At 34.6% G+C, this 60,948-nt stretch overlaps 2 protein-coding genes and 2 long non-coding RNA genes across 4 annotated transcripts; 3 read left to right on the forward strand and 1 right to left on the reverse strand.

Moving 5' to 3' along the window:
• Window positions 1-5,087: 5,087 nt before the first annotated feature.
• LOC129922479 (uncharacterized) lies at window positions 5,088-8,390 on the forward strand. Its single transcript, XR_008774470.1, has 3 exons — window positions 5,088-6,108; window positions 7,138-7,386; window positions 7,506-8,390. It is a non-coding gene; the product is annotated as an uncharacterized LOC129922479 (long non-coding RNA).
• A 10,598-nt stretch (window positions 8,391-18,988) lies between these two features.
• Window positions 18,989-24,220, reverse strand: LOC129922466 (uncharacterized). The gene is made up of 3 exons (XR_008774457.1): window positions 24,205-24,220; window positions 22,761-22,883; window positions 18,989-19,621 (listed from the first exon to the last, which is right to left on the reverse strand). It is a non-coding gene; the product is annotated as an uncharacterized LOC129922466 (long non-coding RNA).
• A 263-nt stretch (window positions 24,221-24,483) lies between these two features.
• On the forward strand, window positions 24,484-38,115 carry LOC106071818 (tumor protein p63-regulated gene 1-like protein). Its single transcript, XM_013231998.2, has 5 exons — window positions 24,484-24,989; window positions 26,675-26,766; window positions 28,906-29,082; window positions 29,764-29,965; window positions 31,077-38,115. Exons 1-5 carry the CDS (start codon window positions 24,567-24,569, stop codon window positions 31,218-31,220), a joined length of 1,038 nt encoding a protein of 345 aa, XP_013087452.2. The 5' UTR covers window positions 24,484-24,566; the 3' UTR covers window positions 31,221-38,115.
• Window positions 38,116-47,769: 9,654 nt separating this feature from the next.
• Window positions 47,770-60,713, forward strand: LOC106071815 (uncharacterized protein PF3D7_1120000-like). The gene is made up of 10 exons (XM_056009215.1): window positions 47,770-47,823; window positions 49,227-49,448; window positions 50,161-50,214; window positions 51,207-51,691; window positions 53,233-53,356; window positions 56,116-56,181; window positions 58,977-59,254; window positions 59,429-59,452; window positions 59,678-60,247; window positions 60,708-60,713. The coding sequence occupies exons 2-10, from the start codon at window positions 49,352-49,354 to the stop codon at window positions 60,711-60,713; spliced, it is 1,704 nt and encodes a 567-aa protein (XP_055865190.1). The 5' UTR covers window positions 47,770-47,823; window positions 49,227-49,351.
• Window positions 60,714-60,948: the final 235 nt, after the last annotated feature.

Genomic DNA, 60,948 nt, shown 5'->3' on the forward strand with positions numbered 1-60,948 from the left:
CTGGCCATAAGTCTGTGTGACTATGGGCCTGTTGAAGCCTTGGTGGCTTTGTATAAGTCTGTGTGACTATGGGCCATAAGTCTGTGTGACTATGGACCTGTTCGAAGCCTTGGTGGCTTTGTATAAGTCTGTGTGACTTTGTTTTAGCCTGTGTGGCTAAGGAACTGAGTCAAGCCTCATAGAGTTCCTGTTGGTCTGTGTGACTAAGTTTATCATGTTTGGCTAGGGCGTCATTTGCTCTAACCATGTAGTTTTCGTTAATTACTTTTTTTGTCGTTCCATTTTTTTAAAGATGTCATGCACTATATTTTGTATTACCTGTATTTTTATTGTTTTCTGTTGAAAGCTTTGCCACTTGTGAAGCCATTTAGTACTGAGAGCTATGGTTATAGTTCTCCGTTCTCTTGTATGAATTCATTTTTATTTTATTTCTGCTGTATATATTTTGACTTTTTATCTCTGTATTTTGTGTATTTTTATTTTGCGGGGACGCAAAAGTTTTGAGCAGGGGTGAATGTGAGCTGGCGATCCTAGATTTAATTTTTATCTATTTTTATCTGTATTTTAAGTTTAACTATCTAGGCTAGTGCTGAGTGCGTGCATGGTTCCCGCCAGCTCTTTTACTTTAGAAGTTAGTTTGTACGAGTCATGACCTGGCTCTATAAATAGAACAGGTGCGGTCAGTTCTTTCTTTTTTTCCGGTGTTGACCGTCGGTCAGTGCAACCATGTAGAAGAAATAAGTATTTAATTGTTGCGCTTGTATTCAGCTGGGACCGCCTGTAAGTTGTGAAATTGTTTTATTTTTACTTGATTAGGATTGATTGTTGGTAGACTTTTATTAGATTGTTGTAGATTGTTTAGATGTAAACGGATTAGTGCCGTGCATCTCAGGCTAATTACTTAGTTAGCCATTGTCTATGATGGAACCGGAAGGTCCATTAAGCTGGATAGCGTCACCCCTTCCTCCCCCCCCCCCCAGCTATCCCTAATAATCCCCTTATTGTTTTTCTATACTATGTCTATTTGTAATTATTTTATTATCTTATGTTTCTTATGTATTTTTATTAATATTTTATTGTTAGGATAGCCGCTCTATTAAGTTGGCAATTTGTCCTACTTTTTAAATGTAGAAGATGGCTGCGCCCTAAGCATCGCTGTCATGGCGGCTTTTGTAGAGCCAAATCTAGCTTATTTATGGTAGTCTAGCCTGACCTGTGTTGGTTGTGGCTTAGAAACTCATGTATTGCTTTTATTAGCTACATGTAGGTAATTGAAATTACCTCATGCTTGTATTGGGAGTATGCGCTAGACTAGGTCTAGACCAGTCTAATTCAAGTAGTTCATTATTATTTTATTTTTCTTATCTGAATATTGTTTGTATTTGTAATTGCAGGCTATAATTCCTGCTGTCGTTAAGTCTGCTGTTGTTAGTCTACTGCCTGTAGGCTGTTGTTAGTCTACTGCCATTAGTCTGCCATCGCCTCCTTGTACCTTTTTTTGTTATATTTTATTAATTTTAAGCTTAGGTCTAGGGTGGTAATTGTCGTGATGTAGTTAGATAGTTGGTTTGGTTAGTCTGTTAGTGTTTGTAGATTTAGAGGGTTTTAGTTAGTTGCTGAGTTCAGTTGTAGTGTTAGTGTAGCTCTATATGTTATATTTTATTATTGATTTATTTGTGTATGTAAATAAAGTTTCATTTTGTTTTATGTATCCTAAAGTAAAAGTTTCGTTATTGCTTTCTTTTAGTCTTTAGTTAGTTTAGTTTAGTTTAATTGTGCTGTCTGGTTGCTTAGGCGACTCTAGCCCCTTGGTCGCAGACCGAGGTGCACAGATTGGGCCCACCCAGTAGAGCTACCACCTGCCTACTGTTACAAATGAATTTAATGTTGAGCAGCAGAAGAGAATAGGCCACCACAGTGCTCGCGCCTGCCTGACCTGCTCACAATATCTATCATCTTTTATAATTTACAATCACTGACAATATTATCAAGCCAATACTGTTGTGATGAACATAACACAGTCAATAGTCAACAATCTAATAATCGATGTCATAATCAATTATTATGTTTTTACAATATTTTTTTTCAATTGTCCTAACAAGGAGAAAACAAAATTAATAAAATATTATAATTTAAAAAAAAATGTAACAAAATTTATACCAAAATGTTACAATTACATAAATGATGATATGATGATGACTGAGTGTCCTTGCACTGAAAACTTTGATTAAATTGAGGAGGATTCAAGCAACACATTGACCTCACTCTCTTACCCTAAAGCACATCGTTTTCCAAAAGCAAGATTTAGTCAATATATAAAAACAAACAAGAACAGCAGGAAAAAGACAAAGAAAATTTTCAAGAAATACTACATATACTTAAATTATCAATAACAATGACCCCAAGAAATTGTGTACAATATTAAACAAAACAATAGTCTAAACACAAAAATCTACTAGTGTTAAATTTGCGACCTCTAAAACATTAATTACTGATCATATTTATTACACATTGAGAACAGACAAAATTTAACAAGGACACAATATCAGTGATACCAAATTTTGACAAGAACAATACTGTCACCAGCTTTCTAAATATATAACATATAAAAATTAAAAATGAAAATCAAAATTATCAGTAATATATTTCAATACTGATTATCTTCCTGTAATGTCATTGAATACTAGCACTGATATAGCTCATCACTTTGAAGAGTGCTTCTTAATCTTTTCACTGTCCAACTTCAATAGAATGTATATATAAATATATATACTTTTACTGCACAAAATTACTGACTATTACTTGAGATATATAATATACATCAGCACAAAATTACTGCCTGTGTCCAAATTTACAATTACTGTCCAACTTCAATACAATATATATACTTGTACTGCACAAAATTACTATTATTTGATGAGATATATAATATACACAAATGTACTGTCTGCCTGTGTCAAAATTTACAATTACAGTTCAACTTCAATGCAATATATATACTTGTACTGCACAAAATTACTGACTATTACTTGATGAGATATATAATATACATTGGCATAAAAATATTGTCTGCCTGTGTCAAAATTTACAATCACTGTCCAACTTCAATATACTATTTACTAATTAATTGTTGGTGCACCTGAAGTGTCTGGTCGATTTTTGGGGCACCTTTTTCATCCTTCAACTGTCTACGAGTGTTTACATACTATTTACTAATGAGATATATAATATACACAAATGTACTGTCTGCCTGTGTCAAAATTTACAATTACAGTTCAACTTCAATGCAATATATATACTTGTACTGCACAAAATTAGTGACTATTACTTGATGAGATATATAATATACATTGGCATAAAAATATTGTCTGCCTGTGTCAAAATTTACAATCACTGTCCAACTTCAATATACTATTTACTAATTAATTGTTGGTGCACCTGAAAGTCGATTTTTGGGGCACCTTTTTCATCCTTCAACTATCTAAGAGTGTTTGATTTGTGATAGGGCAAAGCAGTTGTGAATATATAATATTAAAAATAGATTTTTATTAATTTATGTAAATGTTTACTATTTTCACCATCTGAGCTGTGAATGAATCTTGTTTTTAATGACCTAACTGTATAAAACTTAGCTCTTGAGCTATGAAGGGGGAATAACCCTTGATAGATTATGGGCATGACATAGCCTTAATTGTGCTGATGTGCCAAAAAACAAAAATATCAATACCTTCCAACTGTTGGGCACCTATATGGTCATCAATTGTTGGAATACTTCATCCCTCATACCAACTGTTGGGCACCTCAAGTGTGTCAGCTATTGGGGCACCACAAGTGTCCTAATGACTGTTTGGGCACCTCAAATATCCTTTTAGCTGTTGAGGCACCTTAGGTATTGTATCTATTGTTGAAGCACTTCAAATGTCCTATCATTTGTTGGGGCATCTCATTTATCCTAACAACTGTTGGGCACTTCAATAATCTTATTTTTGGGCACTCCAAGTGTTCTATCAATTCTTTGGGCACTCCAAGTGTCCTATCAATTGTTAGACACCTCATCGATCATACCAACTGTTGTCCACCTCAAGTTTGTCCAATCAGCTGTTGGGGCACCACAAGTGTTTCAACACTTTTTAGGCACCTCAAATGTCCTTATAACTGATGAGGCACCTCAATATCCTATCAATTGGTAGGGCACCTCAAGTATCCTATCAATTGGTAGAGCACCTCTAGTGTCCTATCAATTTGTAGGGCACCTCTTGTCCTATTGTTTGGTAGGGCACTTCAAGTATCCTATCAGTTGGTAAGGCACCTCTTCTTTCCTACCAACTGTTAGGTCACCACAAGTCTCCTATTAACTGTTGGGGTACCTAAAGTATCCTATCATGGGGCATCTCATTCATCCTAACAACTCAATGGTCTTATTGTTGGGGCACTCTAAGTGTCCTATCAATTGTTGGGCACCTCATCCATCATACCAACTGTTGTTCACCTCATGTTTGTCCTATCAGTTGTTGGGGCACCACAAGTGTCCTAACAACTGCTTGTCCTTTTAACTTATGTGGCACCTCAAGTGTCCTATTAACTGTTGGGGCACATCAAGTATTCATTCAACTCTCTCTCTATATATATATTATATTATATTATGTTACTTTTGATAACCATTATAAATAAATAAATAAATATAGATGATTATGGTTATTATATATTATATATAATCTGCAGTGTTTTTACAAATGTGTAGTACTGCTTATTACTCCCAGAACCACTTTTTTTTTTCAGTTTCATTAGCAACATATGAATTTATATATTTGAAATGTTTAATCACACTTCTTTTTACTGAAGTTTAATTTTTTAACAGATATCAAGCTACAAAATTAAATTCCAATTTTTTAGGTTCTCACCTATATCTGCAATTTATATCTATATATTAAGTTTTGTTACCTTGAACTCTTTCAAGTTTTTGTTACACAACTTTATATTTCAGATTCTTTTTGTTCTTCCTTAGGTTCAAATGTATCAGTTGTTTTTGTTGACAGATATCAAGGTACAGAAATAAGAATCTAATTTAGAGTTTTTTAAAGCTTGATTAGTCATACTATTTGCACTATTATTTCCAATATGTGCCAGAGTGTCTGCTAAATGTAACTAGTATGATTAAAAACATGGTCATTGCAAAGTCTAACATATGGACAAGTCGGATGCTTGGGGCTTGATTCAGTGAAAGAATGTTGGACAAGCAGAAGTGTTATGGAGTGTGTGTGTTTTTATAGTGACTGTGGAAAGAGGTAAGCGATTGGATGTGAATGATGCAAAAGTGGCATTGTCCTCACTGGGTCTTAGTTAGGGGAGACGACTCCAGAATGTAAGACTGAAAGGTTGTGTTATTGTAGTGAGTTAGATTGTAAGAAATTTTATTACTTAAGTCTACTACATTTATTTCCTATGATCACAAGTATTATAAATGTTATATTTAGTTTCGTTCACAAGGAAGTTGTTCAAGTTCTTATTAGCTAAGATATATTATGCCTTCAACAGTTTAGTTGCCTACCAGCAGTTTGGTGCTACAAGTCAACAACAGTCAGACTAAATTAAATAAAGCCATGTCTATTTCTACATGATTTTGTTGCTACTAACCTGGTGTTACTAACAACTAACTTGAAAAGGGAGAGGGGAATTATCATCTTATTCATGCTCTAACTCTTCAAATTCTATAGAATTGCAGAGAACTGACATGAAATAAAACATTAACAAAATGTGTATTATAATTGTCACTTTTCCTCTGCTTAGCATTTTTTTTCTCCTAGATTTTCATAATATTTTGTTGAAGTCATTTCAGTTCTCAATTATTTTGTGCACTAAGTTACAAGAAAAAATTCAAGCAAAAGAGGTCACTACACTAAGACTTTGTCTTCTCATAAGAATGGATGGCTTCCTGGTCATGTGATATGTGTGCTGGACTGTGTGTGGTCATCTTGATGCTCATATCTTGCCTGCTGACATTTATTATGCTGGACATTTGGTCAAGGAATTAGATTCTCTTCAGCTCTCAAGAAACATTCAAAACATGTCAAACATTTGACAAGAATATCAAACTTGTGCAGTGTACATGTAAGTAATGTTGAAACATTATCTAATCTCATTTATGCATTCTTGAGGACAATCTGCAGCCACTAAACTTGTTACATCAGATCTGGATAAAGTGGTCGCTTCCTCTTCATTAAGGCTAGAACAGAAAGATTTTATAACTCTTTTACTCCACTTTCTGTCAGTGTGTTTCATGATCATTTGTCACATCACTAAGAAACTTAGTGCATTAAGCACTGGCACTGGCTGTGTATGACTGTGTGTTTGTAAGTTTTGTGTGTGAATGTTGTTCCTGTTTGCATCTATATTATCATTGCTATAGTGGTAATCCTAAGAATAATTGTAATCAAACTGAATTTTCATTTGTTTGGATCTTATCTCGTGGGAATTTTAAACTTGATAATCTGCTCTTTGCTTACTTTTTTATTTTTAAGTACATTCTAAAAGAAATACAATACATAAGGATAGAATAAGAAGAGCAATATTAAGAAAGTGAGATCAAATAAAAGAAAATATAAAAAGAATAAAGCTAGAGATTTTAAAACAACCTAAACAGTCTCTGCAGCTCTTTGCAAAAATTGCTATTGCCAACTAAACAAAACAAATTAGTTTGGACTACAAGCAAAAGAACTTAGAAAGTTGTGATTTTATTTATCTAGAAATGCACAAACTTCTATAGCAGAATTTTCACTCTAAATATTAAAGCTTTCTGTATTCTGTACACCAGATACACTAAATAGTTATTTATAGATTTTTGGCATAATTGAATATCTCCAATAAATTCCTTAGACTTTAAAGGCTTAATAAACTTAACAATTTTTTTTTCACTTGATTTGGGTAGTTATTCTTTGCTGCTGTAGTAGATGTCTTGGGTGTATTTTTTTTTTTTACTTTAAAGTTTATTCATTAAATACTAAGTTCAAACATAAAGTCAAAGCTGCATCATCAGAATAGTTTTATTGAACATGAAAATAAAAGCAACATAAGAATTTTTATTTTTTTTTCCTTTTCAAGGCAAAAGTTTTTCTTATTTATTTTCTTATTCTTATTTAGACCAACATGATGAAAAGGTAGACAACCACGAAGATGTAGACCAACATGATGAAGATGTAGACCAACATGATGATGTAGACCAACATGATGAAGATGTAGACCAACATGATGATGTAGACCAACATGAAGATGTAGACCAACATGAAGATGTAGACCTACATGATGAAGATGTAGACCAGCATGATGAAGATGGACCGAATGAAGATGAAATGTAAACCAAAATATTGATCAAGAATAGGGAATAAAATGGTAAGCAATGCTGTGTATATCTCTTTATATTTTCTTTATACTAAACCCCTAAGAAAAGCTTTGCCAAGTTTTGTGTTTCACTATGAAAATGTTTTGATCAATTTTTGTTCTCTTAACAGTGAACATCTTGAGAAGGAAAACCATTCCTAGAGGCAAAAACACAGACACAGTAGATACATTAGAGATTGCTTCCTTTTCTACCATCATTTAGAGCCTTCCTTGTGCTCTAAGGAACCTGCCATTATCTTTTGATAGCTCATTGTCGGTGAAGAGGTTTTTACATACCTAGTGCATCTGAAAGAAATGAACATTTCCCTAATGCTACTTCAAAACCAGACCTTCTCAAGACAATCTTAGTGACCAAGCTGCAGTAGGAAACAAGAATCCTCCCAACCTCAGGTTGAGTACCCATGCTCACCTACTAGAGTGGCGACACATACTTCTCCTACACCCACACTTTTAACATTCTGAACCCTGTAACCCTACCTCACAACATGGTTTCATTACTAGAAGTGGTCCTGAAGTTATGAAAACTAAAAGATACAATGAATAGAACAATCATTTCTAATACAGGCACAACTAGTCAAGTTATGTACTTTGTAAGAACTAATTAGTTTGAATTACCATAATTGACTTGTATCTTGTTCTATATTTAGGTATATCTTGACTATCAGTCCAGTCATTTGTTCATTTTTTTTTTAATTTACCTTTTTTTTCCCCCTCAATCTTCTTGTTTCGGTTAAATGTTTTTATATTTTTTTGTCTTTGGAGGAGTGAAGTTCTATGGTATAGTACCGGTATCATTATTATTATTGTATTAAGCAAACTTGTATATGTATGTTTATTCATGAATACTAATGAAGAACATCACTTCTGGATCATCTACCAAAAATGTTGTAAACACTATACATGTCTGAGTTAACCTTGGATATTCTATAGAGTCACAACACCAAAGCCTTGCTACATTATGCTTAATTCAATTTACTATCTCCCCTGCTTTTGTGTGCTATTTTTTTTTTTTATTATTATAGCTTTTATATTGCGCTACTTTCATGCTTATAGCATGCTCAGAGCGCTTTTCGTCCAATCTCATTTGTGGACCAGTTGGGGTGAGGGGGTATCTAGGAGTTGGTTTTCCGTGCTGCCTTTAGGCGCTCAGTAAACACAACTCTGCCCGAGTCGGGTGTCGAACCTCAAGCCCCCTTCTAGGTAGCCAAGCCAAGCCAAGTTCAAGCGCACTTGACCTCTCGACCACGCTTCCCACTATCCTATTAATGTTCATGTGTCACATCCCTGCACAATTTATAGTGTAAATAGTGACTTGTCATTATTTAGCTCTACTTATTTAGCTCTACTAAATATTGTTATATTATTATATTTAAAATAAAACTGTTAACATTTACTATGCTGTTATTAAAATGAAAGTTTTGCTGTGTTGCTATAAATGCAGTTTTGAGGTTGAGTCTAAGGACATCATAGATGAGAAATGTAGTGACACTCCCCTTAACAGTGAAAAATAAAATGTTCCATAAAGAATGTACTATTTGGTATTGACAAACTTCACTCAAGCATTGAGCTCATCCCCTTAGTCTATTTAAAACTTTAAAATACTAATTCACTTTGTCTTATCTAATGGTGATCATGGGGTATCCACTTTGTCATCTCCATAGTCTCTGGTATAAACAATCAATGTCCTGATGGAGGTTAGGGCTAGGATGTAATCTCTATTTCTGATGGAACACATGTAAAACTAACAGTAGACCTAGACTTTATTAACAGGTCATGCAAACATTTTTTTCTTATCTGGCTCTCCCAGAGCTATTTTTATGTATTTTTATTTTTACTATATTGTAGGCTACTGCTAAGCTGTATACTTGTACTTCCCCCTATGATTATATGGGTTAGTGCAATGCTGTTTTCTGTAGTGTTGACTAGTGGTCTGTATGTCAGTTTTAATTATTCTGTACCTGGGACTGCCTGTAAGTTTCAGAATTATTTTTCTTTTTTAAATTTTAGTATGTGTAAATCTATTATTTAAATTTTTAGCAATATACGTTACATTATTTTTCTAATTGGAACAACTGTCAAAATAATTGACAATATGTTTTTAAAATTATGGCTAAGCCCCGCCCAGTGATGTCACAATGGTCACTTCTATGTTTATGTACTAGATCTTGTCCTTATGTTTTTTCAGCTGCAGTGTTTTGTAACTGCTGCTTTAGTCATTTCAATTAAAGCCTCATTTTTAAAATTTCTTCTCAATGTTTCTTGATTTCTTTTAATTCGCTAGATTTGTTTGAGTTGAGTTGTCTGGTTGCTTAGGTGACTCAAGCCCCTTGGCCACAGACTGAGGTGCACAGATACAACCCACCCAGTAGACCTTCTGGCAAACTGTAACTTCTTGTTAGCCCAGGCTAGACATGACTTGGGCCCACCACCACGCTAACATAATACTAATATTCTCTTAAATCATTCTAGACAGCATTGAGACCACCACTGTCCCTAACAAAACAGAATTTTCTTTTGCTTTAGTTGTAGAAGGAAAGTGGAGCCAACAGTTTAAAGTTTATCTAGAATTCACTTGGAGCTGTGGTGGCTGAGCGGTAAAGTACTTGGATTTGGATTCCAAACATGGGAAGACTAGGATTTTGAATTTTAGGGCTATTAGGCACCTTTAAGTTCACCCAGCTCTAAAGGGTCCCTGACATTTGTAAAGGGAGTTGGTCATTGTGCTGGACACCCATTGACCACGGAACACACAAAAAGATGAGCTTTATATCATCTGCTTTACAGTTTGCAAAGTCTGGAAAGGGAAGTTACACTTGCATATATTTTTAAAAAATTTGCTCTACATCAAAAAGCTTCAATTTTTTTGTTAGTCATTCATTTCATCTTGAAATGATTGAATATTGAGGTCAAATTAAATTAGTTGACTAAGAGTTTGTATTATAGAGGATAATCACTGACTAAATCTTAATAGCGCTGCCTGTCATATCTTTTTAGTAATTTTCCATTTCATCGCTGATTAAAATTCTTCATGTTCATTGAAGTAATTGCTGTGCATTTCAAGGTGTATTGAGGCCATCACAATGACCTGCTGCAGATACTTCCCTTTACTAAGTTTCAAATACATTAATAGTTATCTCAAAATATGAATTCAGTAACATGTTTTATGCAGACCAAACCTAGATGATACATATATAAATGTAAAAAGACTTGTATACAGATTATTTACCCAAGAGGTTGTTTAGTTACTTTTAAGTTAGAGTTATGTCCTTTTTTGAAACAGTTATGATACCAATTTGTTTAGCCAAATATTGTGCTAAAAATTCTCTTTACTACAAATTTAAAGACCTGATACCCAAAGGGATTCAAAGATAAAGATTCTTCATGTTGCAGTTTTTCATTGATATATTTATTTCATAAGCAGCTTATTATTGTATTACAACAAACTTTAGATTTGTTTTTCTTTGTGAAGCTGCAGTCGCATAGCCTTACAATATAGTTGATTCATCATATCAATTCTAGAACAAGCTTTTTAAAAAATTATTTAAACATGTGTTAAGCTAATAAGACCTGGCTCCATAAGGTTGGAATTGTTAGTAGTGATATGGATATAAGCACCCTACTACCAGTACATACATACATGAAATCAGAAGCTAGCAACTCTTAGACAGTTTGAAGCATACAGTGCTACTCCCTTGCAGAGCCTGCGATCTCAACTGTATTGGCATTTGCCATTCCTTAAAATAGCTCCATGGAGAGGGGGGAAACTGCTGAGTGGGGGAGACATCATTACAACCATAGCGGATGCCTGGGAAATGAGATGATCCTTCGCCATAGAATCAGATCAACGTTTGAGATTTGCTGATAGTTTAGACAGAAACTTGCTCAAAGACATATATTGTTACAAAGCTATTAGCTCATCAAACCTGTTTGTAAGAAGTTTTTAGTGATATAAGGAGAAGAATGATTGAAATTTGTACAATTTTAGAAAAACTAAATCTAAAAAGGGGGGGGGGGTAAAAGCAGACATTTTGTTTAGTACCAGTACCTGGTAAATATGTCAATCAACACATTGGGTAAGTTATATAGCCTAAAGACATCCGTACAACTTTAAAAAAAAATAAAATTATATCAGACTTCATTTGAGTGTCAGCCTGAGAGACTCAAATCCTCTAGCTAAAGAATTGGACTGAAACCCAGCTGAAGTGCTTCCTAGCTCTGTTGAACAGCAAATAGTAATGTGACATGGTCTCCTCTTTCTACCTGCACTGTGAGTTTCAAATTTGGCCTACAAACTGCATGAAATGCAGGATATCTGGCATAAACCAGTGTCATGGGAGCTTGAGTTCAAATCCTGATTTGTTTTTGCTGAGCAAAGAAATGTCAGAAATATCATTTCCCCATATAGGCAATACAAAAGTAATTTGAACAAAAAAATATTTAGCACAGACTACTTACAATTTAAAAAAAAAAGCAAAATGGTTCTAATATTGTAAAATGAAGGCCACTTTATTGCAAAGTATACATAAATATAAAAATGAGTCAATAAAAATCAATGTATAAGAGGCACAGCTTATTAAAGTTACCGGTAATCGACTTTTTGGAATGTCACCATAAAACTGAAACTGCTGCTTAAATAAATGTTTATTGGTGGTCCTGATATTACTTTTAGTAGTAAAAGATTGTGTAGAATCAAAAAAACTTCATTTAGACATTTGATTTTGAAAGGGAGACAATTCAATTAGAAGTTATACTACCTAGAATTTAAAAAAAAAATATAATGACAATATATCTACTGTAGAAAGATACAAAGGGATAAAACTAAATATCAGTTGTTATTCTTAAAATTAAAAAAAAAAATATGTATATTTAACACATTTGCATATTCTGTTCCAGAAATATAAACTTGATCAGAATATTTTATTGTCAAAGATATTATTGCTAGAGTTGTATACCCTAAACCTCTTACAACAGATATTCATTCTTTCAAAACCAAATTTTAAAAGCTAATCAGCATGTTGATGTATTGATTCACATGGTATAAAACTCTGCCAGGATTCACATTTCTATTTAATGAACAATGTAGTGAACACCCAGAACTATACTTAAATACTTGATGTAAACTTAATAACATTGACACTACCAACAAGGTTCAATGTACAAAGTTTCTCCACTGAAGTCTGTAAATGACTATAAAAACTATTATGGAAGTAAATAAATGCTTTTAAAATGATACTCATATTATACAAATATACAAACATAACAAAATTAGTATAAATTATTCAAAAGTTTTAAAAATTATTCAGTGCAGAAACTACATTAAATTTAAGATGTTTTTAATTTAGAGCTGTAAAACCTTAATTCTATAATACAAACAAATATGCCATTGTACAATATTTTATTTACAAAACATACCCGGTAATTGAATAAAATCTAGTAATTCAGCAATGTTCAGAAGTAACATTTTCATATAGAACTCTTCAAAGAAAACTACAGTTGATATTGGAGATATAAAAAAGTATTAGTGACAAGTTAAATACATGCCAGTGGTTTGAAATAAAAAATATATCCAGTTATCATTTGTTCCTAGGTCTAAATACCTATACTGGTAAACTTTCTTCAAAAAAGATTCTACATTAAGAATATATAATCTCAAAAATTTAATTTAATCTTTTATATCTTTTTAGCATTTTATATTTTTAATGGACTCCTGTGATTGATTAACTTTACTTATGTTATTCAACCACAGAATTCCATCAAAAGCTCTTAATTTCTTTAAGACATTATCTTGTTGAAAAGTACAGTTAGCTGTGTCAACTCTCTTTAATGACTATAGTCATTAACAAATATATTTCAAAGAAATCTTTGTTTAATTTCTAACTTAAAGTCAACAGTCAAAGTAAATGAATAGCAGGTTCTTGATAAATTTAAATTAAAAAATAAAACATTGTAAGTTTTTTCTAAGTGTTTTACAATTTCAGATTCAAAGACAAAGTTTATTAACGTGTTAGTCCTTGTTACGTGCGCATGTTAATGTAAATGTGAAATGGTGCGAATGCGTGTTGAACGGAGAGGAAAAAGAAAATGGAGAAAATAGAAACGAAATAGTGTTCTAGTGTTCATGAGAATTAAAATGAGTTCTAAGCGATGACGTTGTTGTTTTAGTGTTAATGTACTGTTTAAAGAGTCTTATTCTAGAAAGGAACGTAACAAGTGGCGCCCAACGTAAAGGTAAAACCTACGTAGTCCTTTATACACAGTTGATCTCCTGTCAACAGATAGTAGAGATATCATATTATATAGTCTAGATCTAGTGATAGGATACTACTCTATTTGATTAATAGTAATAGAAAATGGCGGACAAGGCTGAGGTAGCAGCGTTGAAAGAAGAGGGAAGGTTGTTAGAGCTTGAAGGGGCAGAACTAAGAAAATACGTACAAGAAAGGTTGATGGAGAGGGAGAGATTAGCAATGGAAAGAGAAAAAGAAAAGGAGAGATTAGCAATGGAAAGAGAAAAAGAAAAGGAGAGATTAGCAATGGAAAGAGAAAAAGAAAAGGAGAGATTAGACATGGAGGACAAAAGAGAAAGAGAAAAAGAAAAGGAAAGATTAGACAAGGAGGACATAAGAGAAAGAGAAAAGATAGCCATTGAAAGGGAAAAGAAAAACGAATTAGTTGCCATTGAAAGAGAGAGATTGGCGTTCGAAAAAGAGACGGCCGAGAAAAAGTTAAAAACAACCCAAGAAAAAGAGAGTGATAAAAGAAAAGGGGAAACTACAGGGAACAAACTAGCAAAGTATAAAGGTGCAATATTCGAAGAAGCTAAAATGGACATAGACATTTTTTTGAAGAAATTTGAAATTGAAATGAGGGAACTGGAATACCCTGAAGACAAATGGTCATTCTTATTATCGAAGTCATTCTTAGCAGAGGTTCCATCGAAGATATGCATGAACCAGAGCAGCTATAGCGTGGTGAAAGAACAATTACTACGAACGTACGGAAAAACAGAGGCGTACTACCGTGAACAATTTGTTAACTGTGCGATAGAAACAAATGATGACCCACAGACATTTCTGGACAGAATGACCAGTAGTTTTGAAAATTGGACTGAAACCGCTAAAATAGAAAAGACCTTTGACGGTTTAAAGACATTTCTAATGATAGACAAAGCAATTTATGAGTGTCAGGAGGAATTAAAAATATTTTTGTTGGAGAGGAAACCAAAAGCCATAGAAGACATAGTGAGACTGATAAGGGCTTATAAAGTGGCACATCCCGATAAGAAACTATCCAGAGGCAGTGACATAGAAGAAATAGTTGCATTTAACAGAACAAGAGATACACGAGACAACTACATCAACAATGGAAGACGATTTAGATATGATGAACAAAATAGATTTAGAGGACAAGGAAGGAACCAAATGGGTAGTAGACAAGGACATTTTTATAGTAACCGAGGGCGATACCAAAGAAATGTACAGGGAAGATACGGCGGAGTGAGAGATAGAAGAGATCAAAGCCTTTCAATGTTAACATGTGCAGGAAGCCTTGAGTATTTTGAGACTTTCGTGGGAAACAAAATAGCAAGGACGATACGAGATTCAGGCAGTACAATTGTGGGTGTTAATAAGAAATTAGTAGAAGAACAAGAATATACCGGCAAAACCAGGAATTGTGTGATGTTTGATGGGAAGACTGTACAATTACCAGTTGCTAGAATTAAAATTGATACACCATATTTTACTGGAATTGTGGATGCATGTGTAATAGACCATGCTCATATTGATTTGATTATTGGAAATATTCCAGGTATAAAGAATTGCAATGAAAAGGATATGGGAAATTGGAAGAAGTGTTTCGGAATGAGTATTACTCGATCCAAATGTAAGGATCTGGATACAGGAGATCTGGAAAAATTATTTCAGTTACCAGATAAGGAAAAAAAAAAAGAAGGATTAATAGGAAACTCAGAAACATTAGAACTTAATGATGTAGTATTCAACAAGGAAAGGTTTATTACAAAACAAAAAAATGACCCAGAGATGCGTCAGTTGGCCCAGAAAGGAGGTAGAGGAGGAAGATTTTATATAGAAAGAGGAATTTTGGTAAGAGAAATTGAGTCACAAGGAAGAAAAGTTATACAGGTTGTTGTACCAGCTGAATTTAGAAATGTTATATTGAAGAATGGGCATGATGAAGCATATGCAGGCCACATGGGAATTCACAAAACAAAACAAAGAATATTTAGGGACTTTTATTGGCCATCTATTAGCAAAGACATCAAAAATTATGTGTTGTCGTGCAAAGTTTGTCAAATGAAAGGCACTAAAAAAATCAGAGCTCCATTACAAAAGGTAGATATACCAGAAAGGCCATTTAGGAAGATTGCGATTGATTTGATTGGACCCATGCCGGTGATATCAAATAGGGGTCATCGATATATTCTAACTGTAATAGACGTTTGCTCAAGATGGCCAGAAGCGATCCCACTAAAAAGAATTGAAGCCAGTGATATAGTTCAAGCGTTATATACATTATTTACACGGTTTGGATTTCCTGAAGAGGTACTGTCAGATAGGGGCACACAGTTCCACTGCCAACTAACGACAACATTTTTGAAAATGTTTGGAATTCGGCAACGGTTTACAGCCCCGTACCACCCGCAGAGCAACTGTATTTGTGAACGTTTTAACTGTACGTTAAAGAAAGCGTTGTCGAAAGTAGCAGATGACAATCCCAAAGAATGGGATGTGGCATTACCCTCAATCCTTTTCGCATACAGAGAGAGCCGTAACGAAACCACGGGGTATTCGCCATTTCAGATGATTTATGGAGGAAATCCAAGAGGCCCAATGGCAATCCTAAAAGAACTAATACTCCCACAAGAACATGTTGGAAATAAAGAAAGTTACGATATAGTGACAGAAACTAGAAATAAAGTAATAAAGGCTTGTGAGGAAGCGAGCAAACATGTGCTTGATAAAAATGAACTAACACAGTCTAGGGTGAATGAACACAGGAAATTGACCAAATTAGAAGTAGGTCAAGATGTTTTGGTATTACTAAAGGATAAGGAGAATGTACTATTCACGAAATGGTTGGGTCCTTATAAGGTAACAAGGAAAATTAGTGATGTGGATTATGAAATTAATATTGATTCAAGGCTGAAAATATTTCATGTGGATATGCTAAAAGAATTTAGGTCGAAACAAAAAAGTGAAAAAAGCAGTAAAGAAGACCCATTGGTCATGGGTACAGCCGTAAGTGTAGACATTGAGACAGAAGAAAGATTGGGACACATAGAAACAATTTCAACCGATGCCAGTCAAACATGGAAAGATGTGGAAGTGAAGGGAATCTCGTCAGACAGAGCTAAGGAAGTAACAACATTATTAGAAGATTTTAAGAATATTTTTACAGATTTACCAGGAAGAACGAATATCATAGAACATGATATCAAATTAACAGGCAGAGTTCCAAATAAACTACCTCAATATGCTGTACCATTGCATCACAGAGAAGCATTACAGAAAGAAATAGATGAACTACTTCAATTGGGAGTGATAGAACCATCTAATTCGTCATGTGCTGCACCAGTTGTACTGGTTAAAAAAAAATGTGGTAACATTAGACTGTGTGTAGATTACCGCCAACTAAATAAAGTTACAGAATTTGACCCATTCCCAATGCCACAGGCAGAGGAAATGTTTACTAAATTGAAAAAAGCGAAAATTTTCACCACGTTGGACCTTTCTAGAGGATACTGGCAAGTACCTCTAAAGGAAGAAGCTAAACCACTATCCGCATTTAAGACACCATTCGGAGTCTATCAGTGGAATGTGATGAGTTTTGGCTTAGTAAATGCCCCAGCCACTTTTAACAGGATGATGGCAAAGATACTGGGTCACAGAAGAGACACTATTTGCTATTTGGATGATATCTGCATCTTTAGTGAGGATTGGAACGAACACTTACAGAGTCTAAGAGAGGTATTTACTATTATCAAGGGAAACAATCTGACATTGAAACCAACAAAAATAAAAATTGGACTTAGTGAAATTCCTTTTTTGGGATACAAGATAAAAAATGAATCAATTACACCACTGGAAGAAACAGTTGCAAAAATAATGGATATTAGTGTACCAAAAACAAAAAAACAAATTAGAAGCCTTTTAGGTCTATGCAATTTTTATAGAAAATTTGTTCCAAAATTTGCAGAAATGATTGAACCTCTTACAAATCTTACCAAGAAAGGGAAATCTAACATTATAGTTTGGTCTGAACAATGTCAAAGATCGCTAGACAAGATTAAGAGGGTGTTTTCTGAAAACCCAATATTAAAATTGCCCGATAGTACTAGAGAATTTATTTTGGCAACGGATGCTTCATCCATAGCTATAGGGGGCTGTTTGATGCAAGAGTATAGTGGAATTGCACACCCTGTTTTTTATGTAAGCAGGAAACTAACCCTTGCAGAGTTAAACTATGCAACTATTGAAAAAGAGGGGCTGGCAATTGTGTGGTGCATAACAAAGCTAAGTTTTTATCTGATGGGGGCTAAATTCCAATTATGGACTGATCATGCTCCGTTGGCATTTATTAATTTAAATAAATGTGGTAATAATAGAATTGCTAGGTGGGCATTACAACTGATGGACTATAAATTTGAGATTAAGACAATACCAGGGAAAGAAAATGTTGTGGCAGATACATTATCACGATGTACTTAGGTTGGTGAGATTGTGTAGGGTATATAATGATTACTTACATGCTGTTAAGAATTAATCTATTTTATTGTTTACAATTGTAAATTCTGGCACGGAGTGTAGTAGATATTCCACAGAGGATTGTCCAATTGGGAGTATACACAACAATGATTAGTGAACAGATATAGATTTAAATTGAATTATAGGCGGGGAGTGGTATTAACGAAATCTGCATGATTACATAGAGATATGCATAGATATATATATGTGTCAATTGTTCATAATAACAATTAGTATTGTGATTGTTACTGTCACAATGGGTGAATATAAATGCTATATGTTAAATCTAATGTTAGAATTGTATTGGTATTAATATGTCATTGTGTATGATTTTGTTTTGTAGTACATTATGGTTCTCTATGTTACAGAGAATTTAAAGTAGTTTTAACTTGGAATAGGCTGATAAGATATGTGACAATTTATATTTTGGACGTTCGATGTACATCGAACTTGTTAAACAGGGGGGGTGTTACGTGCGCATGTTAATGTAAATGTGAAATGGTGCGAATGCGTGTTGAACGGAGAGGAAAAAGAAAATGGAGAAAATAGAAACGAAATAGTGTTCTAGTGTTCATGAGAATTAAAATGAGTTCTAAGCGATGACGTTGTTGTTTTAGTGTTAATGTACTGTTTAAAGAGTCTTATTCTAGAAAGGAACGTAACAGTCCTACATCTGTAAAACAAAAAATATGGTTAATGTCTTTAAACTCATATAAAAACACAAGGGAAATTTAACACTGTCACAGCATAAAAAAAAAACTCCAATTAACCTTAGACCTTATCTTTCTTGGACACTCTCAGTATAAAGAAAACTAAACCATTCATGAACATCACAATGTAAGTGTTATGTGGTGACTACTAAAACTTGTGTACACTTAATCTTTTATCACTAAATGGATGGAAATCTTTCTGCTAGACAAGTAAGCAATGGATTTCAGATATCCCTCACAGCTTCTGTGGTTGAATAATACCCAGAAAAAAAAGCTGCTTATAATAATATCTGTTGAGCTTGACCATCACTTAGGGTGATAGGCACTATATTAAAAAAAAAGATCAAACTAAACAAAATTGACAGGCAATGTGTCATTAAAAAAAGACACTTTCTAACTTTAGAATCTACAAACATTATAGATAGTAGAAAAGTAAGCTATACAGTTGCCTACTTTTTCTTGTTTTAATACCGGTACCGGCATCTTTGATGTATTCTACTTATCTTATAATCATGAATATCTTTAATTAACTTAAAGTCATTGAGGCTTGTACAGGACATGCAATAATTATCAGTAACATAATATTAGGCTATATAAATATCCAGTCTATGTGAGCCTTGGTACAGCAGGCATATCCAAACGCAAGTGAGTAGCCTTCTTCGGTAAGGTACTTGTGTAGTTAAGGAAGATCTCATACTTGTAAACAGGCCAACATTTTAGGCTCCTTAGCTGACAAATCTTTTGGACATTCTAGAAGAAAATAAATGCAATCAGGGTTTACTATAAATATCATCATCTCTTGAAATTCTTTTTGCAAAAGCTAAGAAAGAGACATTTCAAATAAGAGGATCTCATATACAGATAATATAGATCACAAATTGTATCACATAGATCTTAAGCAAGATAAAATAGATCTCAAACAAGATAAAAGAGATCTCAAACAAGATACTATAGATAAAATAGATCACAAATTAGATCAGAAAGATCTTCACAAGATAAAAAAGATCTAAAAAATATAAGATAGATCACAAGTTAAATCAGAAAGCCAGGAAGACCAAAGACTTGGCAGAATTTAAGTCATTGGTTAATATGCATGACGCGTAGGACGTAATCATCTTCTTTTTTGAAGTAACATCTGTATTATATAAGATAAGATTAGATAAGATAGATCTTAAATAAGAAAAAAAAAATCTTAAACATGATCAGATAGATCTCAAACAATATAGATCTCAAGCAAGATAAGATAATAATGAAACATGACTTCAAACATAAAAGCAGCTTCTTGAGAAGAAGGTGAAGAAACTGTAGTAATACATAGATAAGCCACAAGGAGGACTCGAACTTCGGACCTCAGAACCATCCCCAACGCATAGCAGTGACCAGATGCAAGTCTTCTTCTTCATTCTCATTTTATAGATATGTTTGCGTGTCAATGTGTTATGAACCAGGAGGCCCATTGACTCTGACTTCAGCCTGCTTTTTTTTTGGGGTATGCACCCAAAGCCTTTAATCATCCAAGTTCATCTGCAAGGCAGTAGGTGTTTATTTTCGAAGTTTTCTCTCCTAGATGAACTGCTATCCCTATCTAACAAGGTTCATCTACCCGGTTTAGAGTTAAAGTGCCCTATACTCGCTTTTCGCAATCATTTCCCTAGATATCTGAGATGTTTTTAGTAAATATTCTAACCACTGGAATACTCCATCTCATCCTCCATGACTGCAAACCAGTTGGTCCGCAGCAGTTTATTTGGTATTCACAGCTAACCCTGATATCTAAGGGTCCTTCCTCTATCCGCCACCTGGGGATGCGCTTAGTAGAAGGTGGTAGCTCCCCCAAGCAGATGCAAGTCAAACTCTTTCTTGACTAACCCCGCAGAGTGTCAAGGAGTGGCGGAAGGCAGGCTTAGAAACCAGCACTGTTGAGATGACAGTCCAGAGTGTATACCACAAGCAGCAATTCCTGACACATTTTTTTTTTTAATTTAAAGGTATTTCAAATGTTTACATGGTAAAAATTCTGGATCACACCAGAAGAAACTATTAAATAGACAAAAATTGTAATAATGACAAATGTCTTTTCTTCTGAAGATGAAGAATGAGTGGAGTGTTTCAGGTGACTAGAGACAAACCCATCTGGACAGAATTATACAGATATATAGAACACTGACTTCAAATCACATAATTTGTGTATCAGGATAATGACAAAAGTGAAAAAGAAAATCATTTTACACGGATACAGAATGGCATTTGACAATAGTATTAGTATTTGTATGACAGTCAAATTCTAAGTGAAAAATTGGCATGTTTTGAAATTAAAGACACATAATAGTCAACTTTAGTATTTATATTCATAATTATCATAAAATCAGACTGGTCATGGCAACATTTTTATATGCTTGCAAATCTGAGATGATGACTGCAAAACTAGAGAGGAGGATCCTAGCAATGGAATTGAGATGCTACTGAAAGATCCTAGGAATTATATACAATGACCTCATCACAAGTAAAGTGATTAGAAACAGGATTAATACAGCAATTGAATAAAAAAAAACTCAAAAATAAACTCTATGGCAATATCACATTGTCCTCAGGGCTCACAAAGACCTCCCTTCAAGGAACAGTTCCAGGAAAAAGAGGCAGACAGAGAAAGGGATGGGAAGACAGGCCTTTAATGAAAGAAATTCTATCCAAGACAAAAGACAGAGAGGAATGGAGAAAGACATTCAACAGATCTTGTGAGGCGCCAAAACAAACAAAGGGATAGGAGAAGGTGAATGTTACAGACCATATCAAGGTGAGAAATCATCAGTCAAAACAGAAATTTGAACAAAAGCAAAATAATAGCAAGCAGTTTGATACAAATATAAACCAGTTTGATACAAATATAAACCAATCTAACTAAACAACTAAACCCATGTTTTTAATTCTGACTTTCCACTTATTTAAAACATCCTTCCTTCTTTTGAGCACTCTTTCCGAGACTGTTTTAAATCTTTTAATTTTTCTCTGCATGTTTATCAGCAGATGAAATAAACTAAGAGCATTCTTAAGCCCCCCCCCCTCCCCTCTAGTGCCATCTTTTGGCATTATCTCATCTTCTTATCTTATAAAATACAGATGATTATGTCCTACGCGTGTCCCTAGGTCAATGTAGTCACGCATGTTAATTAATGACTTAAATTCTGCCACTGGTTTTACTGGCTGACTCAGGCAACCCATGCCATGCTCTAATAGCACTAGGGAAGAAGGAGTATAAATTTGTCTTACCATACAGAACAAGGAATGTGCGTTTATCTTTGTGTCTTTCTGAGTATTTTATTAGGTTTTGTATTTGAAGATAATGGTTCAGTTTTGTATGCATTATTGCTCCTTTAGTTTTTTTTAACTCTTTTATCCTTAAGTGTTTCTAAATTCATCAATTTTACTAAAGGTGCTACTATAATCAAATGTGAATATCTGTTTGTTATGAATTTTACTGCTAGAAGACCGTTGATCTTTGTGACTGTACAGGGCACTCCCATTAACATTGGTCAGTGATACAGTTATACTCAAAAATTAAATATTCTGTAAAAATGGAGTGTCTCAATACAGACAAAAAAAACAAAACAACTATTGCTATAGTTGTATACCCTGAATCTCTTACTTACAATAGATATTCATTCTGTCTAAACCAGCTAATCGAAATGCTGATCTATTGGTTCACATGGTATAAAACACTGCCCAGTGATTATAAAATGAACAATGTAGTAACACCCAGGACTATACTTGAATACTTGATGTAAACATAAGCCCTACCTCTAAGACTAGGGTAACTTTGTCCCATAAACCTAGAGGTTGATTACAAACTATTTATTAGATAAATGTATTCAGTCTAAGACTATTTTCACACCTGTCACCATAGTAACCTGTGGCAGCACACTCACATTTGAATGTTCGAACATGATTGGAGGTAGTGGTGAACAAGTGCCGTTATTTCTGCATAGTTTACGATATTCACAAATGTTGCCATGACCTGTAGAACAATGGTAGAAATTTATTACAATTATATTTAATCTGTAGTAAGAGAAAATTGATAATTTAGTTTTATTTTGGCGGTGCTGTGGCTGAGAGGTACAACACTTGTCTTCCAAACTGAGGGTCTTAGATTTAATCTTGGTGAAGACTGGGAATGTTTTTTACAATTTCAGGATTCTTAGAATGCTCCTGAGTCCACCCACCTAATGGGTACCTCAAATTTGTTAGGGAAAGTAAAGGTGGTTGGTCATTGTGCTGGCCACATGACACCCTTGTTAACCATTACAACAGACCCTTACATCATCTGCCCTATAGATCGCAAGGTCTGAAAGGGGAACTTTACTTTACTAGTTATATTTAGTGCACTGAAACAGTTTTATTACTAGGATACTGATAAAGAAGATAAAACATTGGAAATGTTAAAGATAGAAACATTCTTTTTAGAATAAGAATGCTTTTTTTTAGATCATGTACTGAGTTTTATGTCATTCTTATTAAGATAATAAAATTTTCAGTATTAGTTAAAACAGAGGTCACCAAATCTAAAACAATGTTCACTTGGCTAACATGGACACATATCTAGCTGTTTAGGTTTATAGGTTTAGTTTATTAATTAGTTCTAGCAGTTAGATTTTGAGTCTAAATAATAGATTTAGGACTATAAGGTATTTCTTGATCTAGCATATTTTTTTGGCTACTATAATAAAAAGAAAACAAAAACCCAAATCTGAGAGAAAACCCTAGATTTAAGATTAGTCAAAACAATAACAATAATGGCTGACCCATGAACTTATTCAGAATTACCAAAAAAATTAATTCTGTTTTAATAAATTTATTTAAAACAAAGGGAGGCACAGTGGCTGAGTTGTAAAGCGCTTGGCTTTTGAATAATTTGAACCGGGGGTCCGGGGTTTGAACCCTGGTGTAGACTGCAATTTTTAAACAGGATGCTCAGAGGATCTTTTTTTTTACATAAGAAAATATTATAAAACCTACAACAATATATATGTGCCTTAGTGGCATTCTAATCATTCTTAATTTCTTTTGGTGGCCCAGCCCCTACCAGTAGGCTGAGTAAGCAGTACCAGTCAGTAGCCAGTACTGTACAGTGTAAGTAACTGTAGTACTGGTCCACCGGCACCGGGCATTTGTCCGAATGCCCAAGCCCAAGCCATATAATCATATAGTTATCATATATTCTATTTATTATTTTTATAGTACGATAGTACTACTAGTCGACCGTATTATTATACTATCATTCAAACACAAAGCGAATAAATACAAATATGTAGCCTACAATATCAATAGGCAGGACTTACTTGATCTAGATTCTAGATCTAGTGTTTACACAATTTCTTTAAAAAAAGTAACTTTTTTTTTAGGAAAACAAAAGCTAGCGACAAATATTCTAGATCTTGTGAAGTAATTAAAAAAAAACATTTTATATTGCTTCATTTGCGAAATTGCTTATAAAACTGGAATAGTAATTTAACTTTCATAGATTTTAATATTTTATATTATATAAATCGTCATATCTTTTGTTACAATCCTTTTTTCTTAGACTATTTAATAATTTTTAATAACCAACCAAACATCCTTTTCCAGGAACTAACTAAAAATCTGTCACTGATAACAAGTCCAAGTGATTTAATTTATTAGATAGATCTAGATTCTAGAGAAAATGGCCAATTTAAAAGATTTAGCAGATAAAAGTGATACACTTTCGACAGAAGGCTTAGACGATGACAAACCAGTTCCGCAAAAGGAATTCGAAGGTGCCACATTAGAAATAAGTTCTAATGTCAATGACATTACAGTTACAGATAATAATCGTAATAGATCTACTAACAACAACCTAACAACCGGTAGCGAATTCAGAGCGACAGATAGTGATGATGTATCAGTAAACGTAGTGCAACCAAGCCTTTTCAGATCATTCTCAACTAGCAGTAGTAACAATGCTCAGGACAGTAGAGGATTATCAAGAAACAGGCCTGGCAGTATGATAGGAAGTGCTAGTAATAAATCTGGAGCCAGCCGTATTTCTACTAGACCTGGAGTAATCCAATCGGATTTGTCAGCTAGATCATTTTATTGTTATAAAGTAAGTATCTAATTCTAAATCTAGACTCTAGACCTATAGAGTATAGACTGTATAGACTCATAGACTAGATTTACATATCTAGGCTAGTATGTATTATATTAAATTATAATGTTAATGTATATTCTATATAGATCTAGTATTTATATACACTGTAGTGTATTATGTTATATAAATATTATACTTATAGTATACTATAAAGAATAGCTCTAAAATTCTAGATCCAGCAAACAGGACATAGATTTAAAGAGAAAAAAAATGATTATATAGTTATAAATATCGACTTGAGTACAAAATAGCAATATGCCCTTTTATGGCAGACCCTTTCATGTTAGTATTAGGGAGCATCTAGTCTCCTATTATTATACACAATACAATACACAATACTGAGAAAAAAAAAAGACGGGGGTGGGGGTTCTTGTCCAATATAGCTATTGAACTACTATTACCATGGTTACTTACTTTTCTTCTCTCGGATAGTCCTAGTAAACTTTCTGTTCAAAAGTCATCACATTTATGATTTAACTAGAGCAGTTCTTCCCTAACTGTGTTCCACAGAACCCCAGTGATCCATCAGGCCTGAATAGGTGTTCCACGAACTGGAATAATTATCTAGGCCACCAAGTGAATTAATCTATCTAAGTGTAATATAAGAAGTGTTCCAATAAATACTCAGAAGTGAGAAGTGTTCTGTTAAGGAAAAAATTTGGGAACCACTTCTTCTTCTTCATCGTTCTCATTGTTATGTTGGAGTGTTCATATGACTAGACCAATACACGAGATGAACTGCGGAGTGGTTTCCAAATCAGGGAGCTCTCCATATAGTTTTCTTTCTAATGGGGTGATTTGGGGCCAATGTCTTACACGGGCCTTTTGGTAAAGAGAACACTTTTGGAGGACGTGGTTGGCATTTTCTGGTGATATTCCACATGGGCAGATTTCACTGGTTCCAATTTTGAGCTTCCGGTACATGTGTTGTCGCATTCTGTTGTGTCCGGTCCTGAGTCCAAAGAGTAGACGTTGGTCTTGTCGGGATAGCTTATAGTAAGCATCATCTTTCTTGTGATTTGGATGGGAGCTCGTCTATTTCTCATTTATTTTATCTACAATTAATTTCTTCATTTCTTCTGGATAGAGTGCAGAGTTTATTTGTGAGGGGGAACCACTGAACTAGGGCATTGAACTAGCAACAGTATCAAGTATTGCCTGTCCCTACTAACTCACTAATCAAGCTTTGAGCTGACCACAATAACTGTTTATGACAAACACAATTGCGCACCAACCAATTAAAAAAAAAACTTTAAAATATGAACTTATCAAAACAAATACTGTTGATTTGATAATACATCTTTACTTGATATTTTACTGTTACTTTACTTTTTAGTCTTCTGTCCTGAAGCAGGGGCGTATCTAGGAATTTTTCATCATTTTAGGCGGGAAGGGGGGGGGGGGGGGCTTGAGTCTTTGGGGCCCCCTGCATTTTGTGTACTATTTAATATTTAATGTACAAAACACTAATTTCGGGGCCCCCTCAAGTGGGGGCCTGGGGGACTTTCTAATTCTCCCCCCCCCCCCACCCTAGCTACACCACTGTCTACAAGATTTGTTTAAAATGCTAAAATTAGCTGCTGGGTACAGGCTAGATAGTCTAAAGCTAAGACTAACCTGTTTTTTGTATTGTTTTGAAGGAAACCCATTTTGAAAAAGCTGTTAACACTGTGAAAAGTATCATCAAGCCAGAGCTAGATGGAGAATTGAAGTCAAGTTGGCTTCTTACTGAGTAAGTTTTGATTTACAATATATCTGAATAACTATACTGCCATGTAATTAGTAATGTGTTAGTTTGTAGTAAATTTGTATGATTTAAGCCCATTATTTTGGCAGATCATGGATTCTTAATACCATACTTAATTTTTTTCTTTAAATAATAATTTAATTATAGCTTTTATATAGCACTACTTTCATGGTTATAGCATTCTAAGAGTTCTATGGTCCAATCTTATTTGTGGACCAGTGGTGGGGAGGGAGTATCTGGGAAAAGGTTTTCTGGGCTGACTTTAGCTCAGTAAACACAACTCTGCTCGTGTCCGGTTTTGAACCTCGAGCCCCCTAGGTAGCCAAGCCAAGTTCAAGTGTACTTAGCCACTTGCCCACACTTCCCCTTTCTTCCCTAAGTGTTTTTTAATTGCTTAAAACTTTATCTTGAATAGTTTCCCTTTGTTAAGCATCCATTTCGTTTTAATCTTTCTTCTTCTTCTTCTTCTTCTTCTAGCCAGCTTTATTGCTGCTGAGTGTGCTGTTTTCTTCAGCTGTTCAGCACTGCCGTACAGGGTGTTGGTTATGTTGGGCTGTAGTGGAAGTAGGGTCTGCCTAAGGTGGATTAGGGAGGGGCATTCAAAGAGGATATGGTTTACGGTTTCAAAGGGGTGGGCGCAATGTCTGCAAAGGGGTAGTTGTGTGGAGTTTATTTTGTTCAGGTGGTAATTTAATAGTGGTGTGTGTCCTGTTCTTAGTTGGAAGATTGTAGATTGTTCTTTGCGGGGGAGGAAGTTAATACTGTCCAGTTTGTTAGGCTTAGTCATTTCTCTGTACAGTTTTAATCTTTCAACATGTTTTGACTTCTTAAGTTTAAAATGTTTTGAATGGGGGTGTTTTATTATCATGCTTTTTCTGGTGTTGGTGACAGAAGACAAGTTCCAGGTTTCTATTTTATGCGCTTTCACATGTGTTGTTTAATATATTTCGGAAGAAAATTTATAATTATTTTGAAAAAAGTATTTTGTTTATTCAATTTGGATCATAAAATATTTCCTAGACCCAGAGGTCTTGTTCACTGTCTGTGACCTTTTATTTTCATTACCAAGATCAAATATTTATTTTGTTCGATATGAATAACATTGTTCTTGAATGGATTTCCCGTTCCATACTCGCTGTAGTTTTTTTTTTACAGCAAACGAAAAGGTTGTTGAAATTTATTTATAACTTGGTAGTGCACTACAAATGAATAAAGTGAATGATTCCGCCAGAATGGGGGGGGGGGGGGGGATAATTACAGAGATTAAGAGTTAAAGTGATTCTGGGTTCTATGCTAACAAAAAATGCATTCAGGACTAGACTATATTATTATCAATACAGAGTAAGTAGTTCACTGTTCTCACATTCCTCGGCTTTACTAGTTAATAGAGAATCATTCCCTTTACATTGCTACATTTCAACAGAAGTTGTTTTTTTTTCGCTTCTCTAAAGTTTTTTCACTCTATAGTTCAGAACTTGACATTAATTTTAAGCAGCTGTAGACACTTAGTGTACAGAATGGAGTCACTGGAAATAGTTTAATCTTCTTTCCAATATTTTATCAGGATTAATCACAAAATTGTACAGAAAGGAGTGAAGTTGCTGAAAAAAAGACTAAGACTGCTTTATTGATCCTTATGGAAATTTGTTGTGATTACAAGGACTCTTTTCTCATATAACAGAAACATATAAATAAATAGAACAGACACAACATAAAAAGTTCATTCACCGACTACACACAGGCATCTTGGTCCTTTTCATGTTTCCCTGATCAACGAGTGGTGTTGATATAGTCTAACCGAGTAAGGTACGAACAAGTTTTTGTACCGCTCTGTTCCTGTCTTGATTGACAGCAGTCGCCCATTTTGTGATGACTTGACGTAGTTCTGATGGAGGGGGTGGTCGTTGTCTTCCAAGATTTTTCAGATTTTTCTTTGACATTTTTGTTCAAAATGTTCCTTTAAAGATGCTAATGTTGTGCGTGTGATTTTTAATGCCCTTTTTATGATATTTTCATTGAATCTAATTTCCAATATTTTATCAGGATTGATCACCAGATTGTACTGAAAGGAGTAAAGTTTTTGAAAAAAAATTCTTCTAATGTAATTTCCAAAATTTTTTTCAGGATCGATCACTGGGATTTTGAGAGAGAGAAGATCATCTTGCTGACGGAGTACTCCATGTTTATTGTCAAGTATAACTTCATCAATGAAACCCTGTACGAGTACCGGAGAGTCATGCTACATCTCATCAACGCCATCTACATTGGTGATTTTCAATACCCAACAACCTCTCTGATGCCGTAAGTGATACTTCACACTCTGAGAAATGTACCTGGTATTCATACCTAACCCTTCACTAGCAATGAAGCTTGGTGCTGGACTTATGGATTAGACCCATCAATAGAAAGGGATTTTAGAGCACATCTTGCTACTGCTAGATTTGCCTTGCAGTAGTTTAAACGATTGATTGTTTTGTTTCATAAGCCTCTGATATTCCTTCAGAAATGAAAAGTATTATGCCCTATCCCTAATCTCCTGAAGGATGAGCTTGGAACGGGTGACCTGAGTCAGCCAGGAAAATCAATGACTTGGCAGAATTTAAGTCATCAATTAACATGCATGACTAGATTGACCTAGGGACACATGTGGGATGCAACCATCTTCTTTTTTGAAGCAACATCTGTATTTTATAAGATAAGATATATATTTTTTGATAACTTGGTATTTTTCACCTCCATTGGAGGAACCAAAGACGGAAGATAGTATGATCCAAATCAGAAGTCGAACAGAATGTTGTTATGGCTGATTTCCTTTGGGGCTGTTGGGCATTGAGAAGACCTGGATATGAAGGTTGTTGAAGATTCCATCAACTTTATTTCACTAGCTTTACCAGTACGAGTCATCCCTTTTTGTGGAGTTTTATATATATACATGTATATATATTTACTAATATTATAATAGTTTTTAATATGATCTTATAGAGACCGCAAACATGGCGGGATTCAAATCAGGTGGGACAAGGGAGAGCAGCTGTCATTTGGTCAGAAATGGAATCCTTGGTGCTCAGACATTCCCTGGGTCACATTGTCTCATCACCCACTCATCTACAACCCGAAAGAATCGGAAACGGTGACCTACAATGTTGATGAGTTTTTTGAGTCCATAGTCACAGCTGTTAGTAAGGTAGTGATGTTTTGTGTTTTCTTGCATTGTACTAACATATATTTAACTCTTTCTCTCCTAATTGACGATGCCAACGTTGATTTGACCCCCATTAAACTAAACTGATTTTTGGATTTATAAAATTTATTTTGTGTTTTGTAAATAAAGCATGCATCCTCTTTTAATTCAATACCAAATATCAACATTTTCTGATAACAAGCAAAAAAGTTAATTGAAGTTTAATCATAACAGGATAGTTAAATACAAATGAGCAAAAGGAATAATACTATTGAAACAAAAAAAAAATTATGGAGAGAAAGAGTTAAGTCCTGTTTATTCAGAGCCATACTGTATCTCACTACTTTAGGAATAGTAAAGTGCCAGGGTGGAAGGTTGGTTCAGCTTTCTGCTTGGCATCAGGCCTAATGATCAGAAAAATATATTATTATTTTTATTATGTTTTATGGTTTACTTAGCCTGAACGAAATGCAACTCATATCCTGAAAATTGAAGGGTTTTGTTTAGTGAATTCAAATCCAGATTATACAGTGAAGGTCTGCTTACTACAATATCATTCCTTTTTTACTGAAATGTGTCAGTGGAAGATCTAGTAAATGATATGTTGAACGTCTAGACAATGCAACAACACTTCTAGAGTGTATTTAGCAGATCATCTGTTTAGAGTCCAGGTTAAGCATAAAAACTGCTACACTATATGTAGCAGATGATCTGTTGAAAGTCTAGGCAAAGCATAAAAACTTCTAGATTTGCTTTCATAGTTTCTTCTTTTTTTAAATTGTCTGCACTGAGTCTGACTAATTTATATGAATGCCAGCAGATTAACAAGCTCTGAAAGCACACACTATCAGTTTCCCAAGAAGCAGAGTAAAAGATAGGTCCATATTTTGATTGAATGTTTCAAATGTTCCTTTAGAATTGAAGGTTACATCCTAGCCCAAACCTCCAGCAGGATGGCAGTGGGCAGGGTTCAAACTTGGGATGACAGTACAGAGTGTATACCACACATCCAGGCAGTGATTGGCTGCTATGCATGCAGTTCTCTTAGCTAAGCTTACACTAACAATTCATTTCCACAACACTAAAAATCTTTTGTGTTTTTGTCTCCTTTTAGGTGTTTACAGAGAAAAGGCCTGGCGAGAAAGTGAAAGTAGTTGAAGGTCCTATTCTGATTGAAAGCTACGCCAGTCCTGCATCCCTTGTTTTCAACCAAGGTGGGATCGGGTTTTTCAGAGACAGAAATGGTGTCAGCTTTTAAGCACTACTCCTTTAAAATGTATGAATTTTAAGACACAATGATGTGATAAATCCAGCTGTATAGATTGTCATTATTCCTTTTCGTTTCTTCTTATATATTTAAATTTATTCGACATATCCACATAATTTATTAACTTTTGCTAGATTTTCAAATACGTTTTGCCTTTTTTGTATCCACAGATTTTAATTTATTTTGTTTTCGTTTGCCTTTAAACATTTGACCCCATTATGAAAGTTCTGTACAATTTTAGAGTTAAAAAAAGATAGGAAATAAACATTTAAATAATCTTGAACCTATAGAAAAGCTATTGAGTCTGACATTTTGATGAATAAGCTATCACTTCATATTAAGTTCCAAATATGAAAAAAAAAAATTATATTAAGCCTGCTATCTTTCATAAAATATTGAGGAAATCAGTTTTCAAATTTTTTGGTAAAGTGCTTTTCAAGCCATTACTGGCATGGTCAAGATTTTATTACTATTGTTATTATGTTTAGGATCTCATTAAATTTGTTTATGTTTTATTGTACCACTGAGCAGTGGTCCTACTGTTTATTCAGATTTAATTCAGTGTTAGAAATTTTAGATTTTTTTATCATTTTCTTAGGGATTGAATTTTTTTTTTTTTAACTTCAAGCCAATGCTAACTTCAGACCTATGACATGTTACTTTCAACTATTATGTCTTAGTAGCCCTATTAATGTTACAGATCCATATAAAATATATTTCTATGCCTTCTTTCACATATTTAACAATGCAAAATTAGGTTAGGATTAGCGGATACCTCTTTTAATTTATCTTTATATTTGCGCACACAAATTTTATCATTCTTGATTATTGTTTCTAGTGTTTGTTGGTAGTGCTACTGTCTGTAGCTTATATTTGATTGACATTCATTTCAGGTCCTACTTTTGCTGTTCTTATTGTCATGTTTTTTTTGTTGTTTTTTTTCCGTCATGAATATATTGTACAGAAAAATGTATTAACAACCTTAATATTTATACATAGAGCAGACGGCTGTGCCATATATTTACTGTAGACAATGCGAACCCAGTGCCACTATCTGTGTTGCTTTCTTAGTTGTATGTTTGTTACTGTTTGCGCTTATTGCACTGGACGTAAGAGGTCTTACACAATGTTTGTCCTCATACATCCATGGTCATTGAAACTTAGCAGGTCTGTTTGAAACAAATAGTTATCAAGTTGTAGGAAAGCTATGACAGTTTTCACTTTTCTTACATAACTAAATAATGTGCATCGAAGCTGTGCTCAAAGATATGAGCATCATTTTTTTTTAAAAAGTCAAGTTAAGCACATCAGAGCTTTATCAGTGTATTGTTTGGCAAATTATGTGGGTCAACAGGGTTTTATGAAGCAGTGTAAGATATTGCTATTTTTATGTAATATTGTGACGTAAGACAATGCATTATTATTTTTTTCAATAATTTCAAAATACTTTATGACTAAAGCTATGGTAGTCATCTCTGTTTGAAAAGTTATTTAGGCCTAAGTTAATTGGAGACTTACCAATTTCTATGTCATTTTAACATAGAGTATTGAGAAACATTTAAACTTACCATTTGTTTCCTCTCATTATCACCTTATAATGATTTTTTGCAGGCATTAAACTAAATAAATGCATACTAACTAACGGTAGATTTAATGTTTTGGTGCACTCTAGTTATCATGACAGAAACTTTGAAGTACCGGTACTAGACATGAAAATAAATTTGATGTAGCGGGTACTAACCTTATATTTGTAAGCTTGAATCGAAAACTCTTTTAACTATAGCAAAAAGCTCTTCATGGATTATTAGTGGATCTTAATGCAGAAGTCAATTGTTAGGGTTAAATCCAACCTGCTCTGTTATGATGTATGGAAGGCTCATCGGAAAGATGTTTCTAAATCTGTGTAGATTGCCTAGTCTTTCTCTTTTGCTTTTAATTCTTGTTTTTGTTTTTTTTTTTTTTAATTGGCTGTCTCATTTTGTTATGTTTTTTTTTTTTTTTTTGGTTATTAATCTTAAAATGTATAAACAGTAATCTTTTCTGTTTAACTTTCCAGTTAATCTTATTTTTCATCCTGAATGTTTATGTTGATTAATGTTGTAGTTTATATCTCTTGTGCAATGAAATCTTGGATCTATAGCCAGTCCTTTATCTCCATGACTCTGGCTTGCTTATTATAGGAGTCATTAAAAACTGACACCATTGTCCGTTTACTGACATCATTCATAAATTTATTTTGTCAAGGTTCCACTGTTAAGCATCAGTGCGGATTAGATCACAGATTACATTGTGTTATGAACTGGTATAGACATCTGGTATAAACATTGAATTCAGAAAATAAATTTGAGTTGAAGATGTTTTTTTAACTTTTAATATTGAACAATATGGACTAGAATACAATTGCCTTCTGTAATTTCTTATAAACTTATGGAAAATTAAGAGTAGAATAATAATAAGATTACAAATGATTCATTGATCCTTATTGGAAATTTGTTTGGATTAAATCGACTTTCTTTTTTTTTTCAATTACACCGACATTCCACAAAAGATAACAGACGCAACAGACAGAGAAGCTCATTGAGTGACTATACACAGATGTCCTTATTAACTATACACAGATGTCCTTATAACTATACGCAGATGTCCTTATCTTTTTTTTTATGTCCCCTTGTCAAGGAGTATGTCTGACAAAATGAAGAGCAAATAAGTTTTCATACCATTCGGTATTTGCATTCATGCTCAGAAGTTGCCCACTTTTCAACCACTTTAATAGTGATGATGGAGCAGTTGTTGACTTCTAAAATTATTTTAACTTTGAGACGTCTTTGTTAAAAAAGTTTATTTAAATATGGTAGGGTTGTGCGTGTGGTTTTTTGATGCATTTATTTTTGGAATGTCTAAGCTGCGAAACAAATTACTATATATGTTAGCAGATTTTGTATCATTGCTCAGTAAAAATTAACCAAGATGCTTATTTATTAAAGTGGAAAAATAGTAGTTACAGTGGGTTTATTTGGATACATTGTTTCTAATTTCAACCAATCATTACCAGCTGAGTTGTCTCTTCACTTTTTGTTTATATCTTGGTTGAATGAATAATGAATATTATTTGGAGTTTTGTTGGTAAAATGTCTTTTGATCCTTGTTGGTTTTAAAAAACAGAGAGACTATTGTGTGATCTAAGTCACTAAGAAAAATTAACCTGTGATTGTGCATGCTTTTCTTTTAGCCTCATTGATATTGAATATCTAGAGGAAATGTTTTACTATTTGATTTTGCATAAATCTGACTGGATGTATCATTCTGGCCTGTATTTATACGAATCAATAATTTATCTTGTATGTAACTTTGAGCCTAGTCCCGGGCTTAGATCTAAAATGTTCAGAGTCCTGAGAGTGTTGGACATAGAGTTAAATGCGAAATGTTTGTATTAAAGATGTTCACGATGAACTAAACAATGTCAAGGACACTAAACTGAACTTCCCTGTTGCCGACTAAATAAAAAGAATTGAGCTGTAGTTCTATTGATATCTCCAAGTGCGGCAGTTAATCTGCGTATCAAATCTCCTTGATTGCTTCTAGTTGGTTGCCCATTTTGTTTTGAAGTATTACGTCGCAGACTGAAAGTTTCATGCTTCCTCCTGACATTACTTTGTCCTGCACGTGGAAGTGCTTTGACAAACTTGGCAGTTACCAAAACGTGCACAAATATACTTTTTCAAAAACAAAGCTCATCAACACTTCCTGTGTTTTGTACACCGGATGCGCCAACAAGCTAGCTTTATTGCTTTTCCCACTATGTATGAAAATCATGGATTGACTGTAAAAAAATTCTCACTAACTTCTTTACAATAAGAGCTTAAGAGATTTAATACTTTTAGGACTATGACTTTCATTGAAAGAAGGTTGTTGAAACATTTTATCCATTTTTTCTTCTGAGCTTCAGAAATACATTTTCTAAGTTGTCTAAAGCACAATATTCTAACACAGAAATTGCAGGTTATAAAAATCTGTTATTTACTGCACTGTATTAATGGAGCCCAGCGATTGGTAAGAAAAGAGATCAATGTTTGAAATGTCCCCCCCCCCCTCCATCCCGCTGGGCTCATGATTATCTGAATTTTGCTTCAGCTTTTTCCTCAGGCTGTGGGCTTAAAGTCTTGTAGATTTCCTCGATAATCAAGCCCAGCCACTGGTAGGAAAACAGGTGTGAAATTTTCCATGACGAATTGTATTAAATTTTTTTTTTTGCTGATTGAGTTGATTCAAATATTTTTCATTGTTTTGTTTTTTAAACTTGTTTTTGCTTTTGCACCGACACATAACCTGTGCCTGCTGTTTTTAATAGAATATTCCTTCAAAATCATGTTGCTGCTTTGCTAATGTTTTGTTTTAAAAGATAAAAAGTGCACTTTCAAATCTCTTTCTCTGTATATTTTTTTTTAGGGCTGTAGGCTTTGTATTTCATGTTTATGCTGTCTCCTTACTCCTTGTCCCTGCGTTTGAGCCCTTTTTGACACTTACTAATTAAATTCAATGTTATTCTGTTTCTGTTCGACCTTTTTTAGAATTTAAATTTTACATATATAATAGTAATAATAGTTCATTCTGTCCATGAAGCACTGTTAAGAAAGAAAATTTAGGCTCAAGGCGCTGTAATAACATTACAAACACAACAGCTAAATTGACAATTAATCTAAAAAAGTTTTAAACAGATAGATCTTAATGTTCTTCTTAAAAGTGGTGTAGCATGTTGTCTGTCTGAGATCAATGGGAAGTGAGTTTATAGATAACTTAATGAAATTTCTCTAGGTAATCTTTGTATTGTTTCTATTCAGTTTTTTTTTGTCTTGCTACATATTCACCATCAACTATCTCTTAGTCTGTTGGACCAATGGGGCACCACACGAGATCTGTCTACCTACCGTCTTTCTCCATTCCTCTCTGTCCTTTGCTTTGGATAGAATTTCATTCATTGATAGACCTGTCCATTCTTTGATGTTCTCTTCCCATCACTATCTCTGTCTTCCTCTTCTTCTTCCTGGTACTGTTCCCTGAAGGAAGGTCCTTGCGAGCCCTGAGGACCTTTCCATGTGGCCTTAGTTTTGAGTTACATTTTTTTGGCATTTTTTGACAGTGGTTAGCATGTCATCATGGGGTCCAATTGCTGTATTAGTTCTGTTTCAAATCTCTTCATATAAATTTCTACATATTAAACTGTTTATTCATCACAGCCAACATCTTTCTTTAGAATGACTTAGGATGTATTGATGTTTTGTTATTAACTGTTTCCTTGAGATCAACTGATAATGGCCTCCAATCTTGTCTCTCTTTATTTGTATCAATACTGTGTTCTAATTTGGTTGTAGATTGTGCGCATTATAATTTTATTTTTAACAAAAAGAAATCTATTATGGCAGTGACCAACGCCTGGGCTCTCTCTGCTTAGTGCTTAGGAATAAAATAACTAAGTCAGAAATGTGTGCTAAGAAACGTATTCATTGCATCAAAAAAAAAAAAAAGATAGTCTGCTAAATGTTTATTGACATTGTTATATTAGTGTGTTATTTTTTTTTTTCATTCCTATAAATGTGTGTATTATTATATTGTATTTCATTCTTATGAATTCATTTACAATCAGTAATTGTTGCACTCAGTTTTAAGCCAGCATTTATGGTTTTTAATATTTGCATTTTATTCATTAATTTAGAGACAGTGTCAGAATGTTATGTTGTTTTTTTTTACTTCATCTTGATTTTTCTCTTGACTGCCCAAATTCCCATTTCCCTGGGAAAACTGCTGACTACTGAAACTTCTCTTTACCTCTTGACTTTTGAGTCTTTAAAATTTTATTTTCTTAATTTATTTTGTTGTAATAGTTTGAACTTGACACTAGTTTCTTATACAAGTCCACATTTTCAACTGATGTTTTATTATAAATATAGATTTTCTTTTGGTGTTTTGCTGCTAAATATTATATGAGTAATTTTTATAAGCTAATGGTGTGCATCTTTTTAAACTGCACCGTACTATGGTACAAATAGCTCTCCCTTTTTTAGTTTGAAAATACAATGTAAAGCCAAATTAACAGTGCAATACTATTGAGCTTCTTATGCTATGTTGTTTGTAAAGACTTGGCCATACCACTATAAACAGGGCCGGCCTTAGGCATAGGAAAACTGGGCAGCTGCCTAGGGCCTCTGATTGGTGAGGGGCCTTGTAAAGGACTGGTAACAATTTTTTTTATTTAGAAGGAATAGCTAAGCTTGTGCTTTATGTTATTAGTTGAGTCACTAGTTTTTAAATAAAATGCGTCATTTTATTTTTTTAACTGATTTTTTTTTCTCTATTTCATTTGGGGCCACCAAATTCACTTTGATGTGGGCCCCCAATCGTCTAAGGCGGGCCCTGCTGTAAACAGAGGTTGTTGTCTTTCGTGACAATATTTTTATTATTCTGTTGTGATGGTTTGTCATACACCAAAAAAAGAAAAAAAAAAGTTTTTTATTTTTTACCGGTATCTAGATTTTTATATTCAATATTTCTTAACTGTGTCTGTATTCAGTTTAATGCTCTAGAAGTCCTTTTCTTTTATGTATCTCAATGTTGTTTCATATAATAAAATCTATGCAGAATGGAACTATAATAATAATCCATTCTTAAAGAGCTGATTACATTCATGATTATTTTGGCAAGGTTTGGGGGAGGGGGGGTCACCCACCCCTCCCCCTTTTGTTTTAGATACACAATACAGATATGTTATTTGTAGATCACTAATGTAATATAGTGTTGTGTATGTAGATCACACTGTCAAAGCATCTACTGATTAAACAAAAATATTTTTGTTGTCTGGAATAAAGAATTATAATAAATGACAATACAAACATACATTCGTTTTGTGTTGTTTTTTTTTCTAACGCATTTAAAAAAATAAATAAAATGCTATCAAGCGCGACAACTGAAGTAGTGGCCCAGAGATAACGACTAAGCTAAGGGTTCTCTCCCTTGACGACAGATACACCTTGCTACCTGGACATGCTGGAGATGGCAGCTAATTATGGTACATAAAACACTAAACCATAATCTTCAAAAACAAAACCTAATAAAACAAAAATACTCAGAAAGACACAAAGATTAAGGCACATTTCTCGTCTCATATGCTAGGACAAATTTGTACAAATGCCCCTTCTTCCCTGGTGCTATTAGAGCATGAAATGGGTTGCCTGAGCCAGCCAGACTGCCAAGTCATTGGTTAACATGCATGTATGGCATAATGGTCTTTTTTTGAAGTAACGTCTGTATATGATAAGATATGATTAGATAAGAGACTAGGTGCTTCAAGAGGACTGGGTGGCCCAGTGACAAGAGAAGATAACGCTTAAACGTCGACAATTTCTTACCTAGGTTGGTAGACTGCACTGACTATGAAAAAAATATGAAGGAATTGCCATCTATAGGACAGATGATGTAAAGGTCATATGTTTCTTTGGCCCACTGTTAACTAGGGTGTCATGTGGCCAGCGCAATGACCAAGCACCTTTACTTTTCCCCAACCAAAGATTCTGAAGTAAAAAATCCCAGTCTTCACCAGGGTTCAAACTCGGAACCCCTCGGTTCTGAAGACATTAGGCCTACCACTCAGCCACAGCCCCTCCTCCGTGAAATTAAAAACCCCAGTCTTCACCAGGATTCGAATCGGGGGCCTATAAAAAAAAATCGGTTAGGAATCCAATTTAAAGCGCTTTAAAATTACCGTCCAGCCACCGCGCATCCAGAAAAATTTTATATAGGCCTAGATCTTACAATGTGTTACGGAAATTCGGTAGGGATTATAAAGTTTAAAAATAAAAATAATGATTGTATTTACATTCAGTTCAGCAGATCATAAAAATTAGACATATTTCTACGTTGTTTTTTGTTGTTGTTGTTGTTTTTTTTTTGTTAATCGTTTCGTTAGGTAGGTATATATATACTCCGTGCCTGTAATGTTTACAGCTTTCTCTGTGCCTAATTATTGTTTAAGAAGAAATGGGGGAAAAAATTTATAGTAGTGAACCAAACAAGCAAACTTCAACGTAATAAGATATAAATAGTGATTTGAAAGCATTAACACACAGTTCCAAAGTGTAAGCCTAAATTCTGATATTGCTTAGATCTATATAGGCTATATACATTATAGAGATAGGCTTATATATAATCTACCGTTAGACCTATATGCTCAGATTTTTTGGATAACGTAAAACTACTTTTGAAAAGAAAAAGTGGCATCTTTTTATCCACATACACCCCTCTCTCTGGTGTCTGGGTTTTTTACAAAAAATGATAGTTCTGGAATTTTGACCTACAGTAGATTGAACATCGGGAAATTGGCCAACCAGAAAAATCGCCACAGGTAAATGGGCGCTCTAAGACCTCAATCCAGAAGTCATGCATGACTCAGAGATTGGCTCTTCTCCTTTTCGCCATACATCAGCTATCAAGTAAATCAGAGGTTCACAATTTTTTTGACCCGGGGACCCCTTTTAAATTTTTAGTCAAAACTTGTCACAAGTGAAAAAGCTACATAAATGCATATGATATTAGTAACAAAGGCATAAAAATAAAGTTGTTGAAGGAGTGGTTATTGAGATTAAACTTTTGTTTTAATTTTAATTTTTTTTTTTTATAATAATGTCTTGGATGTGGTTGCAATGATATTTTATGAGTGTATACCTACATATACTGTCTGCTTAACGAGAACACATTTCGAGTCCGTTTCTTTAATATGTGATGAGGTTCATTGCGGCAATGAATCCTCGTTGTACCAAATAAGAAGACATGAAAGCAGTTTTAACAGCTTCTTTATATTGACATATAATGTTTTATCGTATTCTTGCTTAAACATTGGTTTAAGCTCCTCGTTGGTGTATATTTCAATAAACTGCTCCTGCATAAATATATTATAGGTTCATCTGTGATTGGGATCTGAGTTTGTCCACGCGCAAAGGGTTCAATCCAAAGTCTGGAATATCTAAGTGAAAAATGTTTTCAAATCTTTGAGTCCGAGGACCATAGTATGAGAACCACTGAATTAGATGATGATTCATGAACTGGCACCTTCGATATGGTCACGGAGGTCACGCATGAACTCACATCAGGCTCACAATATTAACCATGCCTTGACAACAATACATTGCATGTATTGTATTATAGCCGATATATTACTCATAAAATTATATTTGCACTGTCAACCAACCGGTCCAACAATATACAATTTTGTCGACAGCATTCGATCTGTCTACATCCACCCACCCCATTGGCGCCGAAGGCCATGAAGGGCCCTGGCCTGCTTTAGGACATCTTTCTATTCTGATCTATCCTGGGCTTTACGTCTCCATGCCCGGACTTTTAGATCTGCCTCTACGTCATCAAGCCACCGTGCTCGTGGTCTGCCTTTGGGGCGCCCCTCCACACACACACACACGCACCCGCACGTCTGTGTTGAAGGAAGAGAGATACTGTAGGATTGTGGTTGTTTATAGTTTGTTCTTCATGGTTTCTGATATTCAGTCTTTAAAAAAAAATTAAATACATCGGCTATCAAACAAATGGTGTCTGGAAATTTAGGCACTCGGATATTTAGGCACCCGGATAATTAGGCTTTTTTTTTTACAAAGCGGAAAATTAGGCACCAGAAAATTTATTTTGTGTTTATTTTACAATGGACCTCATTCACCAATCGTAAACAAACAACATTTTGCCACGTGGTTCTTTATATCTTCTATACAAATTACGTAATCCATAAAGGCTGTCACGTGATACGTAATTTTCATTGTTTTATCAATATTGTCACGTGGCTAAATGTGTTTATTTACGGTTGGTGAATGAGGTCCATTTAACTGTTTGACTGTAGAATCATACCGGTAATAGAACCGATTGTATCCTAGTGACTAGATTAACCAACGCATGGGCGTAGCCAGGGGGGGGGGGTTCTTGGGGTTCAAACCACCCCCCCCCCGAAATGAAATCCCCCCCCCCACTGGGGAACGGAATTAAGTGACTGATTTTTGCTTTCATTTTGTTTATTTTAGGTGAGATTTTAATACTAAATCATCACTTACCACAGTACAGCCGAGGCAGTTTTGAGTTAAAAACCCTCTACCAGGGGGTTTTGAGTTTAAATCCCCCTACCAGGGGGTTTTGAGATTTAAAAAACCCTTATCAGGGGGTTTTGAGATACAAATCCCTCTACCAGGGGGCTTTGAGTTTAAACCCCCCTACAGGAGGTTTTGAATTTTGAACCTCCTACCAGAGGTTTTTGCAGTTAAATCCACCTCTTCTATAAAACAAAACAAAAAAAATGCAAACAACAATCCCCAAATTCCAACAGCACAGTTGAGGAAGATTTTGATTTTAAAACCCCCTCCAAAATTTACGATAAACCCCATTTCAAAATAAAAAAAGCAAACTACACACTCAAAATTCTATAAGCGTAGCCAAAGGGGTTTTGAGTTTCAACCCCCCCCCCCCCCGCCCCCAAGTTGGGGTTTGAAGCTAAAAAGTACCTCTTAAATATAAAAATAAAGTAAATTACACACTATAAAATCTATGAGCGTAGCCAAAGGGGTTTTGAGTGTAAATCCCCCTCCTCCAGGTGGCTTTTTCTTTAAAGTTTAAAACCCCTCCAGATGGTTTTGAGTTTAAAATTCCCCTACAGAGCGTTTAGAGTTGAAAACCTCTCTCTTCAATATTATTTTAAAGCAAACTATAGTCACCACATTCTATGATCGTAGCTAAATGGGGTTTTGAATTAAAAACAAAACAAAAAAAACTCCAGAGATTTCTTAGTTTAAAACCCCTCAACAGATGATTTGACGAAAAAACTTTCCTTTTCGATATAAAATCTAAAGCGAAATACAGGCATGTAATTCCAAGAGCGTAGTCAAGAAAGGTTACAAATTTCTACCATTGGCTTGGGCTCCATTAATAAAGTGTGAATAGTCTTCTGCCGAAATTGAAAATCATTAAATGTATCTCAACAAAGATGGCTAAGACAGATTTTAAGAGTCAGTCATAGAGATCGGGTCTAAATCAAAGAAATCATTTGCTGAACTGGGAGTCGAATCCTTAGTAAGGTTGTGACAGAGCGTCGCATGAGGTTTTGCGGGACATGTTCTCACACAAAATGAATTACGCAAAATAAGAGTTGCGGAAACAGCTTGCCGGAAAATGCGCCGAACGGCGCGAGAGGGTCTAAGTCAGTAAGAATAGCACATTAGGTTTATGAAATAAAACTTTTTAATAGCAAGATAATGCACTGTAGATACCTCAGAATATGCATTTTGTTGGCTTTCAATACCAGAAATAGTGCCCGGCGGCGGGGCTTCGCCCCGCGCTGGGGGAGCGCTACGAACTCCCCCAGACCCCTTTGCTAGCAAGGGCGGGGAGTCTACAATAAACAATAATCGTCTTCCGAAAGGGTCAGAATGTAATAAAGATTAATTATGTGCACACACACACACACACATATATATATATATATATATAATTTTTTTTCGCGGGGGGGGGGGGGGGGGGGGGCGGGGGGGGGGAATTCCCCCCCAAAACCCTCCCCGAAACAAAATCCTGGCTACGCCCATGAACCAACGTATAGGTTAGGACCTAATTATCTTCTCTTTTGATCTTTATTTGACCTAATTATCTTCTCCTTTGATCTTTCTTTGATAATATATAAATATGGGCTAGATCAATGGGCGTAGCCAGGGGGGGGGGGGGGGTCACCGAAATTTAGTGACTGATTTTTCGCTTTGATTCTGTTTATTTTAGGTGAGATTTTAATTCTAAACCATCACTTGCCCCAGCGAAGCCAATGGGGGTTTTGAATTAAAAAAAAAAACCTACCAGAGGGGGTTTTACAGTCAAACCCCCCCCTCTTCTATATAACAAAACCAAAAAATAAAAGAATGCAAACAATCTCCTAATTCCAAGAGCATATCTAAGGAAGATTTTGATTTTAAAACCCCCTCCGAAATTTACAAGTTAACTCCCTCTCCCTTTAGCAGGGTTTGAAGCTAAAAAAATAACTCTTTAATATAAAAAAAAATCAAATTACGTACTCAAAATGCTATGGGCGTAGCCAAAGGATTTTGAATTTAAACCCCCCTTCAGTGGGATATGAAGCTAGAAAAATACCTCTTCAATGTAAAAAAAAAAAGCAAATTACACACTCAAAAATCTTTGAGCGTAGCCAAAGGGATTTTGAGTTTAAAAACCCCTCCTGTGGGTTTTGAGTTTAAATGCCCCAATACAGACTTTTGAAGTTGAAAACCCCTCTCTTCAATTTTATTCTAAAGCTAATTACAGTCACCAAATTCTATGAGCGTAGCTAAGGGGGTTTTGAATTTTAAAAAAAAATCCACAGATTTTTTAGTTCCCCCCCCCCCCCCAAATGATTTTGACGTGAAAACTTCCCTTTTCAATATAAAATGTAAAGCAAACTACAGTCACCTAATTCCAAAAGCGTAGTGGCTGCACTGGCTGGGCTCCATTAATAAAGTGCAGTGAATAGTCATCTGCCGAAATTGAAAAAGACTAAATGTGGCTCAACAAAGATGGCTAAGGCGGATTTTAGGAGATTATAGAGATCGGGTCTCAATCAAGGAAATCATATGCCGAACTTGGAATCGACCCCTTAGTAAGGTTGTGACAGAGCGTCGCATTAGGTTTGCGGGACATGTTCTCCGACAAAATGAATTACGCATAATAAGAGTTGCGATGACATGGAGGCGAAAAAAGAGACATCCTAGTACAACTTGGCGCCACATTTTCATGGAGGTCCTCAGAGCAGTTGGGAAGAGATTTTTGTGGAAGCAGCTTGCCGCCAAATGCGCCGAACGACGTGGGAGGATTTAAGTCAGTATATTATAAGAATAGCACATAAGTTTTTTGAAATAAAACGTTTTAATAGCAGAATAATGAACTGTAGATACCTCAGAATATGCATTTTGTTGCCTTTCAATACCGGAAATAGTGCTTGGCGGCGAGGCTCCGCCCCGCGCTGGCAATGGCGGGGAGTCTACATTTTTTTCCAGTAACTCCTGGAAGCAGCTATTCTAGGGTACAATAAACGTCTTCCGAAAGAATGAAGGGTCAGAATGTAATAAAGATTAATTATGTATACACACACACGCATATATATATATATATATATATATATATATATATATATATATATATATATATATATATATATATTTACCGGGGGGGGGAGATTACCCCCATTCCCGAAACAAAATCCTGGCTACGCCCATGGCTAGATCTATATAATAAATGGCGATACGCTCAAACATAGTATGAACCCCAAGGCCCAGTCTGACAAAAGAAGCTTGTTGTCCGCTTGACCATGACCTTGTAGACCCACCAACGTGGGCAGCATATTTCGTCCAATTATAGACCTCGGGGCGCTTTAAACCCAAGTGGCGAAATGGGACTACAGGGGGAAAAAAAGGGGGGGGATTGTTACACAATTTGTGGTGAGACTAGCCGGGTCATAGAAAGTTCAGCAAACACAATGGGCTCCAAAAGGTAAAAAAAAAAAAAAGGGGGGGGGGAGAGGACTATAACGTCTGTTTTTTTTTCCACCCGTGTATGTGTGCGTGTATGCGAGTTATTTATTGAATATTGTCAAGGTAGAACATGTTTCTAAGCTACAGGTAAAATAAAAAGTGCCCACTTTTTTTTTTTGACTGGGTTATCATGACCTTGTTGCTCAAAGTGATGAACTATCATCAGACATGTACAGCATACTTTGTGGGGGTTCAAATTAACTTCAAATTCCTTCTAGAACTCGTCATTGCGCCTGGTACCTTTCCACAGTGTCTGGCTATTTAGGCACTGGAATTTTTAACACCGACATTTAGGTTAGGCAACCGGAAATTTAGACATCCTCGGGTAAAGGCACTGGTATGAATGTACACGTTGGTTTCTTATAGTTATAATGTTTTTTTTTTGTTGTTTGGTGTAATTGTAAGACAACTTTCCATATGGACAATAAAGATTATTATTATTATTATAAAGACTATCAATCTGAAGAGTTGCTTTTGTGTTCTGTTCGTTCGAAATGTGGGCGATGAAATAGAAAGTCCTCAAGTCCACCTTCAGTCTATAGAAAAAAAGCAACACAGCTCACGTAGTGTAGTTTTACATAGCAAATTTTGCGTTAAAACCATTAGACTTTATTGGAAGAAAGTCTTAGCAATGTAACTTCTCAAATGGTTAAGTTCAGACATTTAATATTGTTCATATATTCATTATGGCTTTAGCACGAAACATCAAGTGATGCAAAATCTCTACGCCATTTATCTACATATACCTTGAAATTTTAAAGAAAATCGTTAGAGCATTTTTCGAAATAACATTTATATATAAATATATATATATATATAAATAAAGAATTGCTCGCTTAAGGGCATATGATAAGCAACCTAAAGGTTGCAGTCATGTTGGCCGAAGTAACGCTTCAGTCAAAGTTGCAAAATAATGGTGATATAAACAAGTTTTCTTTTTAACAAAGAAAACTTGAGCCAAGTGATAACCATTTATCCAATCAGAGAGAAGTGTTAAAAGTAGACTATAAATAGAGGCTTCCGGTTTTTACGACTGTTACTATTACGTAGCGTTGACGTCTTCCTTTGTCTTGACCCTATGAAAGCTTTTTTTTATCAGCTGTATTACTACTATTACTGCAGCCTCTCACCATTCCCTCCCTTGCTGACAGATTTGGGTCATTGCGGTAACCGCCCCTGAGTGCAAATGGTTCGAAATGTGGCCTTCGGGCTGTTTGACCACCGTTGATCACGTGCGCAACGTTATGATCACGTGTGTCTGAAGGTCAACGTAAACTGAGGGGGATCTAAGACATGGTTGAAAAAAATTTCAAGGGTCATCCACTTATGAAGTTAGAGAAGGAACATGTTTGTTTCGGATGTTCCTTGAAGTTGAAGATAATTTTGTATGACAACAGGGGGATGGCAGCGGGCAGGGTATGAACCCGGGGCCATCAAGACGACCGAAAGACAATCCAGAGCGCATACCGCATTGTGTTTGTAATGTTATTACAGCACCATGAGCCTACATTTTGTTTGTTAACAGCGCTTTATAAATAAAATTATTATTATTATACCTCCATTTTAACTGGCCAGCAGTTGTTCTTGGTAGGAAATAATTTTAGAGGTCCGTCCATTCATTTTACATTGTCCAGCCAGCTTTTCTTTGGACGACTCTTTAAATTCTTCGTGCTCCCTCCACTGGACCTTGAATAATGACTTTAGACAATATGACCAAACAGCTCAACATTTTAATGAAATAATTAATATTTTAATAACATTTTACAACATATATCTCTTTTTAAATGCCATATATCTGTGTTAAGAAAAACAATTGTGCATGTTAGGTAGGGCCTATTGGCTTATATACCAGTATATATCACATCACCTTCTCTAATCCCTTAATCTGTTATAGAATGTTGGGGCCCCACACAAGACCTCTTGACCGTTTTTCTCCATTCCTTGTGTCTTTTGCCTTTGATGGAATCTCTTTCAATGATAGGGTCGTCCTTTTTTAAGCTGTGGTCTTCCCATCGCTTTCTCTGTTTGCATCTTCTTCTCTTTGCTGGTACTGTTCCCTGTAGGAATGGCCCTTAGGACACTGTGATATGGCCATAGAGTTTTAGTTGGCATATTTGGCATTAGTTAGCAGCTTATCCTGGTGTCCAATCGCTGTATTAGTCCTGTTATGTATAAAATTATAATATGCTGATTGTATTATGCCTTTTGCACTGTCATCTCGATAATACCCTGTTCAAATCTTGTTACCGTCTTCCCCCGTTGTACTTCGCGAGGTTTTGGCCTAAGATGTAATAATCTTCAAATTCTAAAGAACATCTGAAATATTAATACACTTTTTTTGTAGCATCACATACCAAGATAACAAAAATCGTCAACAATTTCCAGTGGTTGGAGGTGATAAGTTAACTTCTTTTTTGGCTCATGCTGAATTAAGAAAACACTTCACATTCTATTTAAAAATAAAACAAAAAACGCTGTATTGTTTTATGATGTTTATTTATTTTTTTTCAAATTTTTATTTTAACTAAAAATAAGTTTGCAGATGTACTACTGTAGACATTCGATGATTCCGTCACATAAGTTTCTAACTGAGGCTGATTACCTCAGTAGGCTCAGACTCAGTTACCAGGGTAACAACCTCGACCTGCGCTTTATTTTTGCTTTGCCGTTTGCCTTTGAGTTTCAGCTTGTCTGCCTTTGGTCACTTCGCATTGTCGACACCGGCCTGAGGCCTTATGGTAGGCGTGGTCATTGTTCTCAATCTAGCGGAATACAGCATCATTGCCATTGGCATTCGCTGGACTTAGTGATTGGCGCTGTTAGTGCTTGTTAGTGTCAGTGTTGAGTGTTAATGTTATGACGAACCAGGATGAGGATTTACTGATTCAGATTTATTTCACTAGTCACTAGTTAATAGATTGGAAACAGAAGGCTAGTGTAGTAGTGAGAAGGTTTGACTCACTTATGTGACTTAACTTTTGCCACTTTTGGTATGTTTATGTTATCTTTACTTTTTATTTTATATTTAAAAATAAATTATAGGTCGATAGTCAGTATTACAGTATAGTCTGAGTATAGAGTCTATGTGACACTATGTCCTATGTCTATACTCTATAGTCTATAGTAGTATAGTCACTATAACAGTGACATATAGTCACTTAGTTAGTATTCTATATAGTATAGTTACATAGTAGTATAGGCATAGGCTAACTATATCTTATAACTTTGACTTATACTATTATCATAGAGATATAATTAATGAAATTATTAATGTAAACTATGTTTATATTTATAGTAATTCGGCTACCTATTGTTTATATTTATGTGATAAAACACTAGAATTAAAATTGATAGAATTTAGTCTTAGTAAATTTAAGTAGATTTAGTATATCTATAACATATCATGACATATACTTTTATATATATTAGACATTATTATAATTATTGATCTATAACATTAATTAATAATTACTAATTAAATTAGTGAATTAGTGTGTATAGAAATAGAATGATTATGATTTAATCTAAATTCTAGATATCAAAGTATAATAATATAATTAATAATATAAAATAGACTCTAGCAGACTCTAGCATATGATATAGTCATAATATAGATATTTATACTTATCATTATGCCTGAGATGCTAGTATGTATATATATATATATAGTCTAGTATTCTATAAATAAATGGTATTTTGTAATATCTATACTAAAGTCACTAAAGAAAAGAGTAAAAGATGTTCAAATTTTACTTCAAAGTAAATTAATCTTACTTATAGATTTTGGTACCCCTAATTATAATAAGAAAAGTTTATAATTATATAAAATTAATCAAAATATGTTTATATTATATCTACTCTATATTTTAGATCTAGATTTATAGATCTTTACCTATCTTATAACTTATTTATAAAAGCATGAGTTGTAACTTATGTTTGTGAAGTTTTCTTCTAATTGCTGCATCATCAGCAATGAGAAGTTCCCTGATTAGTACCTTTCTAACTTTGTTTTCTGCCCTCAATCTGGATACATTTAAGAGTTTACCAGAGGAGAAGTACACATTCGTTGAAGTCCTTATAAGCATAATGCAGTAAACAGAAAAAAAACATGTTTTCTCATGAAAACATTCAATGAACTTAAGTACTATGGGAGAGCCACTTCTCCTAACTTTATCAGCTAAGAAAATATAATGCATATGGGTCTGTCTCTCTCTCCCTCTCTTGCATTTTGTAATAGATATACCTGGTAGTAATTGTTTAACTCGGTCATTATAGTTATATACTTCTAAAATAAAAGCTAAATCACAAAAAGATAAATTTATGTTTATTCTTAGTGTCCCTTCCTTCTTCCACAAATATGTATACAACAATAATTTTTTTAATTCCTTGCAAGGTTATCAATGTGAATATTATTTTACGCAAAGACAGTACTAGTATTCGAATGCTTGTCAATGTATGTAAAAGATTTAATTTGCACAAGAACTGTTACTAAGTTGGCTGAACACTACAGAGGAGAAAATGCAGCAACCTGGGATGGCATCTAGTGAGCGATGTTGCTCTGGCTTACACAGCTCTGAAAGAAGGCAGCCAGAAAGAAATCTGTACCCAGTCCCAGGTATTTAAACAATGCAATTGTCTTTAACGATGCATAGAAGTATTTTTGGAGTTCATTCCCCCATAGCTTAGAAACAATATTTATATATAGATAGTCAATTCTAGTGACTATTACATGGAAAGATGGTGACACTATACTCATTTAACTCAGTGGTCGACAAAGACTTAAAACTTTAGTTGAGAACTTGACATTTTAAACTGGCTAAAAATAAATGAATCAATTTAAGACATTTTATGAAAATGATAAAGTTCAACACCAGTCTGGCAATTAAGTTTTAATATTTACATATTAACTTAATTTTTATTGACAAATTGGTTTTCAATCTTAGTGTAGGTAGGCATGGTAGCTTGTTTCGATCACTGGGATTTTTATATTTTAGGATCTTCAGGACGCCTTTGAGTTCACCTGTTATAATGGGTACCTGACATTAGTTGGGGAAAAGTATAGGCTCTTGGTCATTATGCTGGCCATACTATGGGCCACAGAAACAGATTACCTTTACTTTTATCTGCCCCATAGATCGCAAGGTCTGAAAGGGGACCTTTACTTACTTGTGCCTCTAAGCCACTTCATCACTTGAAAAGTTGTGTATCTATAACAATATCCGCTAAGCATTATAAATCAATGTTGTAAAGAGTCATTTAGCAAAGCTAATCTCAATTTTTGCCATTTTATTTTCAATTAACCACAGGAGTAAATGTTTTCTTTTCAGTCTACAGAGTTCCATATTATTACCCTTACCAAGCATTACAGATCCCTTGGGCAGGTGAACAAAATTTACAACTTCCTATAGATCTTTAATATCTAGTCTTGTTTATTGACTTTAGTTACGAACATAATAACACAATGAGGCAAAAACCATGTCAGCATAGTATGGCTTTATTACATTGAATGACTACACAACACTCATCTATAGCATTTCATTAACACATTCTTAGGGATGAGTTACAAGCACATATAAGCATAAGAACGGCAACTGATATAATTTTTATAACATTCACCCCCAGTTCAAATTGTGCTTACTAGTATTATTTGCAGTGAAAGAATTAAGCAAACGCAGAACAATTATAGAGATTCAAGTAAATAAACAAAGTAGAATAACATGTTACTACATATTGATGTAACATTATACATCAAATAACTTATTTTAGTCAAGGGACAAAGTAAAATGAAAATAGTAAATAACATGTGAATTAGATCAATTAGATTAAATGTAAATTATCGCAAGTAAAGAAAATAAACAGGCTAGTATTGACAAATTGTCAACTTTAGAGTTCTAGAAAACTGATGAACCTATATTCTTTATAATTGGGCTTACTCTAAGATTGTTTCTATGTGTATTTTCATCTGCTTAAGTTTTCAAACGGTCTGACTATGACTATGGTGGTTCTGATGGTTTCTTCAGCCGTATTAGAATTAGTAGGTTGATTCCTGGGAGGAAAGCTTTTAACAGAGCAGTCAGTATCAAGCTCTGTTACACGCACATGTAAACATAAGAATGACAACCGATAGAGTTAATAATTTTTATAACAACTTTATTTAATTACTTATAAAACATTTGTAAAAAGAAATTGCTAATTACAGTTCAATTTATAATTAATAATATAAATATATATACATATATTATATATGTGTATATGAAACCTCATAGTTGTTTTAAATAAATCTCAGTTTGACTGTCACTCAAATAGTTATTTACTACAGAAGCATTAATTTGTTAAAACTGATCTAAAGTTGTTTTTTTGTATTTGTAATTAGGTTCATACCTTGTACCCTATGGGTACTTAATGGAACAACAGCCTTTGCCCAGGGATCGGGATCTATCTGGACATGATCCAAATCTGCAGCCAATGAATGGAGCAAGATATGTCATGCCCTTTATACCAGAGCAACACTTTATGAATGGTGCAAGATATGCCCCTGGACATTTTCCAGAGCTGCAGTCAATGGACGGAGGGAGATATTCCCCTGGAGTTGAGTACCAGCAGTCAACCAGAGGCAGACATTTTCCTGATCTCGCGTCTGTGTCTCAGCAGCCAGCCAGGAGCAGACATCTACATCAACAGCAGGGCTCGGCCACAGACAGCTATCCCTATGAACTTTTCCCAGAACCACAATCGTCCCAAAAACGCAAACGTAAATCTGGATTGCAAGACATTCAAGACATGAAAATTGGCTTTTGGAATCCAGAGGAAAACAACGAAGCAAAGTGTACAAAAACAGAAAAAAAGAAGAGCCATAAAGTAAGGTTCTATTGTCTAAAAATAAAATTATCTTTATTTTTGTAATTTACTTTCTAACTAACTTACTATTTATTCATGTGAACTTCAGAGGAGCATAGGGCTACATTTGTGCAATATAAATATATGTACCAGCTGAATCTGACCCGTGGCTTGCGAGTTAACCTGACTTGTAAAAGAGTTTTGAACTTTAATAGAAATAAATTTAGGTATTTTCCTTTATTTTTACCGCCCCCCCCCCTTCTTTCCGGCTGTAAGAGGGACGTTAAACATACACTGTGGTCTCCACCATAGTCTATAAACATTTATGCAAATTTTTATTTAAGATTGGTCAAACTGATTTGATTTCTATGCAGGACATACATACATGCATACACCTTAAATTCTGCTTTATATATATATTAGATATATATATATACTCCTGAAGGATCACAGAGTAGTATGTCACTCAGTGGCTTTGATGTCTGTATGTATGACTCCATCATTCTTGTCAGACAGACAAAGCATGCAACCTAACTTAAGAGTAAGCCATTGAGCCTTAGATAAAGTTGATTGTGGGTCCCTCTCTTGACTTTACTGGTGTGATCCGAATAAACAATTACTCAGTTGCAGCAGAGAATATCATATCAAATGATCTATAGGTTTGATGCTTATGGGGCTCCACTCCTGATTTTTCTAAAACCTAGGCTAAGCAACAATTGGAGGTCTGAGTACCTGGTTTTTAAATGAATAGCCTTACTAGGCTGGCAAGCTCCAGATGTTGATGTCTGGAGTATCTTTTTTTTTGTATAGACAGTGTCTTTTTTTTTTTGTGTGCCTATTTTAAATCTTGCATTGCTTGACTTTCTCATTTACTGAAAATCTTTTACTTCCCTTTAGTGTTAACAGGTTGATTTGAGATGTTGAGTGTTTGATGTGTATAATAGGCTAGTAGTCCCACTTTTTCTGTACCTGCTAATTTAATGGGATACTTAGTTCTCCAAATGTTGAAAATATAAGTCTGAACTATGCTTATAGCTGTCATTTTTTTTTAAAATGACTAACTTAAAGCTCTAGTGAGAATTATGAATAAATGTCTCATTATTTAAAAAACCTAAAAAAATTGGCCTAAAAATGAACTTTTTATATATCTAATATATAAAGCAGAAAGTAAGGCATATGTATGCAGGTAGTATGTCCCGCATAGAAATCAAAACCCTTGGCATAAATGCTCCTTAGATCATAGCCAAGACCATTAATGTATGTTTAATGTCCCTACCACAACCGGAGAGCCCTAAAAATAGACAAAAGGTACCTAATTGTATCTCTATTAAACAAGAAAACTTTTTAACAAATGGGGTGAACCCACTTTCACACTAATCTTTTGATTTCATGGCAAAATAAATAAAAAATGTGAAGGGAACATTCTTCATGTCTAACGTAGATCTAAATTCAAACCAGTAAATCAGCAATACTAAACTAAGGCCGGAAGACCGCGCTTCATATCCGGCTAGTACTTTATATATTTAATTTTTTTTATATATATATTCTTTATATATACTCAGAATTCAACACTTGTAATGGACAAACAGAGAGAAAAAAACATCAGAACCCTCTTAAGTAACCTACATAGAAACGATGAGGACTCACCTGACATGACTGCAACAAATGTACAAAATTATCCCTTAGGTAAGGTAACAGGGGGGAGAGGTTTGGCTTTTTTTTTCTTTCTAAAGATGGAGAGAAGGGGAGGAAGTTAACTCCTTTAGCAGTAGTTTTAACCTAGTCTTATTTGTACTGTTCTGTTTATTATTACATTCACTTAACAAGCATGGCATTTTTGTTGTTTTTTGGACATTCATCATCAACTATATATTCATTTAATTATATTTATTACTTGCCAAATTCATTACTGCAAGAATTTTTCACCACCTAATTTTAGTGTTGATGATATACTGTTAATCATAATACAACGTAAAAATTGTGTTTCAATATGAATATAAAAAGTCGCAAATATGCTTGGAAGGGAAAAGGAGTAGCGGCTATGAGGGTGTGTCTCAGCATATAATTTGACACTGATTTTCTGTTATAGCCATCTTCATGAACAGAGAGCCTAGTTCTTTCATTTATTACAAAGATGGTCCTCAGCTTGAATAGAGAACATGGCCAAGTACTTTCATTTATTACAAAGATGGTCCTCAGCTTGAATAGAGAACATGGCCAAGTTCTATCATTTATTACAAAGATGGCCATCTGTTTGATTAGAGAGCATGGATATCATTTATTACAAAGATGGCCATCTGTTTGATTAGAGAGCATGGATATCATTTATTACAAAGATGGCCATCTGTTTGATTAGAGAGCATGGCCTATCATTTATTACAAAGATGGCCCTCAGCTTGAACAGAGAGCATGGCCAAGTTCTATCATTTATTACAAAGATGGCCATCTGTTTGATTAGAGAGCATGGCCTATCATTTATTACAAAGATGGCCCTCAGCTTGAACAGAGAGCATGGCCAAGTTCTATCATTTATTACAAAGATGGCCATCTGTTTGATTAGAGAGCATGGCCAAGTTCTATCATTTATTACAATGATGGCCATCTGTTTGATTAGAGAGCATGGCCTATCATTTATTACAAAGATGGCCATCAGCTTGAACAGAGAGCATGGCCACGTTCTATCATTTATTACAAATATGGCCATCTGTTTGATTAGAGAGCATGGCCTATCATTTATTTCAAAGATGGCCCTCAGCTTGAACAGAAAGCATGGTCAAGTTCTATCATTTATTACAAAGATGGCCAACCTTTATCTGTCGCATGGTCATAGACTTTTCAGACACATGCCGCATGAGCTGCAGCATTGCAAAAAATGGAGTCCGTTGGAACTGAGCCCTTGTGGCTTCATCATGTGTTGTGGGCAGAATTTTCAAGAGGTCTAAAGGAATCAAGTCATGGAATGAATATGCCCCGCAGGTTATAATTTGGTCATCATTGTTTTCTATTTCTTTTTTTTTTTTTGTAAAGATTTTTGGTTGAGGGCTTGGTGGCTGAGCGGTAAAGCACTTGGCTTTCAACTGGGAGTCTTGGGTTTGAATCTCCCATTTCTAATGGGTGCCTGAAACTAGTTCAATAAAGCAGCGGTTGGTCGTTGTGCTGGTCACATGACACCTTAGTTAGCTCTTGGCCATATAAAGAGTTTACATTTACATCATCTGCCCTATAGATTGCACGGACTATAGAGGGGCACTTTATTATTATTTTTTTGTACTTCTAGAATCCTGATAATAAGTATTTTGCTTATATTGCTTTTTGATACTCCATCTAAAAGCAGTCTCAAATGTGCTCTGAAGGAAAGAATGATGTCAACTTGATTCAAATATATAATGGCCACTAATATAATATGAGACATTAGGTCACTATAAAGGCAAGCCTTGACAAGGACATCTCTTGCATGGAAAAAGTCCATGTTGTAGCAATACAGCACCCTACCACCCTCTCACTTTATCCACAATAATCTTACTGCTCAAACTTCCAAGCCTAAATTGAGGCAATTACCATAGCACACAGAGACAGTGGAAAACAAATTATATGAAGGAGTGCAATCACAATCAGATATTGTTGTCTTTACAGACTCCCAATCCACTCTGCAAGCACTTAACAGCAACACCTCAAACAGCCCAAGAGAGTTGACAACACTCATTGTGATAATCCACCAGATGATATCAAAATTAAATATCAATATCACACTACAGTGGATCCCTGGACACATTGGCATCATGGGAAATGAAAAGGCAGATAAGCTATTAAAGGCAGGTTTATCTATGGAACAACCAGACAGACCTGTAAGCTACCTCACCCTAAGGTCAATGTTAGTCAACAATCACAAAGAGGAGTGGCTCAACCAATGGGCATCAGGAAACACAGGCAGAGCCATGTACAAAGAAATGACTATGCCTAACAAACTGGACAGTATTAACTTCCTCCCACGCAAAGAATAATCTACAATTTTCCAACTAAGAACAGGACACACACCTCTATTAAATTACCATCTGAACAAAATAAACTCCACACAACTCCCCCTTTGCAGACACTGCGCCCACCCTTATGAAACCTTAAACCATATCCTCTTTGAATGCCCCTCTCTAATCCACCTTAGGCAGACCCTACTTCCACTACAGCCCAACATATCCAACACCCTTTACGGCAGTGCTGATCAACTGAAGAAAATAGCACACTTTTTTCCTTGGCACAGTCTGCAAAAGAGCTCACATTTCAGCAGCAATAAAGCTGGCTAGAAGAAGAAGAAGAATCCTCAATAATCAGGGTGCTTGAATCACTAGATGGGAAAAATTCTTCTGTTTTTCAGCTAATATGTGCTCCTTTAAACCTTTGTCTGTCATCCTTTCAGGCATGGTAATAGATTTAAATATTCTAATTTTCAGATACCAAGGAGAACAACATGATGATACTCCACAACCATCAAGATGTATTTGCAGAGAGATTTCTTGGTATGATTTTATTTAACTCTTTCTCTCCGTTATTATTTTTCCACCTTTTTGAAGGAATTCTTTTTTTTACTCATTACTATTTCACTACCCATGTTATGATTAACCATTTGGCAACTAGAGTCGCCGGGAGTCGCCTCTACCGGTAGACAACTAGAGTCGCCGGGAGTCGCCGATTTTAGGTTGTTTCGTTACCGGCGCTATTTCGAGTTTTTAATAATTGATTTTATACCTTTTCTAACTCTGACATTAGAGAGCGATAACAGTGCTATTTTTACATGCTTATTTGATGATACTAGCTTAAACGATCGACTTTTTGTGAATTTTTGAAAATTGTCTTTTTTTTTTGCCATCGGGCGAAAATGGAAGATATTTTGAGTATGTTTAGAGACTATACTGGATACGATTACGAAGGTAATACACAAGTTTTAGATCTAGAACCTGAAAATAATGATGGGGAAAGTGATATTGACATTTCATTGGAGCCATTTGGGTCCGATTCTAGTGATAGTGAAGATGAAACTAGCCTAGATCTAGTAGATCTAAACAATGACAGTGGAGATTGGAGTGCTACTACTACTGATGTTGTGGTAGAGAATTTTACTGAAATATGTGGACCTACACATGATCTACCATATGATGCTACTCCTTTTGATTATTTTAGCCTTCTAATACCTGAAAACTTTTATGAGCATATAGCTGTGCAAACTAACTTATATGCCAATTATCGTCAACAAAAAGAAGGCAAAGTCGACAGAGCATGGCAGCCTACAACTGCTTCAGAAATCAAGCTGCTGTTTCATATCTACATTACTATGGGTATTCATGTTTTACCTGAATACAAAATGTACTGGGCATCAGATGAACGCCTGAGAGTTGATGGGGTGGCTGGTTCTATGGGAAAGACAAGATTTGAAAAACTATCCCAGTATTTTCACCTCAACGATGCGACAACATTTGTACCTCGAGGTCACCCTGGCCATGATCCCCTACACAAAGTCAGACCTTTTTTAGACCTAATTAGGACTAATATTGCTAGAAGATTTGCTGCTGGCAAAAATATTAGCCTAGATGAGGCAATGATACCTTTCAATGGGAGACTCATGTGGAAGCAGTACATCAAAGGAAAACCTAACCCTTGGGGCATCAAGGTCTGGTGCGCAACAGATGCATCTACAGGGTATCTGTTGAATTTCAGTATTTATACTGGTAAAGTTGAGGATCCTATGCCTCATGGAACTGGACATTATATAGTTACTCAATTAGGTGAAAGGTTTTTAGGAAAGAGACATCATTTCTTCTTTGACAATTATTTTAGCTCAGTTCAGTTAGCAGAGGACCTTTTGCGTCAGCAAACCTATTGCTGTTCAACAATAAGACCTAACAGAAAAGGTTGGCCTCTTGATCTCAAACCCAAGGCATTAAAAAAATTTAAAAAGGGTGACGTCATGGTTAGGCAGAAAGGGAATCTCGTTGCTACAGCCTGGAAGGATAAACGTTGTGTCACTCTTTTGAGTACCAACACCACTTCAGGTACCGCTGAAATTACTCGCCGAGGACCAGGTGGCAACTTTCAAGTGAAAGTCCCATCTGCTGTTAATACCTACAACAAATCAATGGGAGGTGTTGACAGATTTGATCAGCTCTCATCCTACTATCCAGTAGGAAGGAAATCTGTCAAATGGTGGAGATACATTTTTCGATTTCTCCTCCAGACTGCTGTCATCAACAGCTGGATCATTTATGCTACCTCTCACAGGCCCAGACCCAAAAGCCTATCACTAGGACATCTAGAGTTTCGGCTTGAGATAAGCACAGCCCTTCTAAAGGGAAACATTGTTCGTAAGAGGAAGCAAAGTGATCTCCAACCATCAACTCAAGGAGTTGGCATGAGTGATCTTCTTGAGCATAGGCTCATTCGAATGGTGGGAAACAAACGTGCCTGCCATTGGTGTATGAAGAACAAACAATTTGGAAAAAGAAACAGAGCACATGAAACTGTTTATGGATGTAATCTCTGTCAAATAAGACTCTGTAAAGGAGAATGTTTCTCTAAATTTCATAACTCACTGACACTTCCAAGTCATGTTTAACGTCAAGTGCTCCATAAACATTTTTTTTTTGTTGTACTTTTGTCTTATATTGGCATTATTTTTGGTTTATATTAAACTTTATCCATTTGTCTTTAATCTTTCAAAATTTGACTTAATTTGCTTCATTAGTTTTTTTTCTGTGAATTTTTAAAAAACATATGTTGTCAAAAATACGGAGTTATGCCCCTTTTGTTAGGGATGGGACAGTTATTGGTAGGCAACTGCATAGTGATGAAAGGGTTAAGCTTCAATAGCTTTGTTGTGTGTTATCAGAAAATGTTTTATTTGGTATAGAATTAAAGGGAAATGCATGCTCTATTTATATAACACAAAGTATTGTATATACAATCAAACATTAACTTAATTTAATGAGGTCAAATTAACGATAGTATCTTCAATTAGGAGAGAATGAGTTAAAGTTATACAGAACTTCCTATTTCCCAGTACAGAAAATAAAGTGACACAACTGGTGTCAGAAGTTTTAATAGCATAGACTATTTCAAAATTGTTAAACAAAATTATTAGTAAATCCAGATTAAAATACTTATAAAAAACACTGTTGCAGTCTCACTGAAGTACATATAAGATGAAATATTCGAAGCTGATATGCAATTTTTTTTTTCTTACAGGATACACAAAATTTAAAATTTGGGAAGATATAGAATGCAGTATAATTTTTTTTGCTTTTCATTTCTTTCCATTTAGATACACCAGACACCAAAACTGAACATCCTGAAAGCTTGGCAATGCTTGTTGATTTGACTTCAGACAACTTGAAAAATAAAAGAAAAGAAAAGAAACTGAAAGTTGAAGTTACTCCAGAAAAGGAAGAGGAAGAAGTTAAAGAAAAAGAAGAGGAAGAAGTTAAGGAAGAGGAAAAGGAAAAAGAATACATTGAAGAAAAGGAAGAGGAAGAATGTGAAGAAAATAAAGAGGGAGAAGTTAAAGAAAAGGGTGTGGAAGAAGTTGAGAAAGAAGTACCGGTAAAGGAAAAGGAAGAAGTAAAGGAAAAGGAAGAAGTTGAAGAAAAGAAAGAGGAAGAAGTAAAGGAAAAGGAAGAAGAAGAAAAAGAAGTTGAAGAAAAGAAAGAGGAAGAAGTAAAGGAAAAGGAAGAAGTTGAAGAAAAGAAAGAGGAAGAAGTAAAGGAAAAGGAAGAACTTGAAGAAAAGAAAGAGGAAGAAGTAAAGGAAAAGGAAGAAGTTGAAGAAAAGAAAGAGGAAAAAGTAAAGGAAAAGGAAGAAGAAGAAAAAGAAGTTGAAGAAAAGAAAGAGGAAGAAGTACAGGAGAAGGAAGAAGTTGGAGAAAAGAAAGAGGAAGAAGTAAAGGAAAAGAAAGAAGTTAAAGAAAAGAAAGAGGAAAAAGTAAAGGAAAAGGAAGAAGAAAAAGAAGTTGAAGAAAAGAAAGAGGAAGAAGTAAAGGAAAAGGAAGAAGAAGAAAAAGAAGTTGAAGAAAAGAAAAGGCGAGAAGTTGAAGAAAAGGAAGAGGAAGGAGTTATAAACAAGGAAAAGGAAGATGCTGAAACAAAGGAAGAGGATGAAGTTAAAAACAGGGAAGAGGAAGAGGTTAAGAAAGAGGAAGAAGATAAAGAAATGGAAGAAGAAGAAGTTAAAGAAAAGAAAGTGGGAAAAATTGAAGAAAAGAAAGAGGAAGTTAAAGAAAAGGAAATTGAAGAGGTTAAAGATGAGGAAGAAGTTAAAGAACAGGAAGAGGAAGAAGTTGAAGAAAAGAAAGAGGAAGAAGTTAAAGAAAAGGAAGAGAAAGAAATTGAAGAAAAAGAAGTTAAAGAAAATGAGGAAGAAGTTAAAGAAAAGGAAGAGGAAGAAATTGAAGAAAACAAAGAGGAAGAAGTTAAAGAAAAAGAAGTTGAAGAGGTTAAAGACAAGGAAGAAGTTAAAGTAAAGGAAATTAAAGAAGAGGAAGAAGTTAAAGAAATAGAAGTTAAAGAAAAGGAAGAGAATGAAATTGAAGAAATAGAAGTTAAAGAAAAGAAAGAGAATGAAATTGAAGAAATAGAAGTTAAAGAAAAGGAAGAGAATGAAATTGAAGAAATAGAAGTTAAAGAAAAGGAAGAGAATGAAATTGAAGAAATAGAAGTTAAAGAAAAGGAAGAGAATGAAATTGAAGAAATAGAAGTTAAAGAAAAGAAAGAGAATGAAATTGAAGAAATAGAAGTTAAAGAAAAGAAAGAGAATGAAATTGAAGAAATAGAAGTTAAAGAAAAGAAAGAGAATGAAATTGAAGAAGTAGAAGTTAAAGAAAAGGAAGAGAATGAAATTGAAGAAGTAGAAGTTAAAGAAAAGGAAGAGAATGAAATTGAAGAAATAGAAGTTAAAGAAAAGAAAGAGAATGAAATTGAAGAAGTAGAAGTTAAAGAAAAGGAAGAGAATGAAATTGAAGAAATAGAAGTTAAAGAAAAGGAAGAGAATGAAATTGAAGAAATAGAAGTTAAAGAAAAGAAAGAGAATGAAATTGAAGAAATAGAAGTTAAAGAAAAGAAAGAGAATGAAATTGAAGAAATAGAAGTTAAAGAAAAGAAAGAGAATGAAATTGAAGAAATAGAAGTTAAAGAAAAGGAAGAGAATGAAATTGAAGAAATAGAAGTTAAAGAAAAGAAAGAGAATGTAATAGAAGTTAAAGAAAAGAAAGAGAATGAAATTGAAGAAATAGAAGTTAAAGA

The sequence above is a fragment of the Biomphalaria glabrata genome, chromosome 13 (genome assembly GCF_947242115.1).
Source record: "Biomphalaria glabrata chromosome 13, xgBioGlab47.1, whole genome shotgun sequence".
Classification (NCBI taxonomy): Eukaryota; Metazoa; Mollusca; class Gastropoda; family Planorbidae; genus Biomphalaria; species Biomphalaria glabrata.

Bases quoted from the DNA above. Each gene is read 5' to 3' on its own strand.
- LOC106071815 (XM_056009215.1), top strand. From the start codon at position 49,352: ATGCAGCAACCTGGGATGGCATCTAGTGAGCGATGTTGCTCTGGCTTA. The intron at 56,182-58,976 runs GTATGATTTTAT...CTTTCCATTTAG, and splicing joins ATTTGCAGAGAGATTTCTTG to ATACACCAGACACCAAAACT. The intron at 59,453-59,677 runs GTAAAGGAAAAG...GAAAAGAAAGAG, and splicing joins AAGAAAAGAAAGAGGAAGAA to GAAGAAGTAAAGGAAAAGGA.
- LOC106071818 (XM_013231998.2), top strand. From the start codon at position 24,567: ATGGCCAATTTAAAAGATTTAGCAGATAAAAGTGATACACTTTCGACA. The intron at 24,990-26,674 runs GTAAGTATCTAA...ATTGTTTTGAAG, and splicing joins GATCATTTTATTGTTATAAA to GAAACCCATTTTGAAAAAGC. The intron at 26,767-28,905 runs GTAAGTTTTGAT...AATTTTTTTCAG, and splicing joins TCAAGTTGGCTTCTTACTGA to GATCGATCACTGGGATTTTG.